This window comes from Heterocephalus glaber, unplaced genomic scaffold (assembly GCF_053883595.1).
Source record: "Heterocephalus glaber isolate CG9 unplaced genomic scaffold, H.glaber_assembly_v1.0 deba00001472, whole genome shotgun sequence".
Lineage (NCBI taxonomy): Eukaryota > Metazoa > Chordata > Mammalia > Rodentia > Bathyergidae > Heterocephalus > Heterocephalus glaber.
Genome location: NW_028258315.1, coordinates 4,367,610 through 4,439,698, shown reverse-complemented (window position 1 = coordinate 4,439,698; position 72,089 = coordinate 4,367,610). Strand labels below are relative to the sequence as shown.

General features: G+C 45.7%; 1 protein-coding gene and 1 long non-coding RNA gene across 3 annotated transcripts; one reads left to right on the top strand and one right to left on the bottom strand.

Annotated features, from left to right (window-relative positions):
- Positions 1-14,601: 14,601 nt before the first annotated feature.
- Fam50b (family with sequence similarity 50 member B) lies at positions 14,602-30,368 on the bottom strand. Its single transcript, XM_004847759.4, has 2 exons — positions 29,877-30,368; positions 14,602-16,198 (listed from the first exon to the last, which is right to left on the bottom strand). The coding sequence occupies exon 2, from the start codon at positions 16,115-16,117 to the stop codon at positions 15,116-15,118; it is 1,002 nt and encodes a 333-aa protein (XP_004847816.1). The 5' UTR covers positions 16,118-16,198; positions 29,877-30,368; the 3' UTR covers positions 14,602-15,115.
- LOC106009646 (uncharacterized) lies at positions 26,261-30,534 on the top strand. 2 transcript variants are annotated; one of them, XR_002396053.2, is made up of 4 exons: positions 26,261-26,404; positions 28,315-28,352; positions 29,233-29,484; positions 30,364-30,534. It is a non-coding gene; the product is annotated as an uncharacterized LOC106009646 (long non-coding RNA). The 2 variants fall into 2 exon arrangements; XR_001183692.3 differs by having other exon boundaries at positions 26,261-26,692.
- Positions 30,535-72,089: the final 41,555 nt, after the last annotated feature.

Genomic DNA, 72,089 nt, shown 5'->3' with positions numbered 1-72,089 from the left:
GCAAAGCTGGGGAACCCCAGGAAGGACGGAGAGGCGGCCTCCGAGGGACTGCTGCGGCCCCCTCCCGCAGCCCCTTGGGGGAGAGCTTTTGTGGGGGTGGGAGAGCTGTTCCTGGTGGGCTCCGCCACCGAGGATACAGGTAGTCCTCACTTCCCACAGCGCCACGCTGCTGAAGTCCTACACGTGCGTGGAGGCGGTGCTGGTTTTCCCATCCCACCCGGATGGGGTCCGGTGGGTCTGATGAAAAGTGAAGTCCCCATTGCCTCAAAGCACCATGCCGCAGGAGAACTGCTCTGGTGGCCCCAGCCGCTCCCATCTCCTGCAGCCTCCTGAGCTGGAAGAGGCATTCCAGGTCCGTTTGGCCGCTGGAACATATGGCCAACCCCATCCCAAGCTCTGGGCTGCAGACCACTGGGCAGTGGTGGCACCCCGCCCCCCAGCACCTGCACATTAAGGAAGATTCAGGTGGTACAGCTGGTGAAGACTCAGGTCCCCAACCTCTTCCTCGGTATAAAATTTCTCTCTGGGGCGGTTAGAGCTAATTTAATACTAGCAGCTCACTGTCCCTGCCAGAGGGCTCTACTTTAATTGGCTCAGACTGAGGAGCAATTTCTGTCCCCCGGTCATTACTGAAAACAATAGAGCAATCAACCAGCAATTAGTGGCGACCAACAACTGGAAGTAATACTAATAGAGGCAGACCGGCCCGGAGCTTAATGAGGAGAACAAAGAAAAAGACCGTCAAGAGTGTGCTAAACCTGGAGTCCTCCCCGGTGGCCTGGAACCCTGCATGGACGCCCAAGGCTGAGTCCTCTGAGGAGTAAACAGAGGGAACTGCTCAGCTGTTGTCATTGGCTGACCAGAGGGCAAACTCACACATTCCCTGAACAGTGAAGGCAGTCTCTAAGCCACACACACAGATCTGGTGGTAAGAGAAGAAAACCGTGCTGGGTCAGGGGACTAATATACAATCTCTGACAAATTTGGGGCTGAGAAACTGTCCTGACCCAGGGGTGACCTGGGTCCTTGGCTTGAATGTAAATTGAGGGGGAAAGTTTGAACAGAGCATCAAATACTGCACAAATGCAAGGAAAATAGATGTGACTGAATTATCAGCCCAAGTCACTAAGCAAAACAATGATTCCCAGAGTGGGTGAATCAGTGTCCAGAGTTGCTGTGATACATTTACTGAAATGTCCAGTTTTCAGCCAAAGTTATGAGACATGCAAAGAAATAGGGAAGTGTGATCCCTACAGAGGAAAAGCACACAATAGAAACCGCCTTTAAAGTACAGCGGACCCTCAAGTTAAGAGCAGCCTGACATTCGAACAACTTGGGTTAATTAGGTTAATGGAAGACTCATCTGCCTCTTGTTATCTATAGCATGTACCCAGGCAGACATCCAGATTTCAGCCATATTCACTTACAACTAACTTGAGTTACAACCAGCCCTCAGGAACCGTTCGAGTTTGTAAGTCAAGGGTCCACTCTGTGTAAATGTTGGGCATAACTGAGAAAGACATCAAAGTAGTGATTATAAGTATGTTCAAAGAACTACAGGAGATCATGTCTAAAATACTAAAGGTAGACATGATGATAATGTCTCATCAGATGGAAAGTATAAATAGAAATTGTAAAAGAGGACCAAATGAAAATTCTAGACTTGAAAACTAAAACTGTGATGAAAATTTCACCAGAGAGACTCAAGAATAGATTTGAGTTGCCAGAAGAAAGAACAAGCAAACTTGAAAATAGATGAAGACTATACAACTAGAAGAGTAAAAAGAGAAAAAAAGGAAGAAACTGAGCCCCAGAGGAATTTGGGGCACCATTAAACATACTGATATATCATAATGTGTGTGTGCCAGAAAGAGAGACAGGATTAGAAAAAATATTGAAGTAATGGCTGAAAACTTCCCATATTCACTGAAAAGAACCTACACACCCAAAGAGCCCAATTAATTCTGAATGAGATTAAAACAAGGAACCGCACCCAAACATATCATAGTCCAAGTGCTGAAAGCCAGCAATAGAGGCAATCCTGAGAGCTCTAAGAGCAAAGCTACTCATCGTTCACAGGGTTAATGGACACACGCCCTTCCTGTAACTTATGGGGACTTCTTATCAAAAACAGTGGAAGCCGAACTCCCATCTCGGAAGTTGTCATCGAGTTGTCATCGTCTGGCCAGATCTGAGGATGTGGTTGCTCCAAAGGCAGGGCCCATGGGTTCCTGAAGTGTTGCGGTTTGGATCTTAGATGTATCCTAGAAAGCTCAGGTTTCAGAGGTAGAACTTTCAGAAGTGATTGGATCATGAGGACCTAACTTTATTAGTGGATGAATCCATTGAATTTATAATTTGATGGCGCCAGTGGGAGGTGATAAAGACTTAGGTGGCTAACAGACATATAAAGAGACTGTCCCCAAATATCCTGAGATGAAGTCTGTTAAGACTCCAAAGAAACACCAAACATCAGAGTTGTAGCAGCCCTGGCCCAGGACAGCAGGAGACAGGCAAGTTTGACTGAGGTCTCACTAAACAAGGGGGTCAGGTTGTGGTGTTGATATGAGGGTTAAAGGAATTTGGCTCAGGGTTGAAGTCAGTTTCTTTCAGTGTTTTTTGCAACAACTTAAACACCTTTATCAGCGCCAGAAGTGTTCCAGGTCCTGGCTTGGGTTCAAGCCTGTGGGAAAAATATGTTTTTGGCAGGGTCAAGACAGGTTTTGGTCAAGACAGAAAAAAAATGGGAGAAACTAGGGTTGCGGGCTATAAAGGTGATGAGAAAAACCAAACCCGTGAATAGAGAATCTTATGTATAGAAAAACCATCTTTTAAAAATGGAGGAGAAGGGCTGGGGATGTAGCTCAGGGGTCTTGCACCTGCCTGGCAAGGGCAAGGTTCTGAGTTCGATCCCCAGTACTGGAAAAAGAAATGGAGGTGAAATAAAGATATGGTATTCCAAGATAGACTGAAAGCTGAGAGGACTCATTGCTTTGAAAAAGAATAAAGCTGCAGGATGCACAGTTATCTACCAGAAACCAACAGAAATCAAGACAGTGTTAAGTATGAGTAAAAGGATAGAACATGGGTCAATGGCATAGAATGCAAGTTCAGAAATAAATCAGTGTTTTGATGGTCAAATGATTTTTAATTTTTTTCTGTTTTCTTTTCTTTTTGATCCTAGGGATAGAACTCAGGACCTTGTGCTTACCAGGCAGGCGTGGTGCTACTGAGCTACATCCTACCCTGGTCAAATGATTTTTTAAAAGAGTGCCAACACCATTCAAAGAGAAAAGAATAGTCAGTTGGTCAGTTTTCCGTTGCTGTGGTAAAATACCTGACATAAATCCACTTCAAAGAGGAAGGTTTTATTTTGCCTTACAGTTTCAAAGGTTTCAGTCCATGGCTGGCTGGCTCCATTGGTTTTTGGCCTGGGGTGAGAGAGAAACATCATGATGGAAGGGAGTGGTGGAGTAAGGCTTCTTACCTCATGGTAGCCAGGAAGCAGACAGAAGGAAGAAGAGCTCACCTCTGGTTCCCATTATTTCCTGATAGTTCCATCAAACTATGATCTCATTGATGAATTAATCCACTGATGAACTTAGAGCCCTCAGGATCCAGTTATTTCCAGAAATGCCCACAGGCACACCCAGAAATGTGTTTTACTAATTTTCTTGTGTTTCTCAGCCCAATCAACTTGAAGATCAAGATTAATCATCACAAATAATCTTTTTAAGAATGATGCTCAAGGAGGGGGGGATTTAGCTCAGTGGTTCCGGCGCCTGCCTTGAAAGCGCAAGGTCCCAAGTTTGATACCCGGTACCAAAAAAAAAAAAAAAAAAAAAAAAAAATGGTGCTCAAATAGCCACAGGCAAAAGAATGAAATTTGATCCTTAGCTCATATTATACACAAAATTGACTCAAAATAGACCATGATCATAAATATGTGATAATATTATAAATTCTTAAAAGAAAACAGAAGTGAATCTTCATGAAGTTGGCTTAGGCAACATTTCCTTTCTTGCATAGGAAGCCAAAGCACCAGCAACAAAAGAAAAGAAAAGTTGAACTACAAAATTTTAAAACTTTTGTGCCCAAATAACCTGATCAAGAAAGTGAAAAGACAACCCACAGAGTGGGAGAATGTATTTGTGAGCCACATATCTGGTATGGCACTTGTATATAGAGCGGATAAACTCTTATGATTCAATAACAAGACAGGCAACAATTTAACAATGCATAAAGAATTGGGACAGACATTTCTTTGGAGAAGTTATACAAATTTCCAGTAAACACAAAATGATGCTTAATACCAATACGCATCACGGAAGTGTAAATTAAAATCTCAGTGAGATACTGCTTGATACCCACAAGGATGGGTATCATAAAAACGGCAGATAATAATAAGTGTTGGTGAGGAGGTGGAGAATTTGAAACCCTCATAAACTGCTGCTGGGAACGTGAAGTAGTGCAACGGCTTTGGAAATCATCCTCAAAAGCTTACACATATTTAGCATATGACCCAGAAATTCCACTCCTAGGTATATAGCGCTGAGAACTGCAGATATGTGTTCACACAATAACATATACACATGTTCACTTAGAAGCATTGTTGATAAAAACAAAAAGTGGAAACAACCCGAATGTCCATCAACCAAAGAATGGATGGGTAAACAAAATGTTAGAGTATTATTTGGCTGTAGAAGACAATGAAATATTGATGAACACTTCCACAGGAGTAAGCCTTAAAAGTATCATAAGTGACAAATCGGACACAAAAGGCCACAAATTGTGTGATTCCACTGATGCAAAATGTCCAGAATAGGCAAATATATGGCATCAGAAAATAATTTGTGGCTTTCTAGAGCCGGGAAGGAGCGGGGGAGGGTCTGATAATGAGTCAAGGGTTTGTTTTTGGAGTGACGCAAGTGCTCCAGAATTAGATTGTGGTGATGTTGCACAGCCCTGTGAATAGCCTGAAAGCCGCTGAACCGTGGACTCTAATGGATGTGTAATATGGTGTGCAAAATGCGTGTCAGTTCATGCAGATATTTTAGTTATATGTCTCTCTTGAGATGAGTCAAGTTGTTGGCTGGGCTGAAGTCACCTGAAAGCTGGATGGGGTGGGGCACAGATCTGACCCCAAGACTGCTGCCCAGTGTGTGCTGGCTGCTAACAGATGGTCTCCATTCAGCACTCCCTACCGCGTGGCCCTTCCCATGAGGCTGCCGGATCGCTGTGAGAACAGGGCAGCTGGCTTCCTTCAGAGTGGTTCAAGGCTGCAAGGTGGAAGGCATCACCCTCTGTGACCGGATCTTGTATCTCACATGGAGATCGAATCCTGTTGCTTACATACAGATGTGAAACCAAGAGGAAAGCACCCTTGGGGGCACTCTTGGGAGCCAGCCCTCACCAGCAGGGCTCAAATCCTGTGCGTTCTCAGTGGCTTCAGCTCCTGAGCTCCTTAGGCACAGCCAGCGCTCGACACTGCGCTTAGCAAACACGCAGCCCACCATGTTCCTGGGGTCCTAGGAAGGGCAGCCCCAGCATCTGCTGGAGACCCATGTGTACACGCATAGTCACACGTACTTACACGTGTACGTATTATTTTACAAAACGTCTGACTTACTGGTCTGAAGGTCGTGGATTCTCCTAGATGAATAAATTTCCATCATCAGTTTAATATGAGAAACTTCAGCTGGTTTTTCTTTCTCTTCCTAACTCCATTTACTGTAACCTTTACTTGGCAACCATCTGACTCCATAGGAAATGCCTTTCTGGGCTGCAGTTCTCCAATTACAAACCCAGAAACTCCCATTCCTTGTGCTGAGGAATCATGAGAAACAGAACAGACCCTGGGCCCAAATCTGCTGCGATGCTTTCAGATCAATGTAATGCCACCTGCTGGGTCAGGCTAAGAGTCTGTCAGTCTGTGGCAGTGCTGGCGAGCCCCGTCTTCACCATGTCACCCCAGTGGCCCTGAGGAAGGAAGGAAGGCGGAAGGAGCCCAGCACGAGTGGTCCACACCTCTGTGGTCTGGGGCTGGTGTTTGCTAACCAGCCCTGGGGCCTGGGGAAATCACCCCGTGCTGTGGGCCCACTCCCATTCCGTACGGAGACAGAGCTGGACTCAGCTCAGAGCTTTCCAGACCTTCAGATCCTAGTGATGCTGTGGAGGGATTCCACGGGGTGATCATATTTTACTAGGTCCAAATAAAGAGATTTTATAAAAGCTGAGCATCTAGGACGATTGTAATTTTACTAGAAAGGATATTTAATACCAAAAACAAAGGAAGAAAAAGCACAATCTCCATATAAACACATTCCTTTAAGTGAAAACCAAGTTTTTATGAAAAACTTAACATCCTTACTGTTCTCATTTCTCTACAGACCTTTGAAAAGGCCCCAGAGCAGCATCAGAGGACCCAAGCACTGGCTATTCGGGGATCCACCTGCTCCGCCCTGGGACTGTCCCAGTGTATGTGGCCACAGTAGTGCTGGCTCTTGCTAGTCTGCGGTTCAGCTGTCAGCTCAGCCCAGATGTATTAGGAAGTCATAATAGTTCTAAGCATTCCTTGTCCAAAGTTTCCCATTTTTTAGAAATCTCTGAAGGTAGAAATACCTTAAACCTGTATCCAAAGTGCCCTTTGACCTATGGATACAGCTCACCAATACCACCCCTGCTCAGCTTGCTGGCACTACCCCTCCCTGGGACAATTTACCCTACTTTGAATCAATCCCATGAGTTCCAGGGCTCCATGGCCCAAACCTCCTTAGCCACTGACCAGTGCTACTAACTGAATTTCATCCCCCCCAACTTTATGCTGAAGCCCTCACAATGCTATTTATTTGGAGCTGGGGGCTTTGAGAAATAATTTAGGATTCAATGAGGTCACGCACATGGAGTCCATGATGAGAGTAGTGTCCTCATAAGCAGACACAGTGGAGAGCTTCCTCTCTCTCACTCCCTCCTCCACCCCTTCCTTCCTCTCTGAGCGCCACACACACCATCCTTCAGCCACACAGCGAAACAGCAGAACTAACAGCCTTACCCCCTGAGCCACACAGACAGCAGGGTGATGTGGGGATCCTCCAAAAGGAAATTGTCTAGCAGAAAAAAGTAACATGTACACTCTAGAGTTACTATGGTCCCCAAAATGGTTGGGCCACAACCAAAGTCCAGGGGTTTGTACAAAAAATGGAGGCAGTGAAATGTAGTGATCTGAATGTCAGTTCTGCCTCTATTAGCTGTATAACATTACATTTCTCATTTGCTCTGAGAATACTGGCCAGTAGCAAACATGCTGTAGTGTTTACCCTGAGGTAAATCATGCTTGGCATATCCCCAAAGTATGCCAAGGAATGACTTGCTTTCATTATTATTTTCACATTGTCACAGTCTATCAACAGTCTTTGGGCCAGGGATTTAGCTCAGTGGTTCTGCCGCCTGCCTTGCAAGTGCAAGGTCCCGAGTTCGATCCCCAGTACCCAAAAAATCCCCAAACCAAAACAAAAAAAACCAAACACTCTTTGAGAACAAAAGACATTAGTCTTTTTGTAGCATTTTGTGTTGGTAGTGATATTTCCATGTACAAAATATGGTAACTTTCAACTGCTGAAAATGTCAAATCCTAGAAAATGTAGCATTCCTATTTGTGATGTTAACATCATTCTCCAACAGCTGTTAGTCAAAGACTCATTTGATGAATCTGACTTTTCCGAAGCAGACAATTCTGAAGGTTTTTCAGATAGTGGTTCCAAAGACAATAGGGTCAGGCCTCTATCCTATTGGGAACTGGATGGAATGGCCCTACATCAGCCGACTCAGGATGCACTATGAAATTGTCAACCAGTGTCAGGACTTCACCAGCACATGTGGCAGAAAAGTTGATGTCTGTGACCCTACTGACCCACTGTAGGTTTTTGAACTATTTTTTACTGAGGAATTAGTTGTAAAAGCTACCAGCAAAACGAATGCCCAAGCTGCCTTGTTGGCTTCAAAGCCACCTGGTCTGAAAGAATTTTTTTTTTGGTACCGGGGACCTTGCACTTTCGATGCAGGCGGCAGCAACCACTGAGCTAAATCCCCAGCCCCAGAAGGGATTTTTGTGAATGAGCAAATGGGAAGACACCGACAACCATGAACTGAAAGTCTCTTTTGCAGTAATGTTACTACACAGGACTGAGCAGAAACCTGAGCGAGAGACATTTTGGCTGACAAAGTCTCTTTTGGATACACCTTATTTCAGGTGGTTTATGACTGGTGAAAAATTTTTTACTTTTGCTTCTTTGATACCTGCATTTTCTCAACAGTTCTTCCCTATCTGCTGGTCACTCGAAGGGCCAGACTTCATTACAGAAGATCAAACCTCTGCTCAACTTTCTCGACTTCAACTGTACAAGGGGTGAATGAAGGATACAGTGAATGTTTTAATTAATAAACTTAAAACATTGCCATAAACAATGGGATAAGTGTGTCCAAATGCAGGGGGAGTTATTTTGAGTAGTTTGGGAGGGATTAGTAACAATGTTGTTTTACTGTAATAAATTTAAAAAATATTCACTGTAGTGTTGATTACTACTTGTTGGTCAGATGTTAGTGGCAACTTCTGTCAAATAAAAACTTTATGTTGTATCTGTTAGGTCAAAGAAGATCCCTAGTGAAACCAGCAAGAGAGCCAGCCCCAAGGAAATGTAAAGTGGAAGTTTTGTTGCTCCCTGAGACTGCACGCCTGGGTCATGACTGCAGGAGCCAACCCCAGCTAGGGGTGTTCTGGGTTACACCCAGGGGTCTGGGTGTAGATGTGGGAAAGGGTGATTGGGCAGAAAAGGACAAAGCAGGGTCGGTTGCTGGACAGGTTGGGCTAAGATCTGCTTTTCTAGGTTAAGTATCTATTTCTCCAAAACGGTGTTGAGTTAAACTCTGCATTCCTTAGCTAGGTCTTCACCTCTCAGAAATGGTGTGGCCTCTCTGCCTGCAGGGGCCTGCTGCGTTCTCTCACCACAGCCTCCCCATCCGCCTTATTCACCGGATCTTACCAGGCAACTTCCGGCTCTTCCCCAAAGTCAAAAGGGATGTGAAATGTTTTGAATGGATTCAGGATGTCAAGGCAGCCTTGACAGGGTAACTAAAGACACTCACAAATGAAGACTTCCAGATCTGCTTCAGAACTGGCAAGGAGGATGAGCTAAGTGTGTTTGAAGTGAGGGGAATTAATGGCCATGTGACTTTTACTGTAATTCTTTTCCAAAAAATTTTAAAATATTCACTCTGTGTTTTGATCCCAGCAGAGATACACTCCAGACAGACACAGAAGCTGATGAGTTAGTGAAGCAGTGCACCCTGATGAAATGAGCATGATTTGGTCTCAAGCTACACAGACTTCCTGAAAGTCAGCCTGGTCACACGTGGAATGCTCTTGTCCCACGCAGCCAGCATGAACTGGGAAGACTCACATTGTTCTTGGTCAGTGACCTTCATCACTGAGGATATGGGGTCTTCCTTAGTGACTGTTGATACACCTCTCGGGCTTTTCTGAGAATTACGTCAAAACAGGCCTGAGGCAGGTAGGATGGCTCCTTTGAACAGACGCCAGAGGCCGAATGATCATCTGATACCAAATGATCTGGGAAAGGGATTGCAAAGGCAGTGACGGGAACCGGATCCGGTAGTGAAGTTAGGCACAGAAATGGCGTGACAAGAAGCTGGTGACAGCGGCCAAGGCTCAGCCCGGGTTGGTTCCGTGAATCCCCATGGTCACCCACCACGTGCGGGAGGTGCTGTGGTCAGGGCCACTTCACAGGTGGGAAACAGCAAGTGGGACAAGGGCCAGCGCACCTCAGGACCCAAACCCTGGCCGGCCCGAATCTTTTCTAGAGCTCACCATTTTACCAAGAAATAATCGCTGAAGCATCTGAAAGAAAAGACACACTCATGTGCACACACTGCAACTTTGGAGCCTTCTGACAGGGCAACAGTTCCAAAGAACTTGGGAAATAAAGACATTTTAAGAGATACCTTTTTTTAAAAGTTGGTGACAATGTTGTCGATGTTCCACCATGACACAGTGCTTGAAGCAGAGGACAGAAGTGGGAAGAAAACTAAGAAGCCAGGTGCCGTTGCGGATGACAATGAGAATATAGGTACGGGGGACTTGGCTGATCGGATCTTCACTTCTCTAACTGATCCAATTTACCACAGGAGAAAATATTAAGTACTGATCATCATATGCATCCCTGTTACATTAGGATTAGCTACAAGTTCTGTTTAGAAATAACTCCAAGAGCAGTTTCTTAGTGGAGGTCCTTAAGATAGCGCCTGCCATATCGTACCTTGTCTCTGGTGAGCCATCAGTACCATCTGAGGAGGAAACACTTTCCTAATGAATCCATTCAAAAGAGAGCCACAACCATGGCCCACGTCCTCTCCACCTTGTTCGTGAATTCCATGAGGCATGGGTGGTGTTGGCTACGTTAAAGCATCCTGGAGGAGATTTTGCTTTCAACCCAGTCGAATGCATATTTCTGTGATTTAGACACTCTGGGGAAACAGAAATCAAAAAGCCTTGTCCTCCGGGCATAAAGAGGTTACGAAGAAACACAGAAACGAGAGAAAAAGCATAGCCTAACACTGAATACAGGACGAGTACAAAGCGCTATGGAAAATAGAGGAGCGATGGAGAACTCATGCCAGGTGAGGACTTCTGGGGAGAGGCCTGAAATGAGATGACTTAGGAAAGCAGTAAGCACCTGTCTGTGAGAAGAAGCCCTGTTTGATGGGCACTGCATAGGCAGGGCAGGGCAGGCAGGGCAGGCGGGGCAGGCAGGGCAGGCAGGGCAGGGCAGGACAGCCCGAATGTGCAGAGGGGAGAGGAGAAGGGGAGGCGGGTCCACCACTGCTCGGTGGCAGGTCAGGGATGTATGTCCTGGTGGTTTCCTGGTTGAGCTTCTGCTAATTGGGTCCAATGGAATCATGAAGAAAGCAAATGGTAAGACTGTGGAGCGATGCCTTTAACATTGTGAGAGGAAGTGATTTCCTTTCTGCCAAATGTCAATATGAAGGAAGGTAAAAGAGTCTGGCTCTTTACACTCTATAAACAGACACTTCTCAAATATCCTTGATAAAGCAATGGGAGGATATACTCTATCAACAAAACGAAACAAATCCAGAAGGCAGGGAAGCCCAAGACCTAGAAAACAGGATTTAAGCTGCAGAGAGGTGAGGCAGATTCTCAGGATAATGGCAAAGGGAGTGTCCAGAACCTCAGCCAGATGTATAGAGCATGCAGGTGGAAAGGCTGCAGGAGGTGGATTTTCAAGAAACTGAAATTATTGGGATGCTTAATGCTTCTAAATATTGAGAGGGGGAACTTCTGGTTCTTGGTCTGTTCTATACAGAGCTTAGAAGTCACCACTCCATCCTAAACATAAGAAAAAAACCCTAACAAACTAGAAAAGCAGAGAAAGTAAAATCACCGAGCAAATCGATGTTTCCAAAAGTAGAGAGCCAGACAGGAAGATACAGAGAATCACACCTAACTGAGCAGAACCCACCAGCAGAAACTGCAGAAGCCAGCGCCCTGCAATTACTGAATTGCTGGAGGCTCCCAGTTCACAAATCTGAGAGTTACGCACCCCAGGGAGAGCCAGTCAGAGCAGGGGCCATGCATTTAGGAGTTTTACCTCCATGAGTTCAACCAGGTGCTCACAGTGAACATTAAAGAAAATCCCCCATACTTCTGACAATGGGAGGAGGACAGGAGCCATTTAAAAATATGTCAGAACCCTCTGTTCTTAACAAGGCCTGCCCTGAGGAGAAACTGGTTAACCAGAGGCTAACGTGCAGGTTACCATCAGAGTCTAACCAAACTGGGGAAGGGTAACTGTCAACTCCAGCCAGCTCTGGCTTTCGGTGTGAGAGAAGGGTAACACGCAATTCCTGTCTCTTCCAGCCATCCAGTCCCATCCAAGTGGCGAATGTGTAGACTGAGGTGGGAATGGAGGCTGGGAGATGGGCATGAAGTTCCCACTCGAGTCATGCAAGCTCAGTAATAGACTAAATCCTAATCACTGGATCATGGAACATTTACCCTTCCAAGCCTTATTCGGTATCAGTAAAGGCCTATCTACAGCAGTTCCAGTACATCATTTCTAACTTTCAGTAGAAAAAGTGTACAAGGCATACTAAAAGGCAAAAAAAAAAAAAAAAATACAGTTTGAAGAAACTGAACAAAAAAGTCAGATATACAGGAATACTGGAATAATCAGATCAGGAATTTGAAAAATATCTGTGATTAATATGCTCTAAAACTTGTCAGAATCCAAATAGGGCTGCCTCGTCAAACCCTGGCCAAACAGAGCCAGGAGGCCACAAAGGCAGAATTCTCACACACCAGCAGTTGCCTGATCGCAGAAATTATCCCAAGAGAGTCAACCGAAGCCCAGCTTGCTACATGAATCACAAGGACAGCTAGTCAGACGTCCAGGAACATTTGCCTGACACACTCTCTTCGCCAATAAACTGACGCCACTCCTGAGACAGGCACCCATAACCGGTGTTCTGTGTCTCAGACTACTTCTGTAATCCTCCTCATTGTCCTTTAAAATCCTGCTTTGACTCCTTGAGTACAGCTGCGGCTACCCTGTAGTTCATCATGACGCCAGCTAACCCAGATTGCAGCCTACTACCTCTCCCGAATAAACTCATTATCTAAGGAGAATTTTTCCTGTTTTTAAAATTTACATTGACAATGCTAATAATGGCTTTAATATTGAGAGGGGATAAGACAAATGACAGGAAGTATGAGGTTGACTTAGTATTAAGAACATGAAATTCAATCAAAATAGAAAAGAAGAAAATTATTAACTCCAAAAAATGCTGTTCATGTATACTGTGAAGTATTCATATGATCATATTACAAATACATGAATATTGATTTAATCAAAATTACTTTTTATGTTTATAGGAAGACGGGGGTCGAGAGTGTGCACGTGTGGTAGGGGTTGACAGAAATAGGGGGAAGAAAGAGAGCTTCTTTGTCCCTTGCAAGGGGCAAGGCTTATAACTGAAAGCTTAACTCTCAGCAAGATAAGCATTCTTAGAGACACAGAGGTAATTTTGAAGAGTATCTGCTTAAAAAAGCAGTTACCTCTGGGCAACGGGAAGTGAGAGGGAAGGAAGAGGACAGATGCTTTTCTCAGAGGCTTGTAGAATTACCTCTTTATACAATTGGCAACCATGATGAACAAACAAAGTTACAAATGCAAATCTTAGGTGTTGATACTAGATTTAGGTTCAAATCTCTGAGGGAACATGTTTGTCAAAGCACTCATACAAAACAATTCTGACACCAGATATGTGGGATTTTTTTCCTGTCCTGACCAATTCTCAGACACATGCTGTACTCGAAAATTCATTGGCATCACTCTCCCTGCTTGGAGACAGCATCAGATCCTACAGCCACAAGGCTGCCCCACTTCGACACCATTCCCAACTCTAAGCCCTTGTATTTCAGATCAACTAGCCATGGGTTCCCGAGAGACTCCATTTCCTAAAGAGCTCACAGACTCAGGGAAATATTTAACTTACATTTACTGGTTTATTTCAAAGGATTTTACAAAGGGTACAGATGCAGAGGTACATAGAGCAAGGTCCTACAGGGTCCTGAGCGCAGGAGTGTCTCTCCTGGGGGAACTGGGAGGCACCACTATTCCTGCACTGGATGCATTTACCGCCCGAAAGCTCATCCAATGCTGCTGCTCAGCTTTTACAGAGCTCCAGGCTCCCCCTCCTTCCCAGAGGTTCATAGATGGTGACAAAAACTATAACTCTCTAAACACAAGGTCTTTCTGTTGAGCAGCCCTATCCTGAAGTTATCTGGCACTCCATCCTGCTTTACAAATACCATAAACTCAGGCATGGGTAAAGGGACTTATTAGGAATAACAAAAGACACTGCTACCATTCAGGATAGGAGTTTTAGGTTTTAGGAGCTCTGTGTTCCACCCTGGGAGGACCAACTATATTTCCTGTTATACCATAAAATCCCAGTTCTGACTTTATGTGACTCCACTGCAGTGACTTAGACCCTCTGAACTCTGTCTTCACCAGGCAAATAACACCAACATCTTGAGATGTTACTGTGATAACTGGTTAAAATACGGCCTATCAAATCGCCTGGCAGATGTTGGGATCTGAGGATGCACTTAACTCCTTCCCACCCCTGGAGCTCCCATCTGTGTCAGAGACTGCTGGTTCACCTCCAGCACATTTTCATTTTGTCAATGAAAATTTCAGGTTAGTATATGTCTTCGTGCATTTTGTGTTGCTGTAATACAGTACTGACACTGGGTAATGCATATAGGAAAGAGATTATAATCCCTAGCACCTCATCAACACCACCATAAAACAAATGGTTTACAGCATCTCCTTGGCTCTGGCGAGGGCTCCCCTGGCCGTGTTAGCAGAAAAGGAATTGGTCATGTGCAGAGCGGAGGGACTCACGTGGTAAGAGAGGGAACCAGAGACTGAAGAGGGGCCTACAGATCATCTCAGTATTTCAGGACTGGATCATAGCAATCTTTAAATAAAGCAATCAAGATCGTAAGAAGAACAGGAGACATTTATTGAACTCTAAGTGCTTTACAAACATTAACTCATTTAACTCACATTAGCCTTACGAGGTAGGTGGTATTGCTATTTCCTTTTACAGGTGGGGAAACTAAGGCACCGAGGTTTAATAAACTTGCTCAAAACTACACATTGAGTAAGAAGCTGAGGAGGGTAACTGGGCCCTGCTAGTCAGGATCCACAACCCATGCTCATGATCGTTTGGCCAAAAATGTGCCCCTTCTTTCATCACATGGTCTGCCTGGCCAAGGTCTAACAGAGCACATCAGAGCCAGGCAGTGAACTGCACAGAAAACTAAGGATAGTCTGAAAAACGAACCAAGCAACAAAGGACAACGGCAGCAACGGAATGACCAACCTGGGATAACGGGAACCCTCTAGCTTTATTAAATTTCAGGGAGAAATGCAGGTCACCAAGCCAAGCTGGAGTCTGCAGAGCCTAGAAATCTGAGCATTTCCTGTTCCGGCGAGTCTCCTTCCGGGGCGGGTCAGCGGATGGTGTACTTCTCCCACTTCTTCTCAGGGTCGTAGGGCTCCCAGCGGCTGGCCGGGAAGATGTGCTTGTTCTTCTCGTACCAGCTCCGCAGCACCACCTTCCCTGCATGCGACTCGTCCTTTTCCACGGTGGCGTCGCTGAGCAGCCGCGTGTCGTCGTGCACATCGAAGTTGAAGAGCGGCCCGCTCTTGCCCCTGGCCTTGGTGACGATGAAGTCATAGAAGGTGTGATAGTGGGGCAGGATGAGATCCTCCTTGATGTACATGAGCTGCTCCACGCCGGCCGCGCGCAGCTCGTAGAAGTCCTGGCGCAGCCCCTGCAGCGCCTTCTTCAGGAATTGCTGCACCGTGCTGCCCTTGCTCATGCGCACTGTGCGCCGGTGCCCCGAGCCGTCCCAGTAGCTGAAGGTGAGCTCCATCTCCTCGCTCTTCACCTGCTCGCGCTTGGCCTCCCACTCCTTGCGCAGCTCCTCCCGCAGCCGCTTCTCTTCCTCCTCGCGTTCGAGGTCCGGCAGGAAGCTGGTGTCCACGTCGGGGTTCTTGCCCAGGCTCTTCTTGTTCCTGCTGGTCTGGGCCACTGGGTCCTGGTCCCCGCCGTCGTCCCCGTCGCCGTCGAGCTCTTCGAGTGAGAAGGACAGGCTGGCGATCTTGCGCTTGCACTCCTGCCTGTGCTCCTTCTCGCGCCGCATCTCCAGCTGCAGCTCGTGCTCCTCCAGCTGCTTCCTCTGGGCCAGCTGCATCTCGCGCTCCCGCAGCAGAGCCTCCTGCTTGGCTTTCATGTCGTTCAGGGTCACCAGGCCCACCGTGCTTGACTTCAGCTCGGCCTCCACGGCATCGTAGTGGGCCGAGAACTTCTTGTCCACCTTCGACTTCATGATGGTCTCCTCAGCGATGCGCTGCTTCAGCACCTCCATCTGCGCTTTCTGCTTCTCGCGCTTCTTGATGAGGTGCATGGCCCGGCCGGCCTCCCGCATGCTGCCCTTGTACTGCGCCATGCCCACGGCTCAGTGCAGCCCCAGCTGCGCCTCTACTCGTTCCTCTCTCCCACCTGGGACTCCGGGGTCAATTCACGAATCCTGCAGCAACGAGGGAAGAACATGAGTTGGAAAGGAACCGATCTCATGCATGGTCTAGATCAGCACCTTACAACAGAACGTTCTGCCATGGCGGACATGTTTTGTCCTTGTGCTGACCTAGGATGGTAACCACCAACCACAGGAGGCCAACTAGTGTCACCAAGTCACCGAGGTTTTTTTTTACTTCAATTAATTTAAATTAGAACAGTCATGGGTTCCTACAGGGAAGTGCAGGGCTGGGTTTGGGAGCTGAACATCAACAATAATCTCACATCAAGTAACAAAAGAAAATCAGTACAGGAGCGCTACAGAATTTACAAGGTAGGCTTACAAGCGCCGCCTGCAGAGGCCGGTGTGGAAAAATGCAAAACCGCCCTCTGCACACTGGAATTCTGAAGGACCCAGTGGACAGTCAAAGATGTGGAGCTCACTGCAGAGTTCTGTGTGATCTGTATCAGGAGGCCGAAGGGTCTGGGTAGGAAGCCTGGAGACGGATGTCCAAAGGTGAGAGCAAAGACTTGAGCTCTTCTGAAGAAACACGTGAGGCTTCCTTTTACCTTTGCTTTTTATTCCCTCCAGGCTACCGGCCGATTTGGTTGGTGCCACCCACACTCAGGGTGGGTCTTCCCTCTTCATAAAGTCAATCACCACACCCAGAACTATGTTAAACCAATCAACCTGGCATTTCTTAATTCAAACTGACACCGTGGGTAACCATCACAATGGCTGACTACCTGTTTTCTGGTGGGAGGTTAACAGTATCTTCCAGCATTCGCTTGGTGGAAAGCCAGTATTTCAGCATGCTACAGGGGATGAAGAAGAACTCTCACATATTCAGAGACTTAAAAGTGCAAAATATACTGAGGTAAGCTTGGGAAATAACTCATGACTCTTACATGTGTTCTTGGTGGATAAAGAAATCCTGACCAAACAAGGGAAAACCCAAGAGGAGATGTCACAGATTTCAAAGTAGATTTTGTGCCATTTCTCTGAGTTTCATAAGATCTAAATTTTTTCTTTAGTTTTATCAAAGTAGTACCAGTTTGATAAGAATGGTTTAAGAGAATGTGAAATGGTTTTACATTCTTGTTTTATGAGGAAAAGTAAAACTAAAAGGACTACTGTAACATTCAAAAGCACTTTCTAGTTTGTTTTTCTCTTCCACAGAGGCAAACACTTTAAATCTTTTCAGATGTTTCTTACGGTATTTACTTTCTTGGTTTTCAGCAGTGCTTATATTGCTATTTTTGTAACTAATCAACTTTGGACTTTATCTATTTTTTTTTTTGGTACCGAGGAACAAACTTGGGATCTTGCGCTTGCAGGGCAGGTGCCGGAACCACTGAGCTAAATCCCCGGCCCCTGGACTTTATCTATTGACTTATTACGGTGGATGAAGATTTAATTTTTCAATATGGCAGATCAAAATGGCTGGCCAACTCATGTGAAGAGGGTATTAAGGAGGTTGTCAATATCTAACCAGATAAGAAAAATCCAAGACATTAAATTGCCAAACTTAATTATGAACACAGTGGCAAAAAACCAATCATTCCAAGGCTACACTGTTTTCATCTATAAGTAAGCTACTCACTAATTGGCAGAGCTCTTGTACAATGTTGGGCATCATGGTAATTACCAAGAGTGAACAATAAATGCATTACAAATAATAAATTTGGTTCTTATCTATTCACTCATACATCCTTGTATATTTACATAATTAATAGTTTGGGTCCATAATCTTTTATCTGTGAAAATAGCTTATTCCTTATGTTTTGGGAATTCTGGATTCCAGGCTAGTGACTCTTCAGTGGTTCTGAGGAAATACCCACCTTTAGCCACAGTGGTTCTACAGGGGAACATGTTATTTATATGTCAAAAATTTTCTTTCATAATGTTCTTTAAAAAGCAAATTGTGGTAAATTGAAGACAGCAGTTTATGAACATATGAATGTATATATCACATATATATATACTGACAAATAGGCCTTAATCATAGATGGTTCAACACTAGAAACTCTGTGTGTAATTTACCACAATAACATCTGAATGGTTGCAGATAAAATTTAAAAAATAGCAAACTAGATAAAAGATGTATTTGAGAAACCTACAGTAACTGTTATATTTAATAGTGTACTTTTATGTCCTTTATAATTTTCTCAAAAATAAAATTATGGGGCATTTTAGACTGTACCGGATAATTACAGATCTTCAAGTATGGTGAGGTCGCAGCACAAACTGAAAATACGGTAAGTGGAAAATGCACATAATACCCCTACACTGCTCCGGCAGCACGCTGTAGGGTGTGGGTTGCTTCCTGTGGTGATCTTGGGGCTGACTGGAAGCTTAGCTTGCTGCCTCTGCCCGTCATTGGCAGAGAGGATCAGACCACATATAGCTAGCCCAGGAAAAGATCCAAACTTCACCATTTCAAGTGTGGTCTCTACTGAATGCCTATCATTTCCACATCATCACAAAGTGAAAAAAATCATTATGCTGAGCTGTCGTTAAGACAGGCATTGTTTGGGGAAACTGGGGGAAGGTGAGCAGCTCTGGGAACATCTGCCAGGTGCGAAAGTGGCAGAGATGGAAAGAGAGCTCCAACTATCTGTCAAAAGGTTGTGTACCTTTGGTTCTGAGATTTCAAAGCCTCACCAGAAACAAAGCTTTTATTATTATTATTGTTACTTTGTTTGTTTTTTGTTTTGAGACAGGTCTCACTCTAGTTCAAGCTGGGTTTGAACTCACTATGTATGTAGCCTAGGCTGGCCTGGAACTCAGTGATCTTCCTGACTCATCCTCCCAAGTTCTGGGATTACAGACGTGTGCCCCTATGCCCAGCTGAAATACAGCTTTTAAAACTATCTCCAGAGAAATGGTCATGACAAAAACAAAGACGCTGTGAGTCAGACTTTGGCTAACACTCCATTGATCACCTGACATCCATAGGTGACAGTGGGGACTTTTACTAGCAGCACAATAACATGTTGGATCTCTTGGACTCAGTACTAGTTCAGAACCAGTGTCTAGTAGTCCTTGAAATGTCCATTCATTTTCTTTTCCCCAATGTACAGTTACCCTAGTCAAAGACCCTAGGTCTCTTTGGGGAACGATGGGAGAGAGCCTGATAGTGTAACATTTTGGTAGTGTACCTGGTCCTTCCCCAAGGAGACCTGGCTTCTCTTTCAATCAAGGGGTTCTGGGCCTGTAAACGGGCTCAAGTTTGTACCCAGGTCGAGGGGCAGTGATTCTCTGTTGCTATGATTTGAGGTAGATTTTAGTTTATTTGCCCTAAAATATTCCTGCTTATATAAATCCAGTAAAAATTTAGTAGGCTTCCTATTTCACTCTTGGGAACACCATGACTAATCAGCCAATGCCATAGGTCTACAGGTGTCTGGCCATTCTGATCATTGCTTTATTTGTGCTGTCCATTACAGTAAGTTTGCCTACCTTGCCCTTGGCAGTTTACTGCTACCACTTGGCCCCTGCCACTCTGAGATTCAATTAAACCTAATGCCTTTAAAAGTTTCCCAGTTGTGTGCCTTCGGCCCTACTGTAAGGGCTGACATACAGAGAAGAGCAACAACAGGGCTCTTCAAAAATACCTCACAAATCTGTTTCTTAAGATATTAGTGAGGGATACATTCTATGGATCCTCCCAGTGTGGAGGATTAGGTTTTACCTGGTAAGTCCTCTCCAGCATTCCTGTTTCCCTAAGCCTTTGAATCCCCACATCAATAGTAAACCAAAGAATATCCAGCACCTCCAGCTCATTCACAGTGGGCTATCTTTTGATCCATACTTTAGCCAACCATCCAAATAAAAGTGTTGTCATCTTTTTTAACTTCCCGAGTTGTGCCATTAAATTCAGAATTTCTACTTAATGGGCCATGTCACGCTCAGCCCGATCCAGGTTTGTTTCTTCCACCTTCATCCTGTACCCTTAAAATCCATCCCCATACTTGTCCCTCAGATCTCTGCTTGTGAAAATTAGAAAACTCAAGAAGTTCCGTGGGAGTGGAGTGGACCTCCTCACTGGTCATGCCACGTACCTCATCTTTACGGATGTTCTCAGATTTGAGCCCGGTCATGGGCCTACAGGCAGAAGTGGGTAGAGAGGAAGGAAATGGAAGGCGGCCAAGGGTTGGAGGGAGGGGGAGGGAGAAAGAGGAAGGGAAGTAAAATTGTTAAGATGTGTGCAAGTACCAACTCCCAGTGAGGAATGTAATCATTGTGTACTGGAACCATGTACTAAGAACAATGAATTTAAATTAAGAAAAAGAATTTAGGAGTTCAGTGTCCCAAGCTTTCTCCACTTCTTCTCAAACATCTCCATCTCAGTTTACAGATCCTTTTGTCCGATCAGCATCCTCACTTTCACTTCAGATGTCCTTTGAGGCTGAGTGTTCCACTCAGCAACTGAATTATGAGGGTTTGTGTTTGCTTTTCAGCAACTTCAGCCTTACAGCCATAAGTAAGAAGATTTTCCTTCAGGACGCATTTGGAAACCTTTAGATTTTTTATGCACGCCTGCAGCTGGGAGTTTGAATCTTTGAGCTCTTGATTTTCCTTTATTACTCTGTCTTCATTCGTAGAAGCTTTTAGATTGTTTGTGCATGACTTGAACTCATGATTTTCCTTTAGTAGTTTGTCCAGAGATGCCAAGAGCAAGGAGCCAACATCATTATATTTCCGACTCTTCAAAAAATGTCCAAAAGTATTGTATATAGTCATTAACCTTAAATCTTACAAGTGGCGAATTAGAATAAGAAAACGGATCTACGCTGTATATTACTTTAAGCAGTTCACACCATGTACTATTGCTACTATCTCCACATTATGAAAGGCAGAGATCATGACAACTTTGTATCTCATCAAATTTCATTGCCAACTTCAGAAGTCACTAAATCAATTAGAGAAATTCATCCCAGAATTCTGCTTCTCTTGAAACATTCTTGCTGCCAAAATTTATTTAGTTAAGGCTCCCTAGAGAAACAGAATCAGTAAGAAACATGTGTATAATTATGTGAGGGATATACTGGGTAGGCTTATAGGATCAAAAGGGGAGGAGTCCCAAGGACCATCTGTGGAAACAAGAGGTGAAGAATCCAAAATGGCCGCCTGCACACTGAAGAGCCGAGGGTCCCGTAACAGTCAAAGGGTGGAGGCCTGGAAGCTCACTGCAGAGTCACCAGTGTGAATCTGTTAGAAAGCTGAAGAGCCTGTGCCAGAAGCCTGAAAGAACTGGAGACCAACATCTGAAGGCGATGGCAGAGTCCGGAGCTTCTTTGAAGAAAAAGGACAGACTTCTTTCTCTTTTTATTCCATTCAGGCTACAAGCCTGTGTTTGTTCCACCCACACCTGGGATGGAGATTCCCTCCTCAGTTTGTGGCTTACATGCTAATCATTCCCAGACACACCAGGGCTTCTGCTAGGTGGTTCTTACAGAAGTCAAGTTGACAGACACAACAATCACAACCAGCTTTTTGGCACTTGAAGCGGGTGGTGAATGATCACCCAGCAAACTGAGGAAATTAAATTCTGAGATAAGAACATGCTTCAGAAAATATCTGATCCTAGCATTGACCTTGGGTGAGCAGTGAGGCACTGTTGGGGAACTCTGAAGATAAGAAAGGGCTTGGTTTTTAGTTTCAGCTTAAACCAACAGATCTCACTTATGGTGTTAATATGTTCATCAGATTGCATATGATGTCTCTATTGATGAAGAATGTGCCGGGTGGCTTTGTGTGACTGGACTCTCAACTTTCAGCCATTATAGAGCGGCCTCTCATTGCAGTCCCCTGGATGTCCACTCATGACTGCTTACCCAGGGAAATGCTGCCCAGGAGTGTCCTGGAGCTTTTGAGAAAACCCACTCACTCCAGGCTTCATGGAAAATCAGACTGGTGCATAATTTCTCCAGAGCTCTCATGATGCTCCGGGGATCCACCAGCCCCAGGCGAGTTTTGATATTGTCTGTCTGTGGTCACCACTGTGTATTTGCCATGGCTCATCACTGTTAACATTTGTTCTTTAAACTTAGCCTGCAAGCATGGAAGATGCCACAGGATAGTTGAGCGATGTACAAACACAACAATTAGCATTGCATCTCCTAACTTCTCTGATCTCCCTCCTGCCTCTTCCATTTTTTTTTTTTTTTTTTTTTTGGTGCTGCTGGGGACCAAAACCAGGACCTTATGCATGCAAGGCAAGCGCTCTACCACTGAGCCACATACCCACCCCCATCCTTTTCCAGTTTTTACTTCTCTGAAGATCTGTATTTTCTGTGAAGAGCACTAATGTTTAAGGAAGTAAATAATATCACGAGAAGAAAGTCTGTTTTATATTCTTGCCACCCATCACTTTAATTTGGGGCCAGATAATATAAAGATATGAGCTAGTTGCTTAAAATTTGTTTTTAGTTACAATTTGAGACAAGTCTTTTTCTGAAAGTTTTTTAAAATTAGTTTTTTTTTTTTTTGGTACCAGGGATCAAACTCGGGTCCTTCTGCTTGCGAGGCAGGCGGCAGAACCACTGAGCTAAATCCCCGGCCCTAAAATTAATATTTTAAAATTAAATTTTAAAAAATTTATGTTTTTAAAGACAGGGTCTCACTACGTAGTTTAGGCTGACCTTGAACTCACTATGTAGCCTAAGCAGGCCTTGAAATCGTGGCAATCCTCCTGCCTCAGCCTCCCAAGTGCTAGGATAACAGGCCTGCCCCGCCACACCTGGCTAAAATTAACTTTTAAATGTACATACAATGTAATTTCAATCTTTTTGGTGCATGGTTATGTAAGTTTTGACAAATGCCTAGATGCTTCTAATTGTTGGCAAAGCCTCAGTTGTATCTTTCACTTGGTTTTCAGAGGTGCATGTACTTGTAGTTTATTATTTTCTGTTGCCGAGTCATCTTCCTTTGTATGAAAGTGCCAGTTTATCCATTGAAAGACATATGGATTGTTTCCAGTTTTTGCTATGTGAATACAGGAGCATTATAAACATTTAGGTAGAAGGCTTTCATTGGGTATGCTTTCATTTCCCTACCTATGATTAGGATTGATAAGTTTTATGGTAAGTCTTTAATTTATAAAATATACCATGCTATTTTCTATAATGACGATATCATTCTGTGTTCTTAGCAATATGTAATAGTTTGTTACTTGACATTCTCACCTGGACATAGTATTGAGTTTTTATTTATTTTTTAGATTTTAGTCATTCTATTAAATAGCTGTCTAGAGTTGTAAATGGTCTTTATTTGCACTTCATTAAGTAAAAAATGGTGTATATTTTCTTTAGTAAAATATCTATGCAATGGGCAGGGGATTTAGCTCAGTGGTGCCAGGGCCTGCCTCACAAGTGCAAGGTCCCGAGTTCAGTTCCTGGTACCAAAGAAAAAAAAATATATATGTGCAAATCTTTTGCTCATTTTCAATTGAGTATTTGGGTTTGTTTGGTTTATATTTTTTATTTTTTATTTTTTTTTACCATTTTTAGAGTTTATGTGGGGTTTTATGTGCAAGTTCTTCATCAGATGTGATTTTGCAATACTTTCTACCAATCTAATATCTCTTCATTCTTAGTGTCCTTTGTAGAACAAAATGTTTTAATTTCGATAAAGTCTAACTTATCAGTTATTCATTTATGGATCATACTTTTGAGGTCTGATGTGGAAGTTCGTTGCCAAACCTAAGGTCACAAAAATTACTCCTAGCATTTCTTCTAGAAGATTTATAGTTGTAGGTTTTCAATTTGGACTTCTGACCTATTTTGAATTTTTTTGTATAAGATGTTAAGTGTAGTATCATTTCTATTCCATCTAAATACTCAACTTCTTTCTTGGTTTTACATAACCAAACTGTTCCCAGATCTCTTAAAAAAAGGCAGTATGCACCTTCTGTCTATAATGGAATCTACGGTGAAGATGGAGGAATATCAGAACGCTGACGGTGAACTCTGGGTCTGCAGAAAATAAATGGCAAACGCTGGCCAGGATGCTCCTCTCTGTCCTGACCTCAGTGTATGGTCTCTTCGGCACGTGCGGAGACACACTTGCAACACGACTGGCTGTCAGTGCTCAGGACACCTAGGGCAGCCTGCCTCGGTGCTTCCTCACGACATGACACAGGAAAGCTCAAGCTCAGAACATTATTCATTAAGATGTGGTGGTTTGAAAGACTCTCCACACACAGCCATGGTTTCCTTCTAACCAAAATTGACCAGCTGGATTTTTGCCGAGCCAGCAGCATTATCTATGATTGTCCCAGCTGTCAGGACTGGGCCTGGGTGTCTAAGTCATGATGCAGCTCATCCTCTCTGGGAAAAGTTCCTGGGAATGATGTTAAGGATGCTGAGATTCCAGTGGTGGATGAAATATCAAAGGTGAAATCTCCTTTTATGTCTCTGAGATTATCCACAAGACCTATAGTCACCATGTTCACAGAGTTGTCACCCAAGAGCTGATTTTGACTGAATGTTGCCGAGGGTCTTCAGTAAAGGATGTTTTGCAGAGATGTAGCCATTCTCTGTATAATGGTTACCAAGCTCCAGGGCTGGGGAATCAGTGGTGGGAACAAATTGGACAAGGACATATGGCTTAAAATTATTGCTAAATCACAGGGCCTGCAGTAAATACATGAAGAGATGCTCAACATCACTGGCCACTGGAAATATGCAAATTAAAATAACACTGAGATTCCATCTTACTCCAGAAAGAATGGCCATCATCAAAGAATTAAATAATAACAAATGCTGGTGAGGCTTTGGGGAAAAAGAAACCCTTCTACATTGCTGTTGGAAATGTAAGCTCATAAAGCCACTATGGAAATCAGTATGGAGAATCTTCAAAAAACTAAATTCCCTTTCCTTTGACCCAGCTATTCCCCTTCTAGGTATCTTCCTGAAAGAGTTAAAGACATCATATTACAGTGGTCCATGCACACCCAGGTTTACAGCCACACAACTCATAATATCTAGTTCTTGGAAGCAGCCTATATGTCCATCAACAGATAAATGGATAAGGAAAATGTGTTATTTACACACAATGGGGTATTACTCTGCCATAAGGATAAACTTGAGTCATTTGTAGGAAAATGGATGCACCTTGAGACCATAAAGTGAAGTGAAATAAATCAGACACATAAGCTTAAATATTGCATGATTTCTCTTATATGAGAAACCCAAGTTTTAAATAAAGAGCAAAACAAAAGATAGGTAATAGGAAGGAGGGAGATAGATCTTTCTCAAATGGGAAGAGGGAGAAGGGGATGTAAAAGGAATGGAGATGTGTTCTGTCCACATTCCAACTCCACACAAGGCCATTATGTACTGCAAAAATTAGCCATAGAAATAAAAATTTAAAAAAATAAGTTATGTGGCCCCTTGCTATTTCTATGTGTTTTTAGTTCTTCTGTTCTACAGTCTGGCATGTTATATGGTCAACAAATGTGTGATGAACGAATGAGTGAACACATGTTGCACTATTTGCTTATATGACATGGAGACACTACTGATACCAGCAATACTAGGTATTGGAGTAAGTGTTCAGTGCCATAGCCTCATTTTTAATTCTCTGTTTAGATTGAAGACGTCTAAAGTTCACTCTACAAATGCCTAGAGCTCTGAAATCCTGAGCCGAGTGGAAATCATGCTGCATGCGCTTCAGGGGCCCTGGGTGTGAGGACTGAGTTCTCACAAAGCAAATTTGTCATGAGCTTAGGGGAAGTCATATAATTTTTCTAAGTCCCAGTCTTTTCATGTGAAAAATGACAGACTTTCTGATCCTTTGGAGTTGTGCAGATTGGAGCTATGAGAACTTTCTCCTAACTTATCTAAGTCGATCACAAGAGGGACCAAAAGAATCTAAATCTTATTTGTTGGTGCAATTTCTCCTGTGTCTCGTTAGCTAGAAGATTCCAAACTCCAGTTTCTGGGGGTGGGGAGACGTCAGCTCAACAGAGGCTCTGGCTCCATCAGCTGGCAGGGTCCTATCAGTCTGGCTGCTCAGCACAGGCTGACGTGTTATCAGCTTAGCTCAAAGGCGAGTCCAAAGGGCTGGGAGGCAGGGCATAGGGACAAGAAACCCCAAGCTGGGTAGTGGAGGGGAAGGAGGAGGCCACTGGCCCCACAGCCAGAACCCGACAAAGTACCAGTGACTCCTGCTCAGACTTGTCAAGGAGCCAATTCTGATCACCTTCAGCAGGTGTTTACGCTGAGAAAGACTGACTTCCTTTGGTTCACCTGCTTCTCCCTGTGGAAGTTCTCCATTCCTAGTGTTTTGCATGGGGAGTTATTTTCTCCTGTCATGCCTCTCTGGGAAGCCATCTTCCCTGTCCTCTTTCTCCCTCTCTTCCTTCCTTCTTTCTACTTGATTTCCTTTTTTCTCCTTCCTTCCTTCCTAAACATGACAGCACTGTCACCTGCCGGGCCCTTCCTTGTCACCCAGAAGCCTGGCATGAGAGGAATGCATTACCATCAAGGGATTTACACAGTAAGCAACCTGGCTGTCTCTCTAATTCTCTCAGTCAGTGGCCCCTGACTTTGAGCTTAAGTTTACCATCTTTTCACATGTTGACTTTCATGATTGTATCTTTTACCTATTGTGTGTGTGTGTGTGTGTGTGTGTGTTTCTGGGGATCGAACCCAGGGCCTCATGCCCTCTGGGTCACTCTACCATTGAGCTGCACCCTATATTACTGATTTTTCTACTGAGATTAGTTCTTTCCTATTGACTTATCAGGACTCTGTTTACAGAGAATATCACCCCCTTAATCTGTCATATAAGTTCCAACTCTTCCCCTCAGCTTGTTATTTACATTGTAACATTGTTTATGTTATTTTAGGATATCAGTTTTTGTATGTTTATTTTTATATAGCATTTTCTTTGATGACATGTTTTACAACTATTTTAAAACGCAGTTTTATAGGCTTTCAATTGTGTACATATATGTACATATATTTACTTATATATATAATTCTAGTTGGAATCTACTTCTAATTATAATAGCAGTGATCTAAATGTTTTTCTTTTCTTCTTGATGGGGGTGGCTTTGAGAGAGGGTCCTGCTATGTTTTCCAGGCTGACTTTGAACTTACTATGTACCCTGTCTGGCCTTTAACTTGTGATCCTTCCACTTCAGCAGGGTAACTTTTTTCTAAAAGAAGATGGTAAACTAAATTAACATAAAATCTTAGAACTTCTTTCAGCTGGCTCCATGGGCCACTGGTCTGTTTGCTAATTAGTAATAACTGTAAAAAATGCTTCAAAGTGATTTGCGCGTTACAGAGCTTGTTTACACACTCTTCCAGTTGAGAGTCTCTCCATGCTAGGAGAGAGAAAGCCTGACTCAAACTGGCTTCTCTAACACATCTTTAATGACTCCCTTATCTGGACTGATCAGAGGCCCTGAGGCCTGTGCACTCGGCTTGCTTCAGGAGTTTAGCAATCTCACCGTCTCGCTTGCTGTTTCATCCAGGTTGAAATTCCTTAGGCCACAGCGTGATTGCAGCTGTTGCTGGATCACTCTCTAAGAATGCGGGGCTCCCTTCCTAGACCTCCCACTTGACTTCCTGGCTTTTCCAATCAAGGTGGTCAGGAAAGTGGCAAACAGTCCTTAAGTCAGTCAGAGCTTACCCCGGAGCTGGGCATGGGAGGAGGAGAAAACCTGAGAAGCTGTGGGGAAAGGAGAATCCCCATGCACACAAAGATGGGGACTGTGTCAGCAGGAGGAAGGGAGAACAGAACTCGAGGGTTTGAATCAGCAACTGAGACAGGCGACAGGGCGGGGCTTAGACTGGCCGGGAAGAGAGGGGCCTGGGGAGGGGGCGTGTCCTAGAATCTAAGCCCGGCCTTCTCTCAGGACCCCACGTGTGGAAGTTCTCAGGTTCCCATGAGGTGAGAATGACATAAAAGGACCCACGCCATGACGAGCTTGCTACTGTGGCTCTCCTCGTGGTATTCTGCCTTGTGTCCTCCAGGCATACATTTATTTTTTTGCTTTTATTTTTCCCTCTTTTGCTCCCGATTTCATTCTGCAGAGCCAATTTCTCCCTCACCCTTTACCTACACTTTTCAAATAAACCTTGTCACCATTTTGGCCTTATTTCTTTCAGTTCTTTGTTTGAGACAAGAAGAACCTGGAAACCAAGAGGTGAGTACCCCCAAAACCTGGTAAGTTTATTTGACAAGGTGTTTCTAGAAGGAGCTACCTGACAACACAATTGCTTGGCATATTTGACGGGTATAGGAGTGCTTTGAATTTCATTATCAAATCTTTTACCGTGTGTGTACACGCGTGTGCGCACACACTTGCGTGCTGGGGACTGAACCCAGAGACTCATGCACTCTAGGCAGCTCTCCAACTGAGCTGCACCCTATAATACTTCTCTGTTTTATAGATGGAAATATTAAGGGATTGGAGACGTTTACCATTTGCTCTGTCAGTAGCCCCACAGGTAGCATGGTTCAAGTCTAGATCTCAGGACTAAATTCTCTTCTCTTTCCAGCAATTTATAAAATCATCTCCCCATAGTCTGAGAACCACTGCTGCATGTATGGGATTCTGTTGGATCTACAAGTTATCTTTTCAAAAGGAGATACTAAATAGTGCACATAACAGTGGGCTGTGAGGACTTGATGCTTTTAATGGGGCAGAGCATTATGTGAGTCCAGAAACATGGCAGATTCAGGAATGAAGGTGGAAATGCTGTTCTCTCTTGGCCGGAGGGGACCAAGGTCTGCACATGGTGGCTTATCAGGGAATGAGGTCACAGGGCAGGAGGAGGGCTGCAGGAGGAAAGCCAACGCAACCTAAGTGGCTATGTTGCTAGGTAACTACTGTCTTAGCATCCCATTACTGTAAGAAATACTACCTTGATCACCCCCTTATAGAGAAGAAAGGTTTGTCTTCTGTTGAAGATTTGGAGGTTTCAGTCCATGGTCAATGGCAAGCTCAGGACCCAGCCTTTAACACATGGCCTTTGAAGGGTGTTCCCAATCCAAACTATAGCACCCTGTGTGTGATCCTGCAGGAACATCTGAAAGCTCTTTGAAATAAGCCTGTGAACCATGTGGTGTGGGCAGAGGGAAAGCACTTGTCCAAGGCCTCCATCCCCAGGGGTCATGGATGTTAAGGAACCGACCCAAGGTGCTCAAGGCGTTGCTGCAGACACCCGGCAGCCACTGCCTCAGAGAAGCCGGGCGGAGGTGAGAAGAGGTGCCGCCAGGCAGCTGCGGCCGGGAGCTGGCGGCTGGGCCATTCACGCGGCGGTGAGCAGACAGAGGTAAGACCCAGGCATCCTAAGAGGGGCGTAAGATTTCCCCTCAAAGGATCCAGGATGGGCTAAAGAAACCCAGCTTAGTTAGCTAAGGGAGTGGTGCCCGCACAGGTCCAAATCCCTGTTTTCCTAGTTCGAGTTTGATAGTTCATGGCCTGGATCACGGCAATCACCTCTTAGAAAGGTCTTCCTAGTTCCTCCTCAGTCAACTACTGCAGTAATCTCCCTAGAGAAAAACAACCATTTGTCCTCCCTTTCCTGAAAGGCTTCGTTTCTCGCTGCTGCGCCCCCAGGATCATACGCCGAATTCCATCCTTCACAATTAGTTTTACTATGGTTAAACAACTGTATTTCCAGTAACTGCCCCAGCTGGACCCAAGCTAGGCCAGTTTCCTTACCTGTGATAAATGGGCCAAGATTTTATTCCTTCCCGATGCCCTGGCTGTCACCGTTCACTCCGCCTGATAGATAACAGCAAACCTCTGCCAACCGTTAAGGCAGGCGCTGGCCACTCAGCACGGAGCTGAGCCAATCAGACTGCGGGCAGCGTAACTGGCAAGACGGGCTGCACGCACTGCCCGCGCCCCACCCTCCCCTACGCACTGAAATCCCTTCTCTCCGAAAAGCTCTCCGGGACTGCGCTTGCTCACGTGGGTCTCTCCTTCTCTAGAGCAATCACTACTTTGTATCCAGAGTAAGAATAGTTAGAGGAAGTCATAGGGCGGGGTGGAATAGTCAGAAACACCTGCAGATTTTGAGGGCATAACCTGTATCACCTCTCCTTATAGTAACACTTTGGGGATGTTTTCTACAGAAAGATATAATTCGGTCTTTCCTAGAGCATGGTTGATCAAAATTATTATTGTTATTATTATTGTTTTGCAGTATTGAGGACCAAACCCAGACCTGCGCTACCACTACATCCCCAACCCTTTAGGAAATTTTCTCTCTTGAGATACAGCCTTGCTAAATTGCCCTCGTGCGACTCAAACTTGTGATCTTCCTGGGTCAGCTGTGCTCAGGGCTGGGATTACAGGTGCTCACCACCACTCCCAGTTCAAATTTAAGTTTTTATTATGAATATTTTAATTTTTTTCAATTTCAAAAATTCATAACTGATAATGATATAAATGTTTAGAATTTTATTTCCAAATGAATAAATAAATGAGGAAAAAAAGGGAAAGCATTTATTCAAGGGCTCACATCCCTGGGGTGGTTGAGTTCCCATTTTATTTCTTAGGATTTTTCCAGCATGGAGAAATCCTCATAGAAATCTATTAAGAAGCATAGCCATTTCTTCTATGTAGAAGCTGTAAAATTTCAACAGATTTCAAGTTTCCTTGCTATGCTCTTTGGCTACTGGATGTGTTCCTGGCCGTCAAGCCAACACCAGAATGCCTAACACCGTCTGGACCTGCGTGGTGACTTTGGAACATGGCCCCGGGATACTCTGACACGCCTGCTGTCGAGAGCCAGGTCTCCACCTCCTTTCTGGTAACCTGGCTGTAACCCACAAGGGGCAGAAAAGGCTTTGTGTGTGTCGCTGCTGCCTTCCCTGGGGAGCACACCTTCGCAGTCCTGCCTGAGGTCAGAGGAAGCCAACCAGGCCTAGTGCTGTGGTCCCAGGCCCACTGGGGTCCCAGCTGGCACCTGGTCACACCCAGACCCGTGAGTGTGCAGCCTCCACCCGGTGCCAGCCTGTGCTGATTAATTTCAGGTGTCAGCTTGACCTGATTAAGAAACTCCTAGAAACCCAGGGAAGCATTGTTTGGGGGACATCTGTGCAGGTGTCACCAGAGGAGGGTGGCATGTAAGTCTGAACGGACCAGGTGGGGCACAGCTGCCCTCAGTGAAAATGGGCAGCACCCAACCGGCCGGGGGCCTTGAAAGAGCAAATACAGAAGGGACCCGAGAGCCAGGACACGTTCATCTCCTGCCTTAAACTTCAGCGTTCCAGGCTTGCTTGCCTTGGGGCTTCAGGATCGACAACAGCAGCCTTTCCCTGGGTACTTCCGCTTTGGGCATCAGACCGAGAGCACCGGCATCAGCTTCCTGGTTCTGAGGTTTTAGGACTCGGACTGAGCCCTGGTGCTAGCACCTTAGCGTCTCCAACCTAGAGAAGACCTATTGTGGGACTCACAGCTGCTGCAAGCCTGTGAAGGATTCCCCCAACAACCCCTTTCCCACAGCAACATGCACCCTGCTGATTCCGTCTCTGAAGAGCACTGCTGGCACCCAGCCCGCCTCCACAGTCACCACAGCACGGAGTCCTCCAGCTGAGGCCCTGGACATTGCTGAGCACAAACAAGCTTTCCCTGGGTAGATTTCTGTCCTGCAAACGTTTGTATCATGCCTCGGAGCTTTGCAGCAAGGGTCATGCAGCAGAATGACCGAAACCATTACTGGCAAAAGCCCCCATGACCCATGTGGACCCCTTATGCTTGTGAGGTCAGGGGTTGAGTACATATAAATGGTCTCTAGACCACATGTCCAAACATGTAAGATGAACACTGTAAATGAAATGAGTAAACTGTTAAATAAACATGTGACCCACTCCTTCCTTAAAAACTATGCCTTTTTGCTGGCTGGGGCAGCTGTGTATGGCCATAGGGTACCCTCCAGCCTCCTCCTGCACCTTCCCCTGCACGCCCACATCACGGCCATGTCCTCTGAACACCCACCTCTTGGACAGCTCTTACCCCAGGGATGCAGGCACCAGCAGTGGAGTTTGTCATCCTCAGGAGAGTGGGGTGGGACCTCCCTGCAGATGGGGGGTTCCCAGGTCAGGCAAGAAACTCACGTCACAGTATGGAGTAGAAATTAGGGCTTGGGCTCTGGTGGGCCCAGTTGTTCAGCTGGAGGACTTCTCATGCTACATAGGGAACAGGGAAAGGGGACGTTACCAGAACCTCTGCAGTGAGTCCTACTCTCCTGCGAGCCCAGGGAGCACACGGCAAATGACAGGAAAGGTAGACAAATGAGACTGAGAAGAAGCAGAGCTTTGGGTCTGATCAGTGCTGCTCTGGGCGGCAAAGACAAAGCCCCCGGCTTACTGCACAGGGAGAAACAAATGTAACAGATGACTTGCAGAGAGTTCAGTACATCCCAGTAAACAAGATGTAACAATCCAAGAACCAGGAGGAACTGAGTAGATGAAGATTTTGTTCCTCCCAGGATGTTTTTAGCTGGTGTAATCTTGTCCTGGAGCATCACAGCATCACCGGATCATTGAGGTCTCAGTGGTGACCGGAGGCCAAAATGGAATTATTTCTCGGAATTCCATAGCTGGGCTGTAGGCAGGAGAACTAGGCTAACCAAATGAGTTTTCCCCAAAATTATGTAGCATTGCTCCCGACAATGCTAAGCCAGGCAAGGGTCAGAGTGGAGCACTTTTGGTATGGCCCAAAGCATTACATGTGCTAACTTCAGAAAAGACTTCTCCCAGCTGGGCGTGGTAGTGCACCCCTATAACCCAGCATGCTGGGAGGGGGAGGTAGGAGTATGCCAATTTCAAGCTCATCCTGGGCAACTTAGTGGACTTAGCAAGACCCAATCTCAAAATAATAAATTTTTTAAAAGGCTGGCTAGGGACACAGCTCAGTGTGAAAGTCCTGGGTTCAATTCCCAGTACCACTAAAACCTTCCTCTCAAGTCAGACTTGGTGCATTCTCAATTCAACTTTCTCTTTGCAGTGTCCAAAGAATATCTACAGCCAGTTCAGTGCTACCCAATGTGAGGGGAAGTTAGGAGAGAGAAACAACAATTACTTGTGGTTGAAATTTCTTACCTTGGAAATTACTACAAAATATATGGCCCCAGAGAGGGCGCCCAGGGAAGTAGGGGCCAGAAGCTGTGGCTTCACTTGTTTCCTGGAGATCCACTCTGTTTCGGTTTCCTGGCATCACTCATTCCTTCTCCACGGACACCCTGGGGAAGCAGGATCCTCACTGTGGCCTTTGTGTTGGGGGAGAACAGTTCTCAGGCTTTGTGGAGCCCCGGATGTGTTTTATTTGGTCTGTGTAGATCTGACATTTTTCTTCCTGAATAAGTGGCTAGCATTTAAAAACTGGAATATTTCACATTTTAAAAAAAATCAAAGTTTCTGGCTTTCCCTGGAAATTAGACCTGGAAAGGTTGGCCTCCATCCCCATGGGACCAGAGGCCAGGAATGGACGGGATATGGGTTCTCGAGGTTCCTGGGCTTCACCAGCCCTCTCCGGGCCTCAAGCTCATCTTGGTCACTGTCTGACTCCTGGGCCATCTGTGCAACAAGCCAGGGGCGTGGACTCATCAATTTTAGAAAGCAAATGCCAGGAAGATGGGACCAAAGCAATGGTTTTATCCATTTGCAATCTCTCCCCAACAGCACACCTCCTACCTCTCCTTCCATTGCAGATTTCACATCACAATGCTGACTATGCACTCGGAATCCTACACTATTTTCCCTTGGTCTTTAAGGAGGAGAAAGCTCCTAGGGTTTCCCCAATAAGTGGACATATGAGAAAGAAATGGCAAAACTGCAACCCCATTGGTGAATTACTTCAGGTTCGTCGTGAAGTCTGAGTTTATTACGATCTTTCTCTTCAGATTTAACGATAGGAATTGGCAAAGGCACCTGCTAATCCTATGTAGCCTTTCACCAAAAAAAGCAAAATGGTATAAAAGCTCCTCAAAAAAACTAAATCACCATGTGATACAACAGTTCCATTTCCAGGTGTGTACATATCCCCTCCCCGCAATGCGGTTCAAAGCAGGGACTCGGACAGGTATCCGTGTACCTGTGTTCCTGGCAGCATTATTCACAGTAGCCAAGAGGTGAAGCAACCATGTGCACGCATGGGTACTTGGATGAACAAAACGCAGTCATCACCGAGGCGCTGTGAGCCAGCCTCAGACGGAAAGGAGGTTCTGAAGACTGCTGCAACACGGAAGAACTTCAGCCACACTATGCTACGTCACGTCAGCAGGCTCGCTCTTACACACCCACACCCCTACTGAATGAGGCCACTTCCGAGTGAAATCTCGAGTACCCGAATTCATCCAGACAGAAAGGGACGACGGCGGTCTCCAGGGTTGACGGGAAGGCAGAAAATGTGCAGTCAGAGGTTCAGTTTGGGAAGACGAAAGCATTCTAGAGGTAGATTCTGGAGACAGATGCATCCCTGAACTATATAACCTAAAAATGGTTAAGATGACCTACGTGTCAGTTGATGGATTAAAGATTAATGGATAAAGAAACCATAGTATATACACAACGGAATACTATTCAGCCACAAAAAGGAACAAAATTCTGTCATTTGTATACCATACCTGAGCCCGGAGGACGGTACATTAAGCAAGCCGCGCACAGAAAGACAACTGTCACACGTTCTCACTTCTATGTAGAAGCTTGAAAAAGGCAGAGCTCGAAAACAGAGAGTAAAAAGCGGCTCCCAGAGGCTGGGAAGGGTTAGAAAAAGGAGGTGTGGAGAAAGGATGGTCGGGAGAACAGCTCAGGGCTGCAGCTGGGTGGGCAGGATGTCCTCTTGCACATCGGTACCTGCAGGGGACCACAGTTACCCGTATCTTTTCAAATAGCGGAGGATCTCAGTCATTCCCAACACAAAGAAATGACCAGTATTTGAGGCATGGAAGTGCCGCTTACCGCAGTCCGATCCTGCACACTGTAAACACACATTGAAAGACCACACTACACCCCGCTGTACCCCATAGATAGGTACAGTTACTATGTGGCATGGAACACTGTTTTTGTAAAAGGAAATAAATTGAAAACAAACAAAGGTAGAAAACCAGCAGTCTACTCAGTCTGGAAGGAGATTTTTGCTTATGTATTTTAGCAGCTGCCACTCTACCATGTAGCACTTACAAGTAATGCGGGAGCATTTGCCCTTGAATACGTAGCAAAATAAATGATGACAGAAAAATATGGCCAATAGGAAATTTTATGTTATGGATACTTTATCTCAACTGAAAAATAAATGAATACAAGAAGATCTAGTGTGATCTGCAGCCTCTCATTTAGAAGCAAAACTAGACACAGCATGCTTCCCTGGGAGGCTCTGGGGCAGCCGTCACAGCGGTGGAGAAGGGGAGGACACTGGGCTCCCAGGACTCATTGGTCAACCGAAGCGGGACCCACAGTACTGAAGCTACTGTCTGACCTCTAGGCCCCGAGGCCAAAGAACACCCCTCCCCTTTTTCGCAAGTGCTGGGATAACAGAATTCAGTGATCACTACCTTTCTCCAGAAAAACCATTACTTTCAGAAGTCAGAAGAAAGCCAGGTAAAGAGGGACAAGACTGGCCTGATTGAGATTTTCAGCAAACAGCATTATGCGGTCGAAGTAGACCAAAGGCCCAGGGGACCTGCAGGCAGAGGCTACTCTGGAACTAGCTTGAGACGCGGGTCTGACCGGGCCACCCAGCACCCAGCACCCAGCAGTTTTAGACAGCAGTGTCTGTTGAATTTGTGCATGCGTGGATTTCGTGTTGCACATTCTCACATCGCATCAGTGTGGCTCCAATAAACACAAATGTCAAATCTCATGCTCAGTATGACTACACTGAAATGTCCACGGTATTTCTGAAATTCATGTCTGCCTTTTAATAACCACGAGGCTCACTTATAATATTACAATATAATATTTTACCTGGCGCACATAAACACTCACAGTTGTTCAGAATCCTCACCACAAATCCCGGTTCTGAGATGGGCTCTGCCCAGCCTGAAGTCAGACACCACCCGGTGCTTCAGTTTCCTCATTTGTAAAGTGACAGTCCCACAGGGTTGTGTGACTAACCTTGAGTCAGTGCAAGTAAAACCCTTATAGCCGAGCTTGTCATATAGCAAGTGATCGATAAATTTAGCAACGTGTTTGTAATCAAGTAAGGACAATTTCCAGGGAGCTGAGTACCTGAATAGCTCCTACCCTATACCTTCTTGACAAGTACAAGTCACTGGTAATTTAGTTTCAAGCTCATGGGTCCAAATTCTTAGCTCAATTTTCCTTCTCTAATCAGCGCTTTTACCTGCAGGCAGGGGGTGGAGGTGCAGGGACAGACAGGAGGGGAAAGGTCTCCTAGCGGAGGGCCTAACCGAGGTCACAGAGTGCTGTTCACAGTGTAAAGGTCTTGAAGCACTCAGCTGGGATCACTTTTGGGGAAGCCTCCCCTAACGCGTGGTCCACGTGTGCCGAGAGTATTCACAGGGCCCGTCGCCGCCCTGGCTGGAGCCTCGCCTCGCCCCGGAATGGTGGGCGCCCAGCTTTTCAGGTGGATCCAAGTGCGCGCCAAAGCGCTCCCAGATAAGCCAGGTGGAGCCCTCTCCCCGGAGACAAGAACGTGTGTTCCGCTTCTGCAAAGAAAAAAGCAACTCGGGACTTCATGTTTTGATTACCCTTGGCTGAGCTGCAGTCACATGATGAAACTTACGTTATTCCCGGCTCTGTCAGGAGGAGAGAAGCAGGAAGCGGAGGGAGGGCCGGCTGCTCGCTCCCCTGTGATGTCACCCCTTTGGCATGCCGTCCTGGCCTGGAAAAGCGCAGAACACAGAAGCTATTTGGTCACTGGGCCACGTCCCCAGGACAATGCACTTGATCTTGGAAGTCCTGCCTGCGACCGCAGTGGGAAGGTGAAAGGTCGGTGTGTGGACGCCGCCGCCGCCAGGAAGCGGAAAGAAAAGAAGGGAGAAAAAGAGCCCTTCCGTGAAAACCGTTTCTGCAACACAAGCACTGAGAGGCACAGTGTGCTCTCATTGTGCCTGGGCTTTTAAAAACCGGTTTTGGAAAACAGCCTCCTGATGTTTATTCTGTTTCTCCTGACTAAAGGGGCAGCTGGGGCTCCGGCCTCATGGCCCCGGGAGCTCTCCAGGCACGCTTCTCGGTGAGCAGGCAAGACAGGGGCTGGCTGCTGGAGGGGAGGGGAGGGGGAGGGGAGGAAGCTCACCTTTGCCCCTCAGGCAGCTGGGCCAGATGTTAATGGACCTGGACACCACACTGACCTCTTCTCTCTGCTTGCACCTCTGTGAGTGCAGGGTGAAGCTAGCTCACTTTTGCATTGCTGCTACATACCGCAGCATAGGTGCCCTACAAGGTGATTTTCATTAGGAAACAAATGCACAAGCACCGGATTACATCTCCTGAATTAGTGAGTGAGTATCAACCCCACCGACTGAGATCTTATCTGAGACAAATCGCCCAGGGTCTCAACCCAACCAGGCTGGCCCTAGATGGGAGGCTATTGAGCAACTAAAAATGGGGCCCACTTAAGCCAATATGCCTTTAATATTTATTCCACATTCACTTAAGGATTTTCTTTTAGGAAAATGTATATATATCTTTTCACCAAGGGCTCTAAGATAGCATGGTATCTAAACTCACTGTATGTGGTGTTAGGTTTCATTTAACAGTCTTTCCACCATTTGAGATTGGATTACAATTAATCATTCACACACACAAAATTGATGTAACCAAAGCGTCTTCAAAATAGATTTTCAAAATTATTGGTTCTTGGCTCTCACTGTTCCAAAAACACTTTCTATTTCTTTTTCTGGAGTCCTTACTGTCTCTGGGTTTTCTTTGGCAATTCTCTGGACACAACTTCTTGGATATGTATTAATGAATTAAAAATTTATGCAATTAAACAAACCGATTGGTCCCAGGGAACACCCTAAACCATGCATTAATTGCTTTCAGAATCTCACCGGCTGTGTGGCCCAGCTCAGCACACTGGACTTGAGGACTTGGGTGGGAGACTGAGGTCTCCAGTGTTCCTCCCCTGAGAAAGATGAGCACACTCAAGCCAGAATTGTCTCATTTTCCACTTGAAGGAACTGACAACTCTGATGGGTATTGGATAGATTTATATTTAAGCACTGATCCAAAAAGTCATACATGGAGACGTGAATTTATCACAACCCCAATTGTGACTGATTCTAATAGAGCATATCCATCACCTGATGCCCAGATAAGCTGCCTCAGCATCTTGCCTCTTATGCAGCTCAGCCTCCTCACCTAGTTCCATCACAAAGGCAAATCAGTTTACAGCTCCTGGGTAATAGGTGGCCCGAAATGGCAATGATAACAATGTGGCTACCAGCAGCCTTTGAGCTCCACCCAGCAGCGATGTACTGTTCACATGCTGCTGCACTGCGGCTCCCGGGGTCCTGGCCAACCCTGCTCATGGCCAAGGAAAGTAGAGTCTGACCAGGAATCCAACTGGGTGCGATAACAGGTGCTCAGTAAGGACTTGCCGAATGAAAGAATTTGCTGACAGCTTGCTATGACCAACTTCACTGTGTCATTTTATTTACACATACAGTTGGCAAAGGGAGAGGTGAATTCATCTCAGACCTTTGCTCTTCGACCCCTGTGGTCTTGGATCTGGTTTTATTAGAGAACCAATCCTAGTAGTCGGACCAGCAAGACACAGAGAGAACCCCTCAAGGTACTGACTCACCTCGAAGTACTAATAATTGCAGGGAATCTAATGATCGAAGGCTGAAGTCTATTTATGGGGCAGCCGGAAGCATAACCTGCTGCTCACTGCAGGCAAACACAGGCTGGAACTTCTAGGATGTTGCTGGCAGTGAGGAGCGGCTTTGTGTGTGTCTGTGAGTGCTGGTTTGTCAGATGGAGAGGTCACGAGGTTGGCACTGCAGAAAGCACGTATGGAGGCTCTAACCCTTCTTAGAGTTTGTCTAGTGAAATGCTGCTGTTTACTAGACAGGAGCTCGGGCTTATGGCTCTGGGACCGACTGGGAGAACTAAATATATACCATCCATCCTTAGGTAGAGCTGTGTTTGCGTTGTCACACGGCAAGCACACACTCCTACACATAGACATATGCAGATAAGCACGAAAGGTCGCACAACAGCCCCTGCAGCAGGGGTGCTCAAGAGAACGCTGGATGCATTAAAGCAAACTCCAGTGGCCACTGGCACAGAATCCTGGGATGGGCTGGAGGCTTAAAAATGAAGACACCCAACCCCATCTCCCCAGGCCTGGTAAAGCAGGCCCTCGGGATGGATCCTAGGAAGATTTGCTTAGTAACAAATGAGGTGGTTTTTAGACATACTACATGCTGAGAACCACTGTTCAAGGGATGGGGTAGAAAGGGGATGTTGACTCTCAGATTATGCCATATTTGGTATTTTCGTAATGTAAAGAATATGGGTCTAAAGGAGGAGTGGAACGGAGAGCAGAAAAGAGAAAAAACGATAGAGTGATAAGGGGAGGTGGCTTTGGCACAGGAGCCACGCCCTCCGACGGGACGGCCTGGTGGAAACCTCCCTCCTGTGTCCCCACAGCCACCTCTCCCTACCCCCAGCTCACTCACCCTCTCTTCTACTTAGATCTAGAATGTTCTGGAAAGACACGTGTATTTTTGGCTTGGTGCCTAGGGAGGCAAGACCTGCAGGAGGAAGTTAGGTTCCTGGGGGTGTGTCCTGGAGGGGATAGAAGGACCCTGCCTCCCTTGCTCTCCTTTTCCCTTCCTGCCATGAGCTGCGTGGCTTGGCTTTGCCACCTGTGCCTGCCACGATTTGCTACCTCCCAGCAGGTTTAAAGGCAACAGACCTGATGGGGCATGGACTGAAACCTCCAAAGCTCTGAGCCAAAACAAACCTTGTATGTTTGCAGTATGATCACTGCAGGGATCTGTTCCTGACTCTCATCTGTCACCACCTCCAAGCAGACACGGTGCCTTCCCTTCCCCAAGCCTCCCACAGACAAAACCAAAACCTCCAACGAGTGTTGGTAAGACCCTGGGAGCCGGAGATGTTTGCCATGCCCAAGAGACAGACATTACATATTTCATGAGCTGCAGAGCACAGCCAAACCTCACAAGAATTATTTTCAAAGTCGCCCTTTTAACATGAACAAACAAATAAATCTGCCATCTCCCTAGCTTCCTGTTGTTGTAATGTGGGGTTTATTTCACACAACCTGTTATGCAATAAAGGGGTTTTTTTTATTGTTGTTTTTGTTTTAGATAGGTTCTTTCACCTCAAAATGCAGAAAGAGTGCATCCTGAAAAGGACATTCAGTTCTTAAATATTAGCTTTTTACAGTTGGTGTCTTTAGAATGAAGTCACTCAGGTCCTGGCTTCATGGCAGGGGTGGAACTAAAGGATGAAAATCAGCACTCATCCCAGATAATGGCATGGTTCGTAGAAGTCATTTCTCCCAGTCCGGGGTCTCCTGTTGGCAGACATTGGTCCCTGCTATCTGCTGCCCTCGATTTCCTATACTTACGGCTCCCTCACTGGGGACGGTGCAGTCTGCAGAATGATGGGGGCCTGTCCCCAAGTGCCAGGGTCACTCCATCTATTCAGAGCAGAGGTCCTCAGCTAGGGCTGCACATTGGAATCAAAAGGACAGATTTGGAAGCCTGATCCCAGATGATACCCCAGACCAGTGAGGTCAGAGCTGCGGGAGGGCACCAGGCATCAGCAGCCCGTGAAGCCTGCAGAACTGGGCAGCCTCGCTGGACTCTGCTCATGGACCTGCAGTGTGGACATCACTGGTCCTACTGGAAAGGCAAAGTCTCAGGCTGGCTCTGAACACTCGTCACAATCTGTATGTTAAGATCAGTAGAGCTGGGGATTTAGCTCAGTGCTACCACACCTGCCTGAAAAGTGCAAGGTCTTGAGTTCAATCCCCGGTACTGGAAAAAAAAAAAATCAATAGGGAGGCTTTGAGGCTGAGGCAGAAGACAGGAAATTTGAGACCAGCCTGGGCAATTTAGTGAGACTGTCTCAAAATAAAAAATAAAAAAGGAACTAGGGATATAGCTCAGCACAAAGGCCCTGGGTTCAATCCCCAGTACCGGGAAAAAGAAAAAGAAGATCACTGAGGTCATGGATGATTCACTCGCACGCTGGAAGTTCAGAAGCTCCGCCGTGGGTGGCCACTCCCCATGTGGAGGGACGGATCCCAGCCTCCAGATCGCTGTGTGCCTGCTGTGAGCCGTCATCAGCTACGTGCTGGGAAACTGAGATAACAGCGAAGGCAATGTTTCCCTGCAAGGGTTGTGAGTCTGCAGCTTCCAAGGAGACCGGAAGGAGGGAGGCTGAGAGAAGTCATGCATAGCAAGGTCACAGCTCTGCAGGTTTAAAAATCCATCACCTGTGCTAACGACGGTTACTTCCTTGTGTTTCCTTTTTCTTTCTCTTTCTCTTTCTCTTTCTCTTTCTCTTTCTCTTTCTCTTTCTCTTTCTCTTTCTCTTTCTTTTCTTTCTTTCTTTCTTTCTTTCTTTCTTTCTTTCTTTCTTTCTTTCTTTCTTTCTTTCTTTCTTTCTTTCTTTCTTTCTTTCTTTCTTTCTTTCTTTCTTTCTTTCCCTCTCTCTCTCTTGCTTGCTTTCTTTCCCTCTCTCTGTCTTAGTTCATTTTAGATGTACATAATGGGGAATTTGTGCCTGTACATGATATACCTGGCTTTTTTTTCCCCCATTCCCCTCCCCTCACTGTAACCCCTCTTCCTCTCCTTATTTACAAAAGCGTTGTTTCCATTTTTTCCCTTCTATTCTCATTTTTTCCCCTTCCTTCTTTCCCCCTCTCCCTCCCTTGTTCTCCTTCTCATTTGAACATTTTTCCAATATCTATTACATATTCTGGTCCTTATTTACACTTTTGGTTTCTCACACCGAAGAAACAATGTGGTACTTAAACAAGTGTGTCTGATTTATTTCACTTAAGAGTGTGGACTCAAGTGCATCCATTTTGCTAGAAATGTCTCAAGCTTATCCTTCTTTATGGATGAGTAGTACTACATTGTATATAAAAAAATCTTTATCCACTCATTGGTTGATGGGCATTTGGGCTGTTTATAAGATTTAGCTATTACAAACTATACTGCTATAATCATGAGTGTGCGTATATCACTGACATATGATGCTTTTAATTCTTTTGAGAAGATACAAGAAGGGGAATAGCTGGATCAAATGGAAACTCTAGTTTTAGTTTTTTGAGGACTCTCACTCTGATTTCCACAGTGGTTGTACCAGTCCACACTCCCACCAACAGTGGAGAAGGGTTCCTTTCTCCCCACAGGCCCACCAGCATTTGTTATTGGTTTTTGATATTGGTTATTGATTTCTTGATAATACCTATTGTTTCTGGAGTGAGATGAAATCTCGGTGTTTTAATTTGCATCTCGCAAATGACCAGTAATGTTGAAAATTTTTTCATAGATTTATTTGCTGTTTCTACTTCTTCATCTGAGCAGTGTCTGTGGATTTCAGATGCACATTTTTGGATTGGGTCTTTAAATTTGTGGGACCTGATTTTTTTGAGTTCTTTAAATATTTTAGATATTAGTCCTTTGTCTGAAGAACAGCAGGCAAAATTTTTTTCCTAATAAGTTGTTGTTTCTATGTGATATTTCCTGTGTGATTGGGATTTTGCTCATAAAGTCTTTGTCTATACTAATGTCCTCAAGAGTTCTACCTATTCTACCTTCCAGCAGATTTACTGTTTCTACTTTAATATTTAGATCTTTGATCCATTTTGATTTTATTTCAGTGCATGGTGAAAGATACGGGTCTAGTTTTAGTCTTTAGCATGTGCAACGCTAGTTTTTCCAGCACTACTTATTAAAGAGGCTATCTTTCCTCCAGTGAATGTGTTTGGCTCAAACATAAGGTGGCTGAGTGTGTTTAGAGTTTCTGCATCTTCTAATCTGTTCAACTGATCCTTGGGTCTGTTTTTGACCCTCAGCATCCATGTAGAGATGTTCTTAACCAGAGCTACAAATTCATTGACTACATTGCTTTGTTTATTGTTTTTTGAGTGCCACAGGTGACATTTCCTCCAATTGTTCAGCCACTACATAACGTATGTTATCTTTTTTTTTTCCATCCTTAAAACACAATGTCCTTGCCATTTTTCAACCTCCGTGAACAGTTGTTGGTCATTGCTCCAACCATTGCTATCAGCCTCCTCACTTTCCTCTACTGAGGACAACTGGTCCCAAAGACAACATCATGTGCTTGAGTTTTTTGTTACATCATTTCCTTACTTCTAGAAACAATTTCTCTGTCACCTATCATTGCTGCATATCATACCACATCAAAACTTAGTATCAATAAATCACCACTTACTTGCTGAAGATGTTGCTCTCTTGTCTGGACTCAGCTGGTAGTTCTCCTTCCAGTCTCACCTGATCATTTATGTGGCTGCAGCCATCTGGAGTGTCTACTTGCACTGGCCTCCCTTGCATAGCTGAGAGTTAGCCAGGGCTCTTATGGGTCATCCAGCAGGCTAGCTTAGCCTTCCTGTACAGGGCAGCAATGTTCCAAGAGATCACCAAAACCTTTCCAAGACTCATCTGGAAGTTGCACTACATGATTTCTATCTTATTCCACTGGCAAATCAAGTCACAGATTCAAGGATCAGAGAAAGAACCGTAATTCAAACATTGGACCACGAAAAGGTAGTTCTTTTTCTTCCACCAGCCCTATGAAATGAAGTTATTTATTAATAAATATTATTTGGTGGACAAAAACTTTCAAATCATGGAATCCAAGAGAGTAAGTAATTTTAACCAGGTGCTTGATAATAAACATGGAGCCCCAGTGATTCAGGAAGTGGGGACACGAGATAGCTCCTGAGAAGGAAGGGAAGGGTGGAGTGGGGGAGAGGACACCTGCACAAAAAGTGGATTAAACCACAAACAAGACTAGGGGCACCGCCAACAGCACATCCAAGGTAGCGGCTCCTAATGCTTACTTAACACTTACAGTGTCTCAGAAGTTATGCTAAGTGGCTTTCCATGCATAGTTTCACTGAATTCTCATAGCCAAACCCTTTACCTGTAAGGCTTAAAGAAGGTAAGAAGTTTACTTGGAAATTTCCAAAGATGCTGATTGAATCCCTGCCTGGCTAATGTATGACCCAGCACACTTTAGGTTAAAACTTCTGCTAGTTGTTGGTCTATGACACATAGATTCCATGGAGGTTGCATGTGAGCAAAAGTTGTTCTCGGTGATCTGATATTTGACACAGATAAAAGACAGGTGCAGTCTTCCCAGGGAGTAAGATATGCAGGTCACTGGTTCTGATTCAGTCAGAATGGTGCAGAGGTTCCTGGAGCCCAGGGCTTCCCACTGGCTAGTGCTCAGGCATGGGACTGTGTCTCTCCAGTCATCTCACCTGTGAGGCAGGAGGGCTGTGCTTGAGCACATCTGACATTCACCGAGACCTCATATCCTGGAATGTGTTTCGGAGGCATTCAGATGACTATAGCCTCTGTTCCAAGTCTGCAAATGGTGACTCTGCTCTTATATAGACGTGGTGGCCTGCAGCTGACATTTCCCTGCAGAACTAGACTGGGATCCTATTAATCAACATCCCTGAGACCAAGGGAAGAGAAGGCCCTTGGGCACACTGGGGCCAGGACAGAAATGTCAGGGTTGGATCCTGTGTGTGTGTGTGTGTGTGTGCACATGCAACTTGTATTTAAAATAAAATGCCAAAGCAGTGTCATCAAAATTATGAGCTAGTTTATTTTTATTTATTTTTTACTTTGTATTTTTTGCAATATTGGGCATCAGACCTGCCACTAAGTTTCACTCCTAGCCCTAAATTTATTTTTAACTGATACATAAAAATATAGAAATTATATATATTTGTAGGGTACTATGTGATGTTTAAATACTTGTATATGTTATATAAAGTTTAAATCAGGATTAATATATCTATTTCCTCAAACATTTATCATTTCTATGGTGAAACTACTCCAAATCCTTTCTTGCAGCTATGAAAAATGACCAGTACCTTATTGTCATCTATGGTCCTCCGTTGCACAATATCATGCCAGCATTTCTTGCTCCTGTCTAACTGTAACTTAGTACTCGCCGATCAGCCTTTCTCTCCCTTACTCTCCCCAGTCCCTGGTAACCAAGATCCCACCCTCAGCTTCTATGGGGTCGGTTGGGTTCAGATTCCACATCATGAGTGAGATCAGCGGTACTACCGGGGATCGAACTCGGGTCTTTGCGCTTGTGCAGCAGGCGGCAAAACCACTCAGCTAAATCCCTGGCCCAGTGGTACTTGTCTTACTGTGCCTGACTTCACGTGGCCTAATGATCTCCAGTTCCAAGCAAGTTGTCCCGGATGACAGCATTTCGTTCTTTTTACTGCTGAATAGTATCCCATTGCACAAATGGACCTCTTTTCGTTTGCTGAAGTACATTCTGTTGCATAAATGTACCACATTTTCTTTATCCGTTCATCAGCTGGGGGACACGGGTTGTTTCCATTTCTTGTCTATGGTGGACAGTGCTGTCATGAACACGGGGTGCAGACGTCTCTATGACAGCCGATTTTATTTCCTTTGGATACACTCAGAAGGGGGAATGCTGAGAAGAGGATAATTCTATTTTTAATTTTTTGAGGAACTTCCAAGCTATTTTTCCATAAAAGCCGCAATAATTCACATCCTCACCCACAGTGTGACCTATTTTATATATTTACATTTAACATCGAACATGAACACATCCACATCGCAAAGTGCCACGGCCTCGTGCGCTGTGTTGTGTGAGGTCCGGTGTTGCACTAGGACTGAACCTCCAGGTCTTCTCTGCCTCCTGCCCTTGCCTCACTCTCTTCCTCCTCTTCTTATTCTCTCTCCTCTCTATTTATTTGTACCTGAGACAATTTTCTCCCAAACTGTCTAGTAAAATAATGGCAAAAAAAAAAAAAAAGAATCCTAAATCATGGTAGGGGAACTACAGCAAGAACAAGAGCAGAAAATCACAGATTCTGTGTTTTGGGGGCTGTTGCAGAAAGATTGCCTGTACAACAAAATCCGTCACCTGATGGGTCATCGCACAATCCTTTCCTACTAAATAAAAGTCAAAGCTTTGTTGGCACTGACTCTGAGCGAAGCGAGATGTTGGATGGTCTGATCCCTTCCTGTGAAGGTGAGCGGCCCCCTGGGGAGGCGAGGTGGTCACATTCAGCAGGTAAGGGACCTACAGGCTGTGGCCTGGGGTCGCAGGCTTTGGCCAGGGTTGGCAGCTGTTCCACCGAAAGGGAGATGTGCCCATGGAGGATGGAGGAGGCTTTGTGGTGTCAGAGTTGGGTGGCAGCTGGGCCGCGCATCATCGGAGGACTTGTGAGGGGCACCTGGGGGAAACGGGCAGCAGGGAGATGCGAGGGGGTGCCAGCAAATCAGACCAGGGAGAAGGGTTTTCAGACTGAAAAATAGGAGAGGAAAGAGTTCGGTAGGAACTGATGGGGCTTCTGCATCTGTGTTAGCGATCGGCTGATGCCTAACAAGCTAAGAGGCCTAAAGTGGCAGTCACTTCTTTGTCACCTCTTGCTGTTCTGGGGTTGGCTGGGCTGCGGGGAGTGGCCCTTCCACTGCAGGGCGGGGTGCTGATGGTGCCTGGACTGCAGACATCGGGGCTTTTCACACCAAGACCTTGTGTTTCCAGTACCCTGCAGCAGAGACTTGGTCATGCCCTATAGAGACTGCGACTAAAGTGCATTCCGTGTAGCCCAAGACAGGCTTTCCCCGATGAGGTGGGGTCCCCAGATTACTCAGGTTCAAGGCTGCTGATTCAGCGGGAAAGGGTCCCCCTGCAAGAGGCAGGAGATGAAGCCTCCACAGCTTTGGGGGCTTCCTCTTCTCCATGCATAAGCTGAAAAAGACCAGCAGTTGGGTCTCCCCTAGGGGTGTGGTAGAAATGTGGAGTCTCCTGCCCCACCAGGCCCTACTGATCCCATCTGCTCTATAACCAGACTTCAGGGTTTGAGGATCACCATGCAGATGCTCTCTCAGGTACCTTCCAGGAGGAATTTCCTGTCACCCTAAAACTCCAGTCACAAGGGAGCCCAACTGGCCAAAGCCGAAAGCCCGCGTTGAGAGCCGCGTCTCTAGGGCAGTGACAAGGGTGCTTCCCCGACGGCCAGGGCCCCCAGCCCCTCCAGCCCCAGAGGTGCCCTTTCAGGGCTCTCTGTCTGCTGAGTCACTGAGGAAATGAGCCAGCAAAGGAAGCACCCATATCCTGGGGGCGGGGGAGCAGGCCAGCTGAGCAGGTGACTCCCAGGAGACAGGCGAGGCCTCACCTGCACAAGGGCAAAGGGCCATCGTAAGCCTCTACGGTTGGATCCAGTAAACAGGAGGAGAGGTGCATTCTTCCATCCTTCCATCTCTGGTTTCTGGCAGGTGCTCAATAATATGGAAGGACGGGGAGATTCATTTATCTTTACTTCATCCTGGCGGACCCTGGAGGAAATACAGTCTCCATCCTCCAGGAAAAGTGCAAAGAAGCCAGGACCTGGTGTGGGAGTCAGGAGCTCCGAATTCAAATCCTGCTACTGATGGTGTAGCTTTAGGGAAGTCCTGGGATTCCCTGGGCTCAGCTTCAGCATCTCTGCAATGCTCGACTGCCCTCCAGGCCTCTGCCTCCATACCTGGGAGACTCTGAATAGGCCAAATCTTGTACTTATTCATCAGTTGCAGTTAGAAATAAATTAACAATACAGTCACATTGTTCAAAGCCCAAATTTTTAAACAGTGGTAAATTGAGAGTATCACTCCCACCTGTGCCTCCTTCCTCCTCTGCGTCCTTCAGGGAATGGTTTTTATTTGTTTCTCTTATGTCCTTCTGTCTAAGTGCATGCAAATAGATATTCTGATTTGCCCCCTTTCCAACACAAAAGTACCTATTATGTGCATCATTCTGTATTCCTTTTTGTCCAATTAAAGATGGACACAGTCATGCCTCAGTATCCAGGGCAGGGGTTCCAGGACCCCCACAGATATCAAACTCTGCAGTGCCCAAGCCACACACACACAATGGTAGAGTATGCGCATCTAAGCTATGCACCTCCTCCTGTGTGCTTTAAATCATCTCTACATTATTTATACATATAATCTGATGCCAGGTGCGATAGAAATGCTATGTAAATAATTTTATACTGCTTTGTTGGGGGGTAATGACAAGAGTACAAGTCTTTACATGTTCAGTACAGATTCAGCTATCCCTACGTTGTCAATCTGCCATTGGTTATACCCACAGCCACAGAACCTGTCCATACAGAGGGCAGCTGGGTTTCTTTCCCAGCTGCTCAGAGAGGTACATTGAGCTGTTGGTTCCCAGTGGACATCCGCTAGCCTGGCACATATGGAGGCCCCAGGAGCTCAGACCTGGAAAAGCTACCTGTAGACCCCCGTGACTCCATAGCCACCTCAGGAGCTGAGGTGTGGCCCAGACAGCACAGTCATGAGTAGCTATGGGCAGGGCCTGTGCACTGTGCTTGTGCACACGTGCCAGACACTCTCAGGCCACTTCTGGCCGCACTGGACACACCTTGTGGAGCAGATCTGCCCCTCTGCTGGCTCTCCTGCCAGTGCCAGGCCACTCCGCAGTCTCTCCAGTCCTACAGCCAGCTCAGTTGCTTTTGCACAACTTATTAACTAAATCCTCTCTCCTCTGGAGTCGGGTTTGAACTTCAAAGCCGTAACATGAAGCAGTGCATTCTCCAGACAGCATTAGAACACTTTCCCTCATGGCTCAGTTCTGTGCCTCTGCTCCTTGGCAAACCACTCTGACCCCTAGCATCTAAGTGGAAAGGGCCACAAGAGTCCTCCTTTTTCAGCAAGAAAACCCAGCACCAGATGCCTGAGGTGATGCCTTTCTGTCCATTCCTTCGAGGATAATGGAGTGCACTTTCTAACCCAGGGAGGAGATGTTACTCTACCTGACCCAGCAGCTGCGATGTGACACTTTGCTCACTTAGGTACAATGACCTTACCATCTTGGGAACATCTGGCTCTGGACTCCTCCATCTCACTTGCTCTGGGTGCCTTTTCAATCTGTCTTCTTCCACCTCTGCCTTCCTGGAATCCTGCCACCAGCTTCTCTCTTGAAATGTTCATTCCTTTTCCTAATAACTCCCTAGAAACTGCCATTGGTTTCAGACTTTTTAGTCTAACAAATTGAGTAATTCTGACTTCATCATTTTGGCAAACTTCAGGGATGCTCTTTATGATAATTTCTTCCATTAAGGGAGATATACTTTCAAAAACCTGTGCTGGACTGAGATGTTCCAGAACTTTCTTAGAAAACTGTGTTCTGGCTGAGAGGGACAGGAAGTGAGAGAGGAAATTCCAGCTGTGGGGTGGGGTTTGAGGGCAGGAGGACAGCTCTTCCTTACCAGGTTCCTATGGAGCCTGAACTATCACTATTAAAATATGGGTAGAAAGGGTGAGGTTGACTTTGGTTCAAAGATTGTCAAGAATTAGTTGTTAGGAATTAAGAAAGCATTTTTTCTGTAGAAATAGTATGATAAATGGAGGCCTAACTTTTCAAACAAATTCATAAAGTATATCTTTTCACTGCTTAATTACTAGCTGTGTCAAGTAGGATTTCAGTGGATGCCTGCTTCAGTTTCCTCCTTTGTAAAATAATGATGATGATGATGATGATGATGATGATGATGATATGACCTGTCTCAGGGTTTTAGGAGGATGATATGTTGTATTAGTCCACTTCTGTTGCCATAACAAAATACTTGAAGCTAGGCAATGCACAAAGAAAAGAGGTTTGTTTAGCTCACGGTTTTGCCAGCTCAGGAGAATGGCACGGTTAACTGCTCAGCCCTGGGGAGAGCCCCTTGGCTGCATGGCAGTGCCACAGCTCTCCTGTGAGAAGGGAAGGTCACACAGGAGACAGGAAGCCAGAGACAAGGAGAGGACAGCTTTGCCCTGTTGCAACAACCCATTCTAGAAGGAACTAAGTGGGGACCCGCAGGAACTATGCTAATTCCTTCAGAGGGCAGGGCCCTTGCTCACTTACTTTCCTTGCTCTGAGCTCCTCTTAAGAGTGTATTAAGTGTTCCAGGATCTCATCATTTCCACCCTGAGCACCAAGCCTCCACTACAGGAACTTTTAGGGCCAAACCACGCCCAAACTATAGCACATAGATTTATGTACTTAGAACAGCGATGGGCACATAATTCGGTTCACATTTGTTGTTATTATTCTCATTTGTAGCCAAACTGTGAAGACCTCAGTCCCTGGTCTCAGCCCCTCTGTCTGAGGGTGCAGGGTGAGCCCAGCGGGTGGGATTTTATGGAGATGGTAAAGCCCCCGGCCAGGACTCTCAGCCAAGAGGCTGTACTGAAGGGGACGGGGGGTGAAGTGACCGTCCCCCCACCATGGTTAAGTGTCAGCTACAGCCCGGGCAGAGTCCTCCAGAACTCCCAGGGAGGGCAGTCTGGTGAGACACTGTAGATCAGGATGCTCCACGCGGGGAGGCAGGGCTGGCATTTGTGGGGTGTGGGTGTGGCTGCTCCAGGGACAAATGAGGCATCTGGAAGGTTTGCAAGGGCCAGGGCTGTCTTCTGCACCGCCCACCCGCCCCCGCTCTGCGAAGCCCCAGAGTGAAAGCCCTTGCACCGCACAGTGAGGAGGCTCCTCACCTGTGTGGGACTGGTCTTTGTCACACACGGATTTCCCCAGGGCGGCTAAGAACTGCAAGGCAAAGGCAAAGGCTTCTGTCTCCACATCTCTTCTGCCCTTCCACTCTCCTTCCAACACCCTTGCGTGATGAACAGAAAGGAGCCGTGCAGGAAGAGCAGTCAGCTCCTGGAGGAGGCAGCACGTGGGGAGCAGCTCCAAACCCACCAGGAGCGGGAGGTGAGGACCATGGCCAGGAGCGTGAACTTCAGCTCCAGCAGCCAACGGTGGGGCCCCTAAGCCGTCCCATCTGCACCCCAGGCCCTGTCTTCCCAAACCGTCTTTGCTGTTTGCATAGCTAATTTTCCTCTCAGAACTATCTGACCTGTCAGCTCAGGCTTACATTTATAACATGTCTTCACTGTCATCTTTGAAGGTTTACAGAGGTGAGCATTATATAATTGTTGGTATATATTTATAAGTGATCTGAGGGATACTTTACTTTTTTTTTCTTGTACTGGGGATCGAACTCAGGACCTTGCACTTGTGAGGCAGGCATGGTGCTACTGAGCTACATCCCCGGCCCTGAGTGATACTTCATGCACATGCTTCTACTCTATAATCTGCTGCACACATAGCAGTTTATATTCATACACTCTATTTCACAGCATCCTGGAAGAAGTAGAGTTGGAGACATTTCAGGGTGTGTTGAGTAGAAAAGGTGAACTCTCTCAGCTAGGGAGTTTACTCAACGCTCCTCCGAGATGCTAGTTATTTCACCCAGCACTCGTTTATTGAACCCTTACTGTGCCACCATTCTCAGTATTGGTCATGCTGTGGGGAACAGGTAGTTGCAACCCTCAGTTTTGGGGAATGTGGCATTATTCTAGATGAAGTGGCATTACTAAAATTGCACAGTACAGAATTGTACCTTTCCTTTGCATCTGCTCCCAGCTCTGGTAGTTTTGCTTGCATAGGTATTAGTAGAAATCAGCGAAAAATATGCACCTTTAAAATAGATGCATCTCATTTCCTGTTACATGGAGCTCTCACTCATTCCCCCACTTTGCATTTGAGCAACCATTGTCACCATGGTAGCGAGTCAGATCTGTAACATAGGGTAAGGTCAGAAGGAAATCAAGTGGGAGATCTTTGCGGGTTGAACTATGTCTCCTCAAAAGATACGTTGGAGTCCTAATCAATAAGGGGCATCTGCCTCAGGTCCAGGTTTCTCAACCTTTGCACTCACGGCATTTTGCACTACATAATTCTGTGTTGTGGGGCCACCCTGTGCATTGCGGGTTGTTGAGCAGTGTCCTTGGCTACCACTACCCACTAAAAGCCAGCAATTCGGTGACTGCCTCCCATTGTGGCAATGAAAAATGCCAAATGTGCCTTCAGGGAAAATCTTCCCCAAGTTGAGAATATAAGCAATCAGGATGGTGCCATGTAATGTGTGTCTTTTGATAATGTTTCACGGCTGTGAGCAGTGACTGTAAGTATTGGCTTAATCTTGGACAAAGAAAGTAAAATCATTATTGTGGACTGAATTATGTTTCTCAAAATGATCAGCTTTGTTTAGCACCTCTGGTCCCTGTGAATGTGAGGATGAATCAGGATGAGGTCTTACTGCAGTTGGGTGGGTCCCTAATCCTCTGTGACACAGTCTTACAAGGGGGAAAGAGATCCGGGCTGAGACTGGCCGAGGGAGGAAGCCCTGTGAAGCTGGAGGCAGAGACTGCAGAGATGCAGCTGCAAGCCTAGGAGTGCCTAGGACAGGCAGCCTTAGAATCGAGGAGACAGGCATGGGGCAGGTCCTTCCCTGGAGCCTTCAGAGGGAGCACAGCCCTGGGACACCTCGACTGCAGACTTCCAGCCTTGAGGATTATGAGAGAAGAGATTTATGTTATTTGAAGGCACCCAAGTTCATAGTAATTTATTCCAGCAGCCACAGGAAACTCTCCAGGCATCTGAAAAGAAGCAGCCTCCTCCGGAAATAGCTCACCTGGGGCTGATGCCCACGTAACTCACCCAGGCTACTCATCTCCGGATGACAACAGCACATGCCTGTGGATGCCCTGGGACTCACAGCCAAGATGAGCAGCTGCCTCAGGGCTCATTCCACACCTTGAATCATAATGACTGAGTGGGTCTAGAAAGCTCTGCAGCTCCATCCCCTCCACACCACTAATGGTAAGTGTTGTAGTCACTACGTAAATAAATAAGCAACCCATACACATGTAAAGAAAACACCTCAATACACATATACATGGCACGTGTGTCTAAGATGAGCCTCGGTCCTATCACATCGATATATTGGCAAAGAGGCTACAGGGAACCTGAATGTGCTACCCCAAAATATGCCTCAGTAACAGGCAGGAGATAAGAAGCTGGACTCCCACTAAAATATGCCTGTAGGAGACCAAAATATGCTCCCTCCCATATGTCTCCTTGGCATACAGATTATTGTGATAAACTGCAGACAGAAGAGACACTGAAAACAGAGTAAAGGTTATTCTTTTGTAAGGGAAATTTTCATCTAGAAAGGAAATCTCCATTTGTAAGGGAGTCTCCCTTTCTGTACCAGGAAAAAAATAAAGGATGAATCCAATGGTATTATATAGACTGTAATGTTTGCTTTTGTCTCAGTACATCTTTGAAATTCATCCATTAGCCTCCAGATTACATATGAGATAATTAAACATCTTTAATGGTTGAGTTGGTCCTGTTGATTGGGTTTTCCATTCCTAGCAGGTGGTACTGTTCTTACTTGATGTAACAATGGACATCACTTTTGAAATTCTACTCATTCTTTAAGATCTTCCTCAATACCATTTTCTTTAAGGAGACTTGCATGAGAGCTCTGCTCCGAACAATTATGATTTCTCATTTTCAAATTCTTTTGGCATACTATAGCTCTAATGGGGCATCATTTTTTTTCTTTGTACTATGTGTAATTTTGTCCTGGGTTAATCTCTCATTACTTCCGATCAGATGTTAGGCTTCATAAAGCCAAGAGCTATCTTATTTCCCATAATTCCCTGCTACATACATGCCCAGTTCCTCTGAGTTGCGTTCCCATCACTCACCCAGCGTGTTGTCCTCTCTGGCCTCCTCACTGTCCTGCAAACATGCCGTGTTCATTCCATCCCTAGACCTCAGAGGGGCGCAGCAGGCCATGTTGTTCTCAGGCCGCATACAGGGCATAATTTGTAATGGGAGGGAACACTGGGTGTCCTGCATGCTCCCGGGCCAGCACACCTGTGGCAGCCAGGCTGGCTCAGAGGTAATTCTCAGCATAGACAGCCAAGAACTCTTGCACGGACTCTAATCTCCACCCATGATCAAACCACACTTTGTTTTGTCTCTTGAAGATTGACCTCCTTGAAAATTCAAACAATTCAACCATGTGTTGCGTAGCTATCCCATATTAAAGTGGCTCCTAAGTCACCCAAAAAATGGAATCTTCTTTTGCTGCAGGACTTTCCCAAACCTCAGGATAACCATGTGGTTTGTGGATCTCCACCAGAAGGATACAGTATCCAGCCTTTTCCAAAGATATCGAATCACAGACCCAGCTCTACTTAAAAACTTCTGTATTGCACTGATTATAGACTTAAAGGAAGTGGCAAAACTAGTAGAGAGGTCTTGGGTTTCTCCTCATTCCTAAGAATTGTTACAGCAATTTGTAGGATTTTAGAGTGTTGGAGACTGCCTGCAGGTACTGTGCACTGCTTTTTTACTTTAGATGTTCTGCTTGGGGGCGGGGAGATCTTCTCATAGCACACATACGACCTCATTTTTCAAGTTTAGCTTCTATGTTCTCAGAGCCAAAGCTAGAACATACATTTTAAAAAATTTTTGCAGCAACTCCAGGCAAATGAAAACTCAACCAAAATACTGGTGTTTCTGAGTAGAGTATGTCATACAGCTCATTTCTCCTAAAGACAAGAGTCCTCAGTGCTGGCAATCAGGGACAGAGAAGTAAGCTCTAATTACAGAGAGACCAAGCAAGGAGAGGTGGTTAAGGAGAGAAAAACCAGCTGAACGCAGCACTCAGCTCTCTGGTGCTGTCCTTCCGATTGCCACTTGCTAAAGACTAATTTCCACCCAAGGAGAAGCTAAAAGGACAGCCCTCCCTGGGGACACCTTCCCTGCATGCAAAGCTTATCGCAAATACTCCGGACTCCTCCTGCCTCTGGAGTTGGTTCCCCATTCTCCTTCCCTGTGGGCCCCCACCCGTCGCTCTGGCCCTGTTTATGGAGTCGCCAAACCCTGCCCCACCTTGCAGGTTCTGCCCTGCTGCCTGGGGTGCACTGTCCAGGCAGACCTGCTTCGTTCTTCAGCCCACGGCCAGCAACAGCAGCTGGAGCCATCACCTCTTCTTGTTTCCTTGACCACACTTTCATTGACCAGAGTTTTTCTCCAAGGGTCAGCAACGCCTCACTTCTGCAAAAAGAGGCCGAACTGTGGGAAGAGCGGGGTGCCAGGAGACAGGCACTGGACAGCCATCCTAGCTCCCTTGGCTTCTCTCTAGGGCCATACACTCTGTCCACGGAGGAGCCCAAAGGGGCTCAGTCGACACTCTCACTCCAGCTTTACGCTGGATTGGGTGGTGAGAGAGGCTTTGCGCTCTCAGCAAATTTAACAAGCCCTGGGGAGGCCCTTGGGGCCAGGCCAAGGGGCGCTGGGACTGAAAGCTTCCAACTGGTAGGTGAGGGAGCAGGGCGGGTGGGGCCACTGGCATAGAATGGGGAGGCTCCAAGCGAAGACAAAGCGTAGGTCACCTGTGACCAGACAATGCCACCTCCACTAAAACAGGTCACCTGGCTCTCATTCCGGCTGTGACCCCATCCTCTGGCTGGACGGTGAGACCCGTGAGGGGCCCACGCCTGGCCTAGCTGGTGTTTCTGCCACCTGGTGCAGGGCACGGGCAGAGCAGTCTCACACCCAGTAGGCCGCGTTTATGGTCAATAAACTGAGTGGCCATGCAGTTTTCAAGGATCGACCTCTTGTGACAGAGCCCAGAGTGGGAGTCATCCAGGACCTTCCTCATTCTCCCTGAACTGCAGAGGAGTCGAAAGGGAGAGAACACCTAGCAAGTTCCCACAGTATCTCTCCTCAGCAGACTTACTGACCTGCCTCGAATCTATTATCAATTCTTTAATTAAGATTTACAAAAAAAACAAGCAATAATTTCCTGTCAAATCACCTAGCTGCTACTTTGCTACAGTTTTATCTATTAAAGATTAAATTTTCTGATAGCACTTTATTTGGGCTTAGTATAGTTATGATAACAATTATGAAAAACATTTTTATAGCTTTTAACTTGCCAAGTTCAGTACTGCTCTATTTTCTATGAGTGGCTGCCCTCCTTTGCATTTCTGTGGCAGCTTTAGGTAAAATAGTTGACAAATCTCAATAATTAGACATATTGTCCCGGTCTCCCTGGAAAACAATTTACATAAATAGAGGGATGTTTTTAAAAGGTATAAAACAGTCTGTCCTCCTGGGGCCCAGGAAATGCTATATATGCCATGTATTAACTCTGTTCCCAGCAGCACTTTCATTTGGGCTGCATCATCTCTTGCATGCTGAATGGTGACATTTCAGTCAACAGTGAAACCCAACATCACTGTGGTCCTGTACAATTGCAATGGAGAGCTAGGTGTGGCAGCACACATACTGGGAGGCTGAGTTTGAGGAGGACCACAAGTTTGAGCCAAGCCTGACCAGCAAGACTCTATCTCAAAGTAAAAAATAAAAAAGGGCCGGGGACGTAGCTCAGTGTGAAGACCTTGGGTTCAATCCCCAAGTACTTCAAAAAGGAAAAGAAAAATAGGAAGGAGGGAAAGAAGGAAGGAAGGAAGGAAGGTACAGTACATCTACAACGATGAGATGGAGCTGAAAAAGTCCTACAGCCTGGTGACATCAAGGCCACCCTGATGCCATACACAATTCATCACACACTTGCGGTGGTGCTGGTATAAACAAGCCTCCTGCACTGCCAGCTGTATAAAAGTACAGCACATGCAATTATGTACAGTCCACAATACTTGATAATGACAGCAAACGATCGCGTTACTGGTTTATATACTTACTATGCTATACAGTGTTTTGTCATCTTTAAACTGTACTCCTTAGGACTCATAAAAATAAGTGTGCTGTAAAGCAGTGTGTGTAAATAAACTCTATGATGTTCACTCTGACAAAATTGCCTGGCATGGATTTCTCCGAATGGTTCCCCATTGTTAAGGGGGACACGACTTGTTGTTAGACCTTGTGAGTGCTCAGCCTCTGTCCCAGCTGCTCGTGTTGATGGGGTTCAACGAACCACAGATGACTGGCAAATGGACAGCTGTGGCTGTATGCCAGCTAGACCTTCCTGCCCCGGCTGTGGGCAGGGATGGAGCCTCAGGCTGTAGTTTGCTAACCTTGGGATAGCATTCCTCAACCACTCCCTGCCCAGTGTTGGCCTCTGTTTTATTTTTCTCTAATGCCCCTAGGCCTGTTCAGAGTGTCTGGCACCTAAGAGACTTTCCATAACAGCTTGTTGAAAGAATGAAAGAGGCCCTAGCCTTTGCATGCATACCTATGAAATCATTCCATCACCAAGCTGCCAAAGATGATTTCCAATTTCATTAACTTCAGACAAAAGATGTGAAGCTCGAGTATTTGCTAAAAATTAGAAATTTATCTCCTTTCTAATGACACAATCTGTATACTATCATTGCATGCACTCTTGTCTGAGAAACAGAACCCAACGTCTGTTATTGGAAGCGCGTTCCAACACATTCCTCTTGGGGAGAGGAAACGGGGTAGGTTTGAGCAGGGCTTGAACAAGAAGTGCTTTGTTTTTATATTTGAACAAGAGCACCTCAGACATAGCAGAATGATGAAGGGGGCTGTGGCTGGGAGGACGAAGCTTGATGACATCATATCATTAAACTTTGTGTTTGGTAAGACATATTTTGCACGCCTCTAGGATTAATCATTGTTGGAAGAAAGTCCTTGCCTTATTACTTTAAGTCACAGCAAAAAAGGCTTTGCTTCAACTGTTTGCTTTTCTAAAGAAGAGTTGCCATGGGCCACCAGCTTCCCTCTGTGTAACTTGATTAGGAAGGGTGTGAGCCCCTTGGGACTGGCGAGAAACTCAGGAGTCGGACAATGGGTGGGCGCAGCCACAGCTGAGATGAGTCTCTGAGTCAGAATGAGCTTTCAGTAACTTACCCATCAGCCACATTAGCAAGCTTTTTCAGACACTGTGGGGTTTTCGTTTTGTTTTGTTTCCTGGTACTGAGACTTGAACTTAGCACTTCATACATGCTAAGCAATCACTCTACCATGGAACTACACCCCAGTCTGACACTGTGCACTTAACAAATGGCGGATGACAGAGCCCAAATACCAGCCAAACAGGCAAATTAGGCTCCGGGCTGGACCCTGACACATCCATCTGCAAACTGCAGGAACCAGGTAGGCGCTGGAGCTGGCTTTTACCAGCATGTCAGAGCCAGCTCTGCAGACCCTTTCCCAGGGACGTCCCACTTGGGGGAGTACTTACACACCAGAAATAGGCGAGCAATGGCTTTTGGCTCTGGGACATTTCCTAGCACACTGCCGCAAATTCCCTTGTAATATCCTTTTTTTCTCATCCTCCTACCCCAAGATGCATCTCCGGTAGAAGCCCCCTAACCTCTCTGCATCTCAGTTTTCTCACTATGAAATGGGAGTTGCTACTGTGCAAAGGTCCCCATCAAAACTTATGTTGAAATTTAACCTCCCTTGTAAGGTGCTAATAGGTGGTACTAAGTGAGCCTGCTAAGAGGTGATTAGGTCCTAAGAGCGTTGCTCTTACAAATGGGTCAACCCATTCGTGGATTAACGAATTATCTCTGAATAGCTTCACTATGAAACTAAGCTCTCTCAGGCATACTTGCTTTGTCTTATCACAATGCCCTTCACCAAGTCAAGAACCAGCAGGAAGTTCCTGACCAAAATCTGAGCAGATACCTGCACCATTCTTTTGGACTTCCCACCATCCAAAACCATGAGCTAGATATAAATCTCTGTATTTTATAAATTACCTATTCTGTAGTATTCAGTTATGGTAACAGAAAGCAAACTAAGACAGAAGTAATAACTTGCAAAGAAGATACAAGGATTAAATTACCTGTATTTATATCTACATATAGCATTTCGCTTGTTGCAAGGCTGTATATAATTATTAAAGGTAGTCATTATTTTTATTGATTAACTAAAGAAGAAAGGGGCTGGAGGATGACAAGGATAGCAGGAAATTAAGATCTGAAACAGTGATATTAGTCTAGAGATTTATGAATAGCTAAAGAGGTCAGTGTCAGACATCTGGTCTACCAGCAAGGCCCAGGTGGCATAAGAACCAGGAAGTGGGAGGCTTGGTTTTGCTCCCACCTCTCACATCACCTCTGCCTGTGACTTCAGCCTTCACTCACAGCTTCATCCGTCAAAGAACTCTAAATAGGATCAGAAGAGGAGCAGCTGTTACCCAAACCTGCTTAGCTGGCCCCACACCAAGTTCTCAGGAAACTCCCCGGCATAAGGCTGGTGTAACGGAAGGAGGTAACAATAGGTGGGATTCACAATGGAGTTGGTGTCCACGGAAGCAGGAAAGAATTATGTACGGCTGGAACTCATTCTGAGTTGGCTGACTCTTGGCTGTGCTTTGAAAAGGAAGCTTTTAACTATGGTAACTGGGTCACTGTGGACAACCACAAAAGAGAGAGGAGCTAAGCCCTTGTTTCCTTCCAGGAGGTAGAAAAGATTATTTCATGTGCATTTTCTGTACAATTTGATTGAGATTTATACCTCCCTCACCACAGAAATCCAAATTAGTGAAAGGAAAAATGTTCTGATTTTTCAGACAGCAGGTCTTGGAGTTGTACATGTAGGGTGAATGAGCAGCTTAACAACAATGGCTTCTCTCACAGTGTCCTCCATCTTCATTGGTCACTGTATTGGCCAGCATGCTTAGTTGCGTGCAGCAGTGCTATGGTGTGAATGTGCTCTCTGAAAATTTCATGTGTTGCCAGGGTGATGGTGTTAGAGGTGAGACTTTATGAGGTGACCAGGTCGTGAGGGTGTCTCCTTGGTGAAGGAGATTAAGGCCTTTGTTGAAGGAATCGTGACACAATCCTTTGCTCTTGTGTCGTGTCAGGACACATCATTTCTCCTCTCCAGAGTCCAGCCTTCACCAAAAAATTGAACTTACCTGAGCTTTGATCTTGTAGTCTCTAGAACTGTGAGAAATCAATTTCTGTTCTTTATAAATTACTTCTGTCCTTTATAATAAAAGGAAGCATCATCACATGGGCTGCAGCTTGCAGTATCCATCCTAGAGAGCAACCAGCTTTCATTTTTATTGCAAAGAATTTCAATCTGCTTTTAGCGAGCTGATGGGCCAGCACATTTCCGGTGGGACATCCGTGGGCCAGAGCTTCTCTGATGCCTTACCTATGCACCATCTGGAACTGTGCTCTCCCTGATGTTCATGCTGTTCCTTGGACACGGTTTTATCAGATGAATGAATGACATGAATCCGTGGTTTAGGAATAAATGCTGGTTGGAATTAGTACTGGCTGGAGGAGAGAATGGGCTGTTACAGAAGGTCCAGGGTTCTCTTCAAATGTTGATTTCACCTGTAATGTCCCCCTGGGTATGGGTGCCCTTATCTCCCAGGGTGTTATGTTTTGCGCGTGAGATCCAGGTGACACAGTCATGACACAGTCTGGGATCACCAAAGGAACAGGGGAACAGGCAGAATCCTAGGCCTTGACCTGTTACTCATTAAAAGCATGATTCTTGTTTTCTTCTGGGACAGGCAGGGACTTAGAAGCCATTTCTGCTATGAACCTTGACTTCACTTGGTCTTACAGATGTCCAACAGGTAAAAAGCAAAACTAAGCTTGACTTAATTTTGTATCCTTTGTTACTGTGAATCTTGTGTCAAATCCCTTCTCAGCTCTCTATGGGGTATGCTGATCACTTAGGGAACACCTGTCTAGGAGCTGGCTTGATGTACCCTAAATTTACATATAAGACTGAGGACACCAAGATAAATGGTTCACAGAGACATTTAGATACATCCAGAAGTTTCCAGCCGTTGTTCTAAATCTGCAATCATCTGGATCCCAGGGAAGGTGGAGTCCCACCCAACGAAGACTGCCTTAGACAGGGATAATCCTTTCTTGGAAATTCGACCACCCCTCAGCCAAAAGGAGTTTGGCACCAGGAGTGAAAGAATGAGCAGCCGGACCCCAGGTTGACTAGCTCAACCCCCAAGCATGACTAGCTCATGCTTGAAAGCCGGCCCTGCCTTCGGGTGGACCAGTCTGAACTGTGTGCCGAGTGCAGCTACCGAAACTGGAGGCCTTTCCTATCTCCCCTCTAACTTTCCAATTAAAGGGTTTTTCCCTGTAAATTTGTGCTTTAGTCTTAACTTAAAGCAGGAACTCATGCTAGCCAGTGACACAGGGATATTTGGCTCAAATCTATTTGGCCTTCTTAGAGCATATGACTGCGAAGAAAATTACTAATAGTAATAACCATCTCGGCCATTATTACCACTAACAGTAAATAACGTGATAGACTTTACAGTTTACAGAACACCTACATATGCATGTTATTGCTTAAGTTGCAAGAGTGACAACAGTCTTGTAAGGCAGTCATTGTAAGCAACTGTTACTCAGTGCTTACAGCCTTCCAGGACTGTGCCAGGTATTCAGAGGCATTCACCTAATCTTTACATCAATAACCTGAGCAAGGTGCTATTGTTTCCCCATTGATCAGGTGAAGAAAGGAAAGCCTAAAGGATTAAAGTAACTTCCCCCAAGATCACAGTACCATATCTGTAAATAGTGAGCACTATCACCAAATACATGTCTCTCTCACTCTAAAATCTAAGCTTTTAGATTGTCGAGTGCTTTTTATTATTATTATTTTCACATTAGTGTTATTATTAGCCCCGATTTTAGTGAACTGAGGGCCAATGATGGAGAGTAGGGTCTCTCGGGACAACTTACTGGTAAAGAGCAGAGCCACCTGTGACTTCTCCTTCTGTTACCTAAGGGCTGAAGGCAGCTGATTGGTGCTGAAAACTAGCAGCACTTCGAGAAGTTAGGAGACTGAGGTACAATTGTTCAATTGTCTAATTTATCAGATGTCCCCCATGCCCCCTTATCCCAAACAGAATGCCACGTCACTCACCTGAGAAGTAGCAGGCTAGAGGGCAGATGTACCTGAATTGAAATCTTGGTCAATTACTTCACTTCTCTGAGGCTCTGACTCTCTAGTGTTTGGGAAATGCAACCTAGTAAAATCAGTGGGAGGACTAAATGAGATAATTGCACAAACTATGATTTAGGACCCAATACATAAGTACTCAGCCATCCTTTGCCAACTCCACATGCCTCTCTTCTTTCCTCCGGTTTCCAGAAGGCCTGCATTTCCTGTGCTTTAGGAAAATGTGCTCTGCTCATGGGTTTTTCCTGCAGGGATTGACCAGAAGCCTGGGCTCTCATTCTTCTGCAGAAGGTACACACATAAAGGCTCTGAGCCTTGTTAAACAGAAGCATACTACATTAGACTTCCATGTCTTTATACATGACGTTAAATGGCAAGTCTGAGCAACAGTTTCACCTGCGAGTGAAAGCAGAGATGGCTTCTTAAGTATTAGAGGACCTTAGACCTAGGACTTAGCCCGTAAAGACAAAAAGGGCGGACAAAAAGCCACAGTTACTGCCTCTGGTTAATAGACCGTTGATCTTTATTCATTCGCTTTCTTCAAAGTGGAGTTTGAGACTGAAATGAGAGCTATGATTTAGTCATGACTTATACTAGACTGCTGGTGACTTAGGAAAGTGTCCCTGATTATAGTCTATACTACGTATGGGGCCTCTGTCAAGTAGCTTAAATGATAAGGTCAACCCTTTGAGACCCCAAATTTCATGAGGGCAGGGGCACTTTCTTAGAGTAGTTGATGGTAGTTGCATAGTAAATGGTAATGTTGGATGTTGTTGGTGGATGGATGGATGGATGGATGGATGGCCCCCTCTCCTTCATAATAAAAAGGGTATAGAACAGGTACAAAAGATCCACTTCCTTCTAGTTTCTGGGCAGAAACTTTTCCCCTCAGTTATATAAATACATACGCACAAAGAAAAACTGGCTAAAGGAAGTGAGCTGCTTGGATGACATTAGTTCTAGCCACAACTGGCTACAGCAGAGGAGGGACTATCCCCAGGCTCCAGTGTGGGCCACAGCCACACGACAAACATGCCACTTCAGCTTTCTGTGATGAAGTCATACTCACACCACAGTCTCCTTCCTGGGTTAAGAAGGAAGTGGCACCAGAAGCCAAGAAACTATTTGAGATTTTTCTGTTTTGACTGTACAAGGTGAAGAAGCATGCAACAAAATTTCGCTCTGAACCCTGAACAGTGGTCTTGGACAATTAGTAGGAAATTCGATGAAAATATTTAACATTTTAACATAAGATGGCAACATTTCACTAAGCACATCTTTAATGGGAGTAAGTTAGGTTTTGTCTTCATTTGGGTTAAACGAAAGGAGTGAAAACTTAAGGAGGTCCCATGACTCACCCCAATTTGTAAAAGCCCTAAAATAACATCTTGGGCTTAAATGAGAAGTATTCAGGCTAGTTAATAAGAAAGTGGAAGTGGAAATGGAGGGCTGGGGATTTAGCTCAGTGGTTCCACCTGCCTCACAAGCACAAGCTCCCAAGTTTGATCCCTGGTACAAAAAAAAAAAAGAAAGTAGAAATAGAATGCTGGATGGATAAACATGTTTACCTGCATAAACCATAAACAACAATAGTACAATGATCAATTTACATGTGTGTTTTGATTTACTGACCCACAGCCTGTAGATCATGTGCTTAGGGTTGTTCTGTTTTCTATGACTAGAAGTCAGTTTGTTCCAACGTAATTATAATCTTTTATGTAGTTACTCCTATACGTCAGATGTTTTCCATAACATTTACCACTCAGAATTTCCCAAACTGCCAGCCTATAAAATACTTCTTAATCAGGTATTATAAAGTGGGACACAAAAAGTGTTGCATGCGTAAATTTAAATTGAACAAAATTACCAATTAAACATGTTTATCTAATGCAGGACTTCTCTTTTCAGAGGAAAACATTTTTTTTTTGATTGAGAACCTAACCCAAGGCCTTACAACTTAACTATATTCCTAGCCCCTCTTTAAAAACTTTTAAATTTTGAGACAAGATCTCTCTAAATCACTAAGCTGCCAAGGCTGAGCTTGAATTTGGGACTCCCTTACCCAGCCTCTCAGAGTGCTGGGATTACAGGCCTGTGCCACTTATACCCAGCCTGTTTTCAGAGGCTTTAGTCTGCTAAAATGTATGAGGAATTGTTAGAAGGTACACAGTGCATAGTATTTCCAAAACTTACTTGAGCCCAGATTTTTTTAACACCACACTTATGAATACCTTCCAAAAGGCCAGGGAGCACAGATTGGAAAAACCTTGATTAAATCCATATGTCTTTCAAGGTCGATTCTTAGAGGCCATTTCTGCCTGAGGCCCTTTGTCTATAATTCAAGTTCTTGGAACCCACTGCAAATGTCTTCCCCGATACTACTAACCTGGGCTAATTGGGCTTCTAAGAGCCTGAGGCAGATACTTTTGGGGATTTTGCCACCTCCTAAGCTACAGTTATTCCTTAAATGTCAAACCCAAAGTGTTCAAAGTCTCTGTGTTCTTTCCTCCACCCATACACCGGGCCATAGCTGATCACGTGCCTATTGGTTCCCCATGACAGCAGGGCCCATGTCTGGCTCACTTCCTATCACCTGCACCAACCATTCCTGGACAATGAACGGTCCCCAGTTAGGCAGCTGCCCAGCTGTCTCTGCCTGACCTCTGATGACACCGAGGCACAAAGAGGAGAGTCTGGAATTGATGAAAGCTAGGACTCAGTAACACAGGACTGGAACTCACGGCTTGGGCACTGATGGCTTAAATAATCAGATCATCAGGCAGAGGCCGCTGCATTGTCATGGATCAGTATATTAGAGGGGGAAATTAGATTGAGACTTAGAAAATAACCAAATTGGCCTCTATCTTGATTTAAGATAGACACAAAGTACCCATGTAGGAGGAACACCCTGCCTCTCCCATCCCACAAGACTTTCTGAGCAGCCCTACAGGTGAGTTGCTATGGAGCTAAAGATGTAAGCAAGTTAAAATAATGAAATTAATTTTCCATAACTGCATAAGTGAGAACAGTAAAACACAACCTTCCTGCCACTGTCCAGGAGGAATAAAATGCAGGTTTAAATCACTCTTTCTCTGGCCAGTATTCAAAACTTGCTTCTGCGGCTGCACCCCTCAGAACTGTGCCACAATTCTGCCATTTATTACCCTCAATGCTTTCCCTACAAATTCGGCCTAGGATGGGTGATCCCATGGTTATGAAATATCATATAAATTTAGGAGGAATATTTACCCTGTGCGCCTCCGCAACACGAAAGCGCAGAAGGGAGCACTGAGACTTCAGCTGACATGCAGGCTGCGATTCCTCAAGGTTCTCTATCTCCCGAGCTGTCCTGCGCAGGCAGCAGGAGACCCTCCCTTACTGGGCTAAACCAGCAGCCCAGGAATGAGAGGAAGCCCGAGACCACAGCCCTAGATGAAACAATCCACTCAGGAAGATATCGAAACTCAGAGAAAAAACTTCCTTTGTCTAAGTATTATTTTGATAAAATACTTTCATCATGGAAAAACCTAAAATTAGGAGCATTTCCAAGGGAATATCTGCATTCCCCACTTGCCAAGAGCAGAAAGGAACCTTTTTATTTACACAAGGGCAAGAGAAAGGTCTACGTGAAGGAGGCAGTCGACAATTCCCACTCACTCAGGGAGGTGATCCAGAGAAAATCCAGATGAAGACATATTCATCACTTTTCTAGCTGAGACCGAAGACTTGACACAACTTAAAGAGGAGAGGTTTATTTTGGCTCACAGTTTCAGAGGTTTCAGTCCATGGTTGGCTGGCTCTAAGGCAGGAACATCATGGCAGAAGGATGTGGCCAAGGAAAGCTGCTTAACTCATGGCGTCCAGGAAGCCGAAGGGGCCAGGGGCCGGGTATGATCCCTATGCTCGCACACCATGACCCACCCCAACACTCCTAGAAATGTGCTTTTCTAGCTAGGAATTTCCCAAGCCAGTCAAGTTGGCAATCAAGGTTGACCATCACAGACACTGACACCTATGGTGACACATGATCAACAAAACCCAGATTGGGAATATTTAGCAAAAACATTGACTGTGGAGAGTATCTAACATGATCGAGAGGGTCTGAACTCACACAGTCACGGGAGATTAGACCACAAGCCTTGGGCTGTTTGGGTCACCTTCTTGCTACAGACTTGGCCATGGTGGGACCTGGCCTATTCACATAGCTGAAGAATGTTGTTGGAATGAAGTGGGTTCACAAGATAACCAAATCCAGTGCTTCCCATCCTTTTATGAGAAGCAAGAAACCACTTCACGGCAGAGTGTGGGTTTTGGAGTCAGACCACCGCGATGAAACCCTACTCTGCCATCACTGCAGTGAGCAGAACAAGCCCCTGGCACCCTCTGTGATGCAGAGATGGCAAGCATGGAAACACAGGGCAATGCCTGGCACGACGAGCATGTGGTATAAACAGTAGCTGTTGGCAGTGGCCTCCCACCCGGGAGGGGGAGTCCCTGTCCTGCTGCAGGATTCTCAGGGCCCCACTCTGGCCTCACCTGCTGGGATGAGAAGGTGCCCACCCACAGCTCAGGTCATGTGTCTCTCTTTTGACCACCTTGCAGGGAGCTGGGACCCCACATTTCCTGCCCAAACTGTCCTGGTCCCATGTAGAGGGCCAGCAGGAGTCAATTCCCTGGGCTCTGTCCTCCAGGTGAACACACTCCTGGTGCCAAGGGGTGAAGACAGGAAGGACAGGAAGTCAATGGTAGGCTCTATGGATGGATGAGGGGCACATGGGCTGTGGAACCCACGTCTGTGCACCAGAGGTGCCAAGAACTGCCTGGTTCTGCCCTGCACCCTACAAACGCCATTAACTTCGAAGTGCACAGAAATTCTAACCTTGAACTTGGTCTTCAGGCCATTATGTAGGTATATTTGCAAAGGAAGGAGGATAAGAGCCCATTTTAGCTGTTTCGTTAGTCACTTCTAAATATTTAGATCTATGGTGTGTGGACATCCATTTATGCTCTTGCTTTACAAATGGTAAGCCCAGAACTGACCACTACAATCATTTACCTTCTTCATCACACCAACCACTCTTTGGAAGACCCCAGATTCCACCATGTTGGACCCTTAAGCACACTCTTCCCTGACAGACACATTTACGTGGCTTTATCCCCACCTCTATGCTTTAGAGAATGTTAAAGGGGATCCAAACCTTTAACAAATGCCAGCCTGAAGCTCCAGCAGGCCTCTGGGCAACATGGGAACTCAGAAGCCTGCTCTAGACTCAGCGCAGCCCTAGGGCATGGTCACGTTGGCCCCTCAGAAGCAGGTGTCCCACGATCCCTGCCCACCATCCTGTCGCTAATGAGGCTTAGCCAAATCTATCTCAGCTTCTTTCTCTGCATCTTTGACACAAGCAATTTCCCTTCCAGAGATTCATTATAGGAAAATAAGCAATCCAACCAGAAGCCCAGGATGATTGGAGTGATCACACCTGTCCTGTCCAGTGACATTTCCTACCCCAGCAGGACGCTGGTGTCCTCATGGGCTTGGTGTATACCAACTGCATGCACGAAGGCAGGGTCAAGTATCTGTGGTGGAAGATGCTTACTGAGACATTATTTGTGATGGTGAAAATTTGGAAACAACCCAAATGCCTAAAATTAGAAAACTGACAAAAATATTAAATGTCTATATGATTGAATATTAAAAATCATTAAAAATTCTGATTTTGACTAAATTACAGTGACATGTTTAAATCCTTACAATATAATTTTAAGTAAAAAACAGGACATGGGCTGAGGATTTAGCTCAGTGGTTCTGCTGCCCACTCTGAAAGCTCAAGGTCCCGAGTTTGATCCCCAGTACCAAAACAAAACCCCCCGCCAAAACCCCAAAACCCAGAAACAGGACATGAAGGGGATTGAGTGTAGATCAGTAGTAGAATGCCTGCCAAGCATGTGGGAAGCCCTGGGTTCGATTTCCAGCACTTTGAAAAACCAAACAACACAAAAGAGAGAAAGATATGAAATTACATGTAAATAGTAGTATAAACCCAAATGTGCAAGAGATACACACATCGATGACGTCCAGGCACTAACAGAGTTGTCAGGTGTAATTGTGGGATGCTGAGCGATTTTTATTTTCTAAGTTGTTGTTTTAGCATGTGTATGCATATTATGAAAAGTTATTTTTTTGAAATAGAAAATCCCATAAGTAAAATTAAAAGTAAAACCTGACACCAAGGGAAAAGTCTGCAAAACGTGTGAGTCATAAGATGTCGTCATTCATTCACAGACCGCTCAGATGCCAAGAGCAATGATGGGAAAATGGGGAGAAGATGAGCTGTCCACCCACAGCCACTGATCCTTCCCCGAAGTCCTGGCTTTGCGCTCAGTCCTCCTGGCCAGCCGCCTGCACTGTGTCTTCCTGTGTCCCTTGGGGTTGGGTGTGACAGAGGGATGTGCGCAGATGCCAGCCTGGGCCCAAACCCTCCTGGGAACTTTGTAGAACTGTGGATCACCATTTCCAAAACTTCGCCTACAGCGAGCTATTAACGTGTGCTCGGTGCCACACAGACGCGTTCTCATTTCACCCTCAAACAGTCCAGGGAAGCAGGGCTTGGTTATTGTTTTTCCCGCGTTAGAGTCAAGAAAACTAAGGCTACAGACGGATTTACCCTATGGCACGCAATCTGTACCTGACGCAATGGGTGAAAGGGGTTATGTATGCACTACAGTGGTCACTTCTGGGTGTATCGACTACAAGTGTGGTGTTCTCTCTGCCAACACACATTACTTACATAACATTTATTTCAGTTCCAGGGATCAAAACCAGGGTCAGACAGGCAGGAGCTGAAGCCCTTCCCCAGAAGCACAGAAAAAGAATCGACCTTTTAGGACAATCCATGGGTGATTTGAGTGCATATTAAATTTTGAGGAATGCTGTGTAGGAAGTGATTCTTAAGCCCAGCTGCTGATTGAAATCGCCTGGGGGTGCCATTTAAAAAGTACTGATGCCCACAGAATAGAATGTTGGCGCCCCAGGTTCTTAAAAGCCTCCAGGTGTTTCTAATCTGTGGTCAGAATTGAGATTCGATGAGATAGTCAGCTGGGTTTACCCAGTTGGACACAATAGCAAAAACATTGCCTATCAGAAAGTTGTAAAGCATTCAGGGGCCCCAGCTTGGCAGTTACAAAGGAAATTCTCATTTGTTTACCCCCATGGGGCCCTCTAGCAATAAATAGAAGTTGCCACCTGCGGATTCATGGTCTCTTGAGCCTGTTCCTGTGTAGGTTTCACAACCTGTCTGTAGAGGACACAGAGTCTTAGGAGCCGGGCCCAGCCACGCACAGGGTGGGACACCAGGAGCTGTGATTTAGCTCTGGGAGAGTATGGAAGCACTTCGATGTCACCAGTGCAGAATGAGCGGATGGCTGTGAAGTCAGCATGACTTGCGTGATCAGAAAGCCTCACCCCTAATGGCACCACAGAACTTATTTATAAAGAGAATGAACATAAAGATGCTGAACACCGGATGGACTCGTTTGGTGGGGGATGCCGGGAGGCCTATGGCACATGTTGGAGCCGTCAGATCCACTGGGGGACCACTGAAGGAGAGGCGTCTTGAGAGTTTAAAATGTATTTGCAAATAGAATGCTATTTGTACAGAATCTCTGACTGTGGCACAAGGAACTGAGGGTGGCAATGTGACATGGTAGCGACATACAATCTCCTATAGAACCTAAGAAAGAATTCCTGGGAAGAAATAGTTAGATTCAGGGATCCCAATTCCTGTTTTCAAACCCAAAACTTACACCCTGTTACCCCAAACCCAAAAACAGCCATGCAAGTTTGCAAAGGGAAGACACGGTCCTCCCATTCTTCTTGAGCTGTTAGAGGCTCCCTTCATGGGTTCAGACCCTTCCTCAGTTCCAAAGGTTTCTCTGGCTCACGCAGAATCTGACCCGTGTTTATTCTGGGGAGCTGGCTTCATTCTGTTACACATCCACAGATCGAATACTTTTAATTTAGGGTCACAGATGCCTAATTAGCCCAAGATGAGGGCTATGGAGTTTCTCACCTTGGGAGACTTATTTGACCTGTTATTTCCCAAGCCTGAGGGCAAGAGTGGCTTTTGAAGGCTTTGGGTCCGTGTCCCTCCTCTGAAATTAGCTTGAGAAACCTCCTCGAAGCAAAGCAGCAACCACAAGACTGCCCAGTCCAAGTTGGGACAACAGGCAACATCAGTGCTGTCCGACAAGCTGAGTAGACGGTCATCCTGTCCCTGCCCGCTGCTTCATGGTGCAGAATAACAAGACTGGGGTGCTGTGAAGTGTGCTCAGAGTCCACCAAACCTTCACAATATGTGGGTCCCTCTCACATCCAGGACCATCTTCCTGGGACACATCTGTCCTGCCATCCCCAGATTTCTCCACTCTCTTCTGTACAACTTTCTTCATAAAAGCGAGCTGTATTGTCAGGCCGCTGTCTCTCAGTGGAGGAGCAAGCACATGTAACACTCAGCTCAGGAAATGATGCATGGCAATGACTGGATTCCAGGTCTTCCCCAAGTGTATCAGTAATCCTGATGGCCCCTGGAGCCATCTAGATGGATACAAATCCCCTTCGAAGAGCACACAGTGTTCCACCTCAAGTGCAAAGCACTGAAAGGGCGTTTCGATAACCTGTTGTGCTGGAGGGAGACTGAACAGCTTGGCTCTTAGGACAAGCTGGAGATATGAGACATTTGCGGGCAGGTAAATGTCTCCTAGGTTTAAAGTGCAGCGAGGAAAAGCTAACCAATCAGAGAAATGCTCCTGTGATATTTCCACTGTAGGGATGTTTCTCTAAAGAAACATTACTGGAGATTATTAATAAAACTGGGGAATGAGTGAATAAGTTTCATCACTTATTTGTTGTCTGGCCTTGATTACCTTGCCTCAGTTTTATCACTCGTAGAGTTAGAATAATAATGGTACGCCCATTGCTTAGAGATGGAAGCACATCGTGCCTTCAGGGCTTTTTTAGCACTGCACCACCTTGGAAGGCTGGTGAACTCTCAGCTCTTATTACCATCTCGCTCACTGACCCGCTCCTAAGTCCCCCAAGTGCATGTGACCTGCCTCACCGCTTGCCTGGATGCCATCTGTCTCCCCTGACTGAGCTTTGCGTATCTAGAAGGACTTGAATCCACAGAAATCCCATCCAGGGAGCCTCCGTGTCCCTGTAGCTCTGATTATGCTGTGCTACATCCAGCTTCCTGTGTCCAGCTGGCCCCAGTGCTCCAGTGGGCCCCATACCTAATCTCCCTTCGGTGTGCAATCCCCTCCAGTGTCTCCAAGTCCTCCATGAGCTGAACCTAGAGGGAGCCTGGCACAGCAGAGAGACTCTGGGCCGCCCCAGTGTCTCAGCAAAGAGCCCACCTGATCCTCTGTGCTGTGCTGGAGTGCTGTGACATGGTCATGCCATTCAACAGTGGGGATGTGCTCTGGGAAATGGTGTTAGACAGCCTCGTGTTGTGTGGCATCCTAGGGTGTACTTCCCCAAAGCCAGATGCAGTGGGTCAAACACTGGGTGTCAATCCACAGATGCAGTAAACACAGGCGGGACGAACCTGCTGCAGGCTGCTTCACGGTCAACATGGCTTTTTATAAGTGGGAGTACACTCCATAACGATGATCAAAGTGTAGTAGAGGCTTTAACGAGAGCTTAGTCATTGCTTACCATTATCAATTATGACACATCAGACATAATTGCATGTGCTGTACTTTTATATGACTGACAGTGGGGTAGTTTGGTGTCACCAACGTCACCACAAACACATGAGTAATGTGTTGTGTTGCATGGGTTGTGCTGTGATGCGATGCTGGCTGCAATATCACCAGATGATAGGAATCTCTCAGGTCCATTGTAATCCCATGGGGCTACCTCTTT

Bases quoted from the DNA above. Each gene is read 5' to 3' on its own strand.
- Fam50b (XM_004847759.4), bottom strand. From the start codon at position 16,117: ATGGCGCAGTACAAGGGCAGCATGCGGGAGGCCGGCCGGGCCATGCAC.